Source organism: Agelaius tricolor, unplaced genomic scaffold (genome assembly GCF_023055355.1).
Source record: "Agelaius tricolor isolate 1412-34295 unplaced genomic scaffold, bAgeTri1.0.p SCAF_13, whole genome shotgun sequence".
Taxonomy (NCBI): Eukaryota; Metazoa; Chordata; class Aves; order Passeriformes; family Icteridae; genus Agelaius; species Agelaius tricolor.
Window position 1 is genome coordinate 12,324,943 of NW_027269273.1, and position 60,948 is coordinate 12,385,890.

At 39.9% G+C, this 60,948-nt stretch overlaps 3 protein-coding genes and 1 long non-coding RNA gene across 8 annotated transcripts; 2 read left to right on the top strand and 2 right to left on the bottom strand.

Moving 5' to 3' along the window:
* Positions 1-3,765: 3,765 nt before the first annotated feature.
* Positions 3,766-14,202, bottom strand: PRXL2A (peroxiredoxin like 2A). Of its 5 annotated transcripts, none has more exons than XM_071438754.1 (6): positions 13,986-14,202; positions 7,738-7,917; positions 7,292-7,383; positions 5,302-5,442; positions 4,379-4,543; positions 3,766-4,246 (listed from the first exon to the last, which is right to left on the bottom strand). In XM_071438754.1, exons 2-6 carry the CDS (start codon positions 7,913-7,915, stop codon positions 4,148-4,150), a joined length of 675 nt encoding a protein of 224 aa, XP_071294855.1. In that variant the 5' UTR covers positions 7,916-7,917; positions 13,986-14,202; the 3' UTR covers positions 3,766-4,147. The 5 variants fall into 5 exon arrangements, with proteins under 5 accessions (XP_071294855.1, XP_071294857.1, XP_071294856.1 ...); XM_071438756.1 differs by having other exon boundaries at positions 13,947-14,202; XM_071438755.1 differs by lacking the exon at positions 13,986-14,202 and adding an exon at positions 13,364-13,513.
* A 6,876-nt stretch (positions 14,203-21,078) lies between these two features.
* EXOSC3 (exosome component 3) lies at positions 21,079-24,087 on the bottom strand. The gene is made up of 4 exons (XM_071438753.1): positions 23,758-24,087; positions 23,495-23,644; positions 22,784-22,935; positions 21,079-21,377 (listed from the first exon to the last, which is right to left on the bottom strand). The coding sequence occupies exons 1-4, from the start codon at positions 24,022-24,024 to the stop codon at positions 21,176-21,178; spliced, it is 771 nt and encodes a 256-aa protein (XP_071294854.1). The 5' UTR covers positions 24,025-24,087; the 3' UTR covers positions 21,079-21,175.
* A 37-nt stretch (positions 24,088-24,124) lies between these two features.
* LOC139595506 (uncharacterized) lies at positions 24,125-28,139 on the top strand. The gene is made up of 3 exons (XR_011681049.1): positions 24,125-24,320; positions 26,635-26,742; positions 28,120-28,139. It is a non-coding gene; the product is annotated as an uncharacterized lncRNA (long non-coding RNA).
* A 1,721-nt stretch (positions 28,140-29,860) lies between these two features.
* On the top strand, positions 29,861-60,559 carry MAT1A (methionine adenosyltransferase 1A). Its single transcript, XM_071438751.1, has 10 exons — positions 29,861-31,391; positions 31,422-44,252; positions 50,683-50,760; positions 51,261-51,383; positions 53,011-53,123; positions 54,678-54,821; positions 55,483-55,701; positions 58,679-58,861; positions 59,378-59,511; positions 59,795-60,559. Exons 2-10 carry the CDS (start codon positions 44,159-44,161, stop codon positions 59,895-59,897), a joined length of 1,191 nt encoding a protein of 396 aa, XP_071294852.1. The 5' UTR covers positions 29,861-31,391; positions 31,422-44,158; the 3' UTR covers positions 59,898-60,559.
* Positions 60,560-60,948: the final 389 nt, after the last annotated feature.

Genomic DNA, 60,948 nt, shown 5'->3' on the forward strand with positions numbered 1-60,948 from the left:
TAACTTCTAAGATTCAGTGGGGAAAATGGGAAATTTCAGGGAAATGCAGCAGCTTTAGGATGTGAGGACTGTGGAATTAGGAAGGGCATTTGTCGATAAAATAAGGTTCTCTTGCAATTTACTATTTGTAAGATCGTTAGTGTTAGCAGTTCACAGCATATTTTAATTGACTGTGCTGACTGTTAGCATGGAGCTGGTTCCAACAGCCTCTCTGTGTCCCATTTATTTGCCTTTGACATTATCTCTGCACAGTGCTTCACTGTGTTGCCAGAAAAATTGGAGTAAAAATCTCATCCATCACAGAAACCATTAACTAAGTGCTAGGGCAAATTGGAACACTTTTAAAAGACAGTCACTTCAGCAGTAAGAGGTGTAATAATCCTGCAGGAATGAAAATAGGAAATCTGATTTTTTAAGTGAATATGTGCAGGCCGATGTTCATGTGTGGTTTGTTAATCTTGTTTCCCTCTGACTACTACAAAACGTTTTCTAACATAAATGAAATCTTCATGAGGGGTAGCTGGTGGAAACTGGCCTGATCAGAGCTGTTCACCACTGTGTATGTTCAACATTATCACCAAATAGCATTTTTCAGTGTAAAAACAGTCTATTTATGGAGGGAGGCATCCAGAAATCAGAGTTACAGTTGGAATTGTCATGTGGTTTTGATAATTATGAGCTTAAGAGAGAGGGGTGTGCAAGGAAACAAAGCCCACAGAAGCTACTGAGAGACCTTAAGCAACTTCAAATACAAAGAAATCAGTCGCTGGATCTAAAAGAGAAAGCAGAAACATTGTAGGGAAAGCCTTTGTAACACGTTCGAGATCGATTAGAAGACTAATAAATTAGCATGGAAGTGGCCAGACAGCCAGTGACATTCGAGGGGATCCGGCTGAATCAGTGATTTGAGTTTGTCCTCATTCCCAGAGCGTTTCCCCACTCCCCCTGCTGTTAGCGGCGGCTGCCGCAGCTCTCGGCTCCGGTCCCCCCGAGCGGCCCCGGACAGTCCCTGCGACAAAGGCAGCCACGGCAGGAGCGGAAATTAGTACCCAAAACTGCAATAGGTTTAATGTTGTAAGTATCGTCGTGAGTCTGCTAATAATTTATTCCCTCCACTTAGAAATATCCATATACCATAGGCTCTGCCGTCAATACAGTATATCCTTCCTCCAAGTTTCTTAAAAGGAAAACGTCCACACAAGTGAAAAGATGGCAGGAATAGATGTCTGTTCCCACAGCTTCCTTCCAGCTGAACCCGACCCTACAGCGGTCTGCTCCTGGAACCTGTTCAGCAAATCTTCCACTGCAGAAACCCCTCGGCTTCACCGCTCCCCTGCACTTCGGCTGGGTAGCAGTGACATCCAGCGGTGCGGAGAGAAACAGAAACTTTTTTTTTTTTTTTCCCTACCACAGGAAACGCATCAGAAAATGGCAGGGATCCCTTGGCATTCCCGTCTGGTTGTGGATATTCGCGGATGGCACCAAGGACAGGCAGTTTGACAGCGCGGGAACAGATAACGCGCACGGGGAAACAAAGATGCGGAGCCAAAAGCATCCTCTGGGGCAGACAATCTTTCTAATGGCCCTAAAAGGACACTGCAAATAGGAAATGCAACTGGGGATCCCTAAAGTTCAAATAAAAAGCACTTTCTTATATTACACCTACATAAATTCATAGCATTTTCATTCATGAAATACTTACAGTAAACCCAGCTATCTGCTGAAGAAAAGATAGATGAACTGACAAACAAGGAAAAGTTGATTGAAAAAAAATTCCTACAGCAGAGTTGTGTTTCTCAAGCCCTACCCTTGCACCTTTTGCACTTTCCTACTCACCTGATCCATCTTCAACCTTAAAGATGAAAATAAACAGAATATCATTCTGCATGAGTGCAAAATGCACATCTCAGAATAAGAAACAAACTTTTAATTATTAGTTTCCAGTAACTAGCTGTGTGTTAAAGTATGATGTGATATTTGATGTGCTGAGAAGTGGTTTAGATTTTGGGTACATGCCATGTTAAAAGAAAAGAAATAACAACATTAAATGCATACAAGGAACTGGACCAGCAGAGGTAGCTGTTAGCACAACAAAATTAACAACTGTAATTTATTTTTTTTTCAGTGGACATTCTAAATTCAGTCTGCAGTACTGGAAATTCACTTAGATGTAATTTGTCCCTCCTTTACTATTTTGCTCTAATTTTACTTGATTTTTGAAAGACAGGGTTAGAAAACTTTAAAATGCACATAAGCTTCTATAACTTTCAAATCAAGAAGTGCACCGTTTATGGGAAATAATACTGTTTAGAGCAGGACAATACCTCAGAGTCTGATGTGGTTTCTGTACATAGCCCTCTGGGGAATGTGCCAAAGCAGAGAACTTTCAGTTTCCATGATTACATTAACAAACTTAAAAAGACTTCATGGCTCTTTCTAAAACTGTTTTTACATTATAGGAACACTTCAGCATGTTGTAGCATTAGTGATTTATATGTTTGACAGCCATTATCCTCCAAATTCTGGACAGCATAGCTCCCTGCTTCTGTTGCCACTCCCTTTGGGTAGGTTGGGAGCAGGGCTGCAGCCCCATGGCGTCCTTGTCATCATCTAAGGCTCCCTGCAGGCCCAGCTCTGACAGAGGGGGTGGAATTCAGTTGCCTGTACACAAAATTGTAAGGAGATGCTTTCCAGATTCAGCAGGTTCTACAGGCACTTCACTTTATCTTCAATTTCTAGGAATTTATCTGTCTTCCATCCCATTCTCCAAGGACTGTTTATGCCTTTCACATTTCATGTTTAGGCGAAATGCACAAACAGCCCTTGGGACAAGGCCTGAAATGCAGGTCTAAGATCAGTACCTCCTTTGCTGGTCTTTGTGCAAGACCAATTCTCTGCAAATGGCAAAGCTTTTTATTTCCCATGAGAAAGAAAATGCAGAACTCCAGAGAAGCCACGATCCAGAACACTCCTGCTAAAGGATCTTTGTTATTCATAGCCCCTTGCACACCCATTGCTTTTAGCATCTCTTGTGCTCCCTACCCCTTGCACTCCCAAGTATCCATTTGCTGACTGCAGACAAGTGGACACTTCCACAATGCTTTGAACTTTCCATGGCTTGTGTCAGCACACCATACCAGTACTGCCTTGCAGCAGTAAAACCCAGGAAAAGAATCCCTCAGGCACAATTCTTTATTTCATGGTTCTCTTCACCTGTCCATGGCTCCAAGGAGAGCCTTTGTAGAGGAAGTCCATATCACAGAGTCAATTTGCTGCTGTACTCTTCAAATCCTGTTCCTTCCTTCATCCCCAAGTTTCAGCTGATAGTAGCATACATGAGTCCAATTTCTATTTTGTTTCCAAATGAAATATATGAATCACTCAAAATTCTCACTGCTAGTCCTGTTTTGGGGAACTGTGAAGAACAGACTCTGAAGAGCATATAAATATTTTTTGCTAAAATCAGTTTTACCTGGACAAAAATACTAAGGAAAAAAGTCAGAATTCCATCCATAACTACGCAAATTTTTTTTAAAAGAATCTTAAATACAAAAAGGAACCTGCCTTCAAGCCATTATTATCTTCCTTTCAGGGAATCACATGGACTTAGAAGATCTAGAACCAGTAGTGAACTAACAAGAAATTCACTGTGCAGACATAGTGGCATGTCTTGAATGCAAAATCTCAGAGTTAGACTGACAGGGTGTAGTCTTCTAGAAACACAGATGTATTTACATGTTAATGAAAAAGCAAAAACCAAAGACATTTTATTTATGTAAAGTTTTATTATATTTTCCCCTCAGCTGGTACTCCATTACTACAGCCTTAGAAGAGTTTTGTTTCCCTAGGTAGACAGGTTTTCAACCGACTGTCTCTGACTGGAAACATCTAGGCTAGGTCAGATTTTAGACTCAGCCTTTCATTAATACAGCCAGATACAAAGGACCAGTCAAAATCCTGGCCACCTGGAAGGCTGCAAGGGAACCAAACACAACAAGAGGATTTTCATCATTTTCTATGGTTGAATAGAGAATCTTTCCTGTGCTTTGATCACTAAATAGTTAAGCAATTGCACCCACACATTCAAGACATGGATACATTCTACATTTCAAGCTCTAATCAGAAACATGTGCAACTGTTTTTCCACTTATGAAGCTTGTGGTTTTATCTTCTCAGCAGCTTCAAGGACAGATGGAAGGCTGACTTTGTCTCCAAATTCTTTCTCACGATGCTCCAGTAAAACACCCTAGTCAAAGACACAAGAGAGAAATTCAGACGTGTCTCCCTGCAAAAGATCCACTGCCCAACCAAACAATTCCAAGAAACAAACTTCTGATCTAATATGATAGAAAAAAGCCTCCTAGATGGCCAGCAGTACCTGTCTTCCTGCCCCAATCACATATACACCTCCCAGGGTGAATCCTTCTCCTTCCAGATTTCCACTATATCCACTTCTCCAAGCACGGAAGAAATTTTGCCAAACTCCCAAGCGGAAGAAGCCTGACAACATCATTTTTCGTCGGCGTGGACCATAAAAGCCTTTCTGCAGGGGAACAGAAAACATGTCAGCAAACAAAGGGAAAAGGACTTGTCATTCATGTGGATGTTAAGCTCATCCACAAGTATTTAAGCCAAATGTACACCTACATCCCTACTGCTGACAACAGCACTGCTTTGTGATAAATGTATTTTTTTGGTTGGTTGGTAGTTGGGGTTTTTTAAATTCAGTCTGATTCTTTCACACAGGCAGAGGGGAGAGAGAAAATAAAAGGATCCTCTAGTAGATTTTGAGTATTAATAGTCTTTTTTCTTCAGAACCCAAATGATTTTTAAATATGTCTCCTGATCTAGGGAGAAAGCAGGGCAGTGGCTCTGTAGGACATGAGATTGGCAATCCAGCACGTGCTGGTGTACTGGAACAAGCCATATCACTGCAATCTGGCCTGTATATCATGAATTAATTACATGTGTCACCTTCAAATCTTGATTCACACATCATAAACATCAGCAGGTCACACAGCCAGTGAAAGAAAGGAATAAATATTAACAGGCCATATTGTTTACCTGCTGAAGGGGAGGAATAATCCTGCCACAGCACCTTATCAGTGCATTGGTACACTGCAGTTGGTAAGCTCAGCAGGATATATAAATATAGAAAAACAAAGCCAATTAACTTCTTAAACTGCAGTGCTACAAAATCCTTTTTCAATCGGACTACATTCTACTTATTTATACAAGCTCCTCAAAGAGGGCATTCATAGATTTGTTTTTAAACAAAAGGAAACACCAACTTCACTATACCTTTTCATCCAGAAAGATTTCTCCTTTGAAGTAATGCTGAAAATCCTCCACTTCAGTCCCTATCTTCTCTTTCACAACAGCATAGAGAGGGACACCCAGCTTGGACAGCTGGGGTTTCAGAGAGGAGAGCTCAGAAGCCTCCTAAGCAAAGGAAAAAAACCCAAACATTTCAGTCAATAAATGGAGGCTGGAAAGCTTCACCGTGAATTTCAGTGCCACCAGAAACACACAACTTCTAGCCTGAGGCACAAGCCAGAAACAGACCTGTAACACTTAAACTAGTTGTACTCCTAGGCAGCTCTTCATCAGATTTACTACAATTTTTCTTTGTTAAACATGGAGGAAGCAGATTCTTCTGAGCATTCACTGGATAAAACATATTTTTAATTTAAAGCTGTAGAGATACTTTGCCTATAATAGGGCTCCAATTATCTTCTGAAGAATTTGAGAATGGCAGAAATATAATGCCTGCACATCACTTAACTTTTTCAGAATTTTCAATCCTTTTTCCCAAGTTGACATCCATCATTATCAGTCCTTCTGCAAAGTATTTTGAGGGGTTCTGTGCAGAAGCAGGCTATACAAGTTTACAGTAAGTAATGAAGATACACTCTCCTTCCTAATTCCCCCAGTAAAAAAAAAAAATCAGGCAATTTCTTCATAGACTTTCAGTATCCCAGAAGCAAACCTGCTTTTTCTGGTGTGTAAGAGTGTAAGGTGTCAGCACTCATCTGCTGGGTTTTTTTGTTCTCCTAAAGGAATCCCAGTTCACACAGTTTATATAGAAATCCCTGAGATTTTGAACAGATCAGAGTGTGCACTGAAAATGTTTCCTATCTCTCGTGGACAAAGGTCATTTTTACTGGACAGAATTCCCACATAAAAAAAATCAACTCCACATTTTAGAAACATGGACACAGTTTACATGAACACTCTCAGTCACCTAACTGAAATACCTTAACTGAAAGGCTAATAGGACATCTAGAATTGTACCAAGGAGCAAACGGATAGGGATTAACAGACAGGAAAATTTGAAACTTTCAGTAATACTACTACTGCTGATAATAAACAAGCACTCTGGGATTCCTGACTGAGTGTGTGTGAAAGTTACAGAGTCAGGCACCTGAGTGCATTCTCCTCCTGCCTACGCTACACCCGTTCAGAGAGCAGAGCACTTGAACCTTCCACGAATTCTACACGTATTTGAGCCCTTACTACTGATGGGAGCAGATGCCCTAATGAAGAGGTTGCAATATTAATTACTCCACGTTATAGAACAGTGAGTAACAACATAATAACTATTTTTCCCTATAGCTATGAGAAACATAATGTCCAAAGTGCAATGGCTGTTCCCAGGCACTCGGTACATTCAAACTGTGTTTTAGGTGTCTGCTTCCAAGGAGCTCCACCCAAGGAGCCTAATGTCAACTTAAGGATCAAAATTTGTTTTCCAACCACCTTGTTATGGAACAGAAACTCCTTATCTTCAGAGTCTGTACCTTCCTGCCTCACATTTAGCACCCAGAACCAAGAAGTACTTCCTCTATGCACACCTTTTTTTTTTTTTGCAGATGAGCTTTATCTGATGGCTTTCTGCCAATCCAGTCTTGGGCTGTATTTGACCAGACACTACCTGGCTCACAGAGACTTATTTTGGACTATATATATAAAAATAGCTCATAAGACTCATTACCAACTGAATCTTGTGCAATCTTCCCTTCTAATTACCATGGGCTAGGTCCCTGGCAGATGTGATAACATAACCATCACCTTCAGAAGGAAAAAGCTCAGGACCTGGACCATACAAACCAGCTGAAAAGGAAACTAAGCATGCTGGTAGCTGGTGACCAGTTTTAACCATGAAACAAAACCTTTCAGATACTTTAGATATATTTGATGGCTGTGCTATTCATCCCCTCCCTTTATTTACAGACTATCCATGCAAGCAGACCTCAACTCTTCTTAATTAATCCCCAAGCCCAGCAAGTACCTCTCTGCACAAAAATCATCCGGGTCTTCGTACAGCCATGATCACTGCACCATTCTCCTTCCATAGTTCACCTGCTTTGAATGTCCTTTGTTCTGTTTGTACAGGAGAAACAACACCAACAATAATATCAGTCAGTCTTGTTTATAACAGTTAATACCTTATGGACCAACACAAAGCACTGCAGAGAATTCCACATTCAAATACAGTCCTAACAGAAAAAAAATCCATAAGAGGAGATTATTGATTTTTAGAAGTGTGTCTTGTTTCATCCAGAAATACCAGTTTTGGTTGTTTTTCCTTCACCACAAGTATTGAATATCAAGGACACTCAACCACATGTCACAACTAGGAAAGACTAAAAAAACTGCTTCCAACCCCGGCCTTAGAAAAGTTCTTATAAAAGTCCAATTCTTGAAGAATGTGGTCTGAAATAGCCAGAATCTTACCTGATCCCAGAGTCTTTAGCTCTATCTCCTCTAAAAACTCCAATGTAGCCTTTTCTGGCTTGGACAAAAATAAGTCAGTGTTAGCAAGGACAATCCCTGTCACAGCTGCACCAATGGCTCCCAGGCCAACAGACCACATGCCCATGGTGAAGGCCCCCAAGTCAGGCAGGAAGGACATTTCTGGAAAGAGAAAGAAAGAACAGCTCTGTAACTGAACATCAATGATGCTAGAGGATGAGGAATTGGATTAAAACAACTAAAAGCTCATGCAGGTATATTTGGCTTAATGGAGATGATCTGTATATTTATTAATGTACTGAAAGGGGTTTTAAAAGATAAAGATTACATTCCAGTTCTGTGCCTGACCCACATCAAAACTAGATAATGACAAGATGTTCTTATCCTTCCCTGCCACCAGACAAAATCATCAATAATTAAGTGCTCAGATGCAATGAGGAGAAAGATGATCAAAGTGTATCACATACATGTGTAATAAAGAGCCTCTAACAATATGACCTGTACATTAGTCAGTAAATTATTACAGTAAGACAGCAGTTTCTTTCAAAAAAAGGGAAACCTTTGTAAATTAATTGTTTTAAACACACTAATCTATATTAAACAGTGAACTTTACAAATATACTATAGAAGACTTGGGGAAAAAAAATCTAAACCTGCTCTATCAGGTTCATCATAACTGGTAACCTTTCACATTCATTACAGTTTCCCACTGAGAACCAAAGCAGGCACAAAGCCAAACTCGGAGCTCATGCCTGCAGACAAAAAAATGTCGACTTGCAACCATTTTATTACCCAGTGATACTGCAAACATGCCTGGGAGAGCACCTTCTTCCTCTGTCTAACTCACTGCCACTCCTGCTAAAGCAGAAAGGACAGCAGGAGCAAAGAGCCTGCACTCACACACACCACCTGGAACCCACAGCATTGCAGGGGGAATATTCCAGCGTGAAAGTACAAATCCTGCTTGTGGTGGCTCAACTTGGAGGTAATTTTGTTTAATCACCTTCCACAGGCCCCCACAGCACAATGCTGACCCTTGCAAGTGTTTCACAAGCCTGGAAAGGGCTTCCAGTGAGGCAGGATCAGTTAATGAGGATGCTGGAAATCACAGCAGCCCAGCCTCACGGACAAAGTTCAAGATCCAGCTCCACAGTAACTGGTACAAGAGTCACTGGCGTTTTGGCAGCACAAGAAGTCACTGTACACTTACATCTCAAGGGCTGTAGATTTGCACTCACACAACTGTAGCATTACACATTATGGAGAATCAATTTTTTTTCACAAAACCCCTATGTCCTGATAGAATATTTTGGTAAATACTGCTGTCTGTATATACTTTTGTATGGGTGAGGTTCCCACCTCAATAAATGTAAGAAAATATTACTCTTTTGAACTGTGACTGCTAATAAACCAGACATACACATCAGCTTTATCCCCATAGCATAGTTGCCAGAATTCAGAAACAATTAGGAGTAGCTCCTCAATTTTGTGCCCAGAATTTTCTGTGAGAAAACCCCTTTCTATCCTTAAACCCAGCTATAGAATACTACTGACAAACAAATGCAACATTAGGAAACACAAAATGAAAAAAGAACACATTGTTCTTTTAACAGCATACTTGGTTTCAAGGGAGGCAGTATCATGGTATCTAAAAATGTAAGTAACCCATGATCCTGAGCAAGAAACAAGGCCAGTTTACACAAACATCATGCAGATAAGATCCCACCCTATTTCACCACTTATTCCTAACCAAGGCAAAACTTCCTTGACTGTATCTGCTTTCTTTACATACTTCTTTCAAACATGAAGTCATATTGTAATGACTTTTTTTATATCTGCCTCTGACACCTATCAGAGACCATCCTGACCCCAGCCTTTGGAATGATGCAAATGTAACTCCAAATATATGTCATGGAGCAATATCCTTGTTTTAAGACTTAAAAATCTCTGTAGCATACGCAATTGGATAAAGCCCTGCTCCTTCCCAGAATTTGACTACCCAATTATTTGGATTTCAATCTCATCAGGTCAAGAAGTGTTTGTTTGTTTTTTCCTAATTTATAGTTAGGGAAAAAAAAAAAAAAAAGTGGAGGCGGACCCAACTATTAAACCCCTAGGGCACATCATTTGTGTACAAAAATGTTACAAAATTTGTGTCAAGTGACTAATGAGTAGTTCTCACATAGCTTCTCATTTTTATTAGGATAAAGAGCATCTCTACAAGTCAGCTTCCAATCAGTAGTTATTGATCCTGGAGATCATTAAGTGTAGTTGGACTCCTTGTCACTCTCCACACAGTGACAAAAAACCCCAACCTTATCTATATGGGAAATTTTTGCTATTTATATAAATAGGAAAAAGGAAAATGCAGCTCTACAGGGTGACACCTAAATTTCTCCTCTGCTAAGCAAATTCCATAATGAGCCACTTTGAAAAATATGCATGTGAAGCAGCAGGCAGGATTATTGAACCATTTGCTAACGAGACAGGCTGAGCCCTGACACATCATGTCATTGAACCCCAAGTGCCGAGACTGACTGGAAAACAGCTCAGCACTTGCAACCAGCAGCTCCATTTCTGGTAAGCTGCTGTTTATTAAGGACATCTGAAGTTCAAAAGGACTTAACAACCCTCCCCTCCCACACTAAAATACAAACAGATCAGGATTTTAAACAGCAAGCAGCAATAAGACGACACAAGAAAGCACCCCACAAGCCATAATCCATGAGAGGAGACAGGAGAGCATCCCGCAAGGCTGTGCAGCGGTGCAGCACTCACCAGAACCCATGCAGGCTGCTGAGCGCCCCGAAGGGAGCGGAGCCCCGAGCGGAGCGGAGCCCCGAGCGGAGCCCCGAAGGCAGCGGAGCCCCGAAGGCAGCGGAGCCCCGAAGGCAGCGGAGCCCCGAAGGCAGCGGAGCCGGGCTGCGCTGCGGGCGGCGGGGCAGGGCTGGGCCGGGCTGGGGAGGAGCCCGCAGCCTCCCCGGGACCGGGCCGGTCGCTCCCTGCCCGGTCAGTCCCTGCCCCAGCCACCGCAGTGAGAGCAGCCAGCACGGCCGGCCAATCCAGGGCAAGGCTCAGTTAAAGGTATCCCGATCGTTCAGAATCCTGGTTTGCTTTTTAACTGAACACATGGTCAGCCTTCTTATGGGGCGGGTAGGTACAGGGAACAGGGATTACAGAAAGCCTTTCTGAAGCTGGGAACACAGCACAAAACTTTTAGATCTGCTAAGCCACGCTCTTCTGTAGGACTGGGCATTTTCACAAGTAACAGTCTCCCTGTGTTTCAGCCTATTCTACATCTAACCCTTTCAAAAATGCATGCGGTATGCCAAAACAATACAAACAACCCTGGAAAGAATTGAAAAGTCATCAGAATGCACAATATTAGGAAAAAAATTATCAGTATAGAGGCTGTACCTCTATAGAGAATTAACCCAGTGTTTCTATAGTCAGTTACCTGCTTTAGTGACAACATCCCTTTGCTAAAATACATCATTTTCTCTGAGACTACCGGATCTTCAACTTCTCAACTCTGTTAAAACTTCCAGAAAAAAATGAACACTCCTCTTTAAACAGTACAGGCCAAAGAAAAAAGGAAAAACATCTTTTTGTGTGTATGTTTTTGTGTTGACCACAAGAGATCTACAAAATAACAGTGAGTTATTTTATGGCCTGTCAGTTAACCAGAATTTCAACAAGCTTAACCTTATTAATCCTGTTTTAAGTGCTAGTGGATGGTCTTCACTTTTGTCAAGACCAGTTAAAACGTTGTTTTCTAGATGTCTCATTTCCCTACCACCCACAACCAAAGAAAAAATTGTCATTCAAAGGAAAGCTATCCTTAAACATTTATTTTAAGTGTAAACAGGACCCACTGCAGCTGTGTCCCTCTGTTTTCAAGATGCCAGTAGGACTCAGAGTAGCAAACAGATTTCCTCACATACTTTTCCTAAAAAGAAAACTGTCTTGCAAGTAGGACTGCACTAGCAAATACTCGCTGGCCTAAAGTGGTTTTGACCATTGCATGTTCTTCCTTCCACCCCCACTCCAGCTTCCCAGAGACGTTCCATATCAAGCCCAAAAATGTTTCAAAGCTTTGTCAGAACTTGCGTATCCCAAACAAGTTGAGCTGATTTTTTTATGAGACATTTCCCACCTCCCACCCCCCCCCCAAAATGAGTCATGATTACAAATGCCTTTGTAAGTAGTAAATTTACAATTCTCAATAACCTGGTAACATGCTCATCAAGATTTCACGAGCATTTAAATACCATTAGGGATTGCAAAATACAGCATCCTGACAGCCCTTCAGACTTAGCCCTGCTTGAAGCTGGGATCTGACTGGAGAAACCTAGGAGTACTCTTCCAACTTAAATTGGCTGTAAACACCAAAATCAATGCACAGAGAAGCCTCCTAGCATTTCTTGTGGCATAAATGTAATTTTCACAACACAAGGGATTGTTTTCCTTTCTTTTTAGCATTGTAAAGCCCTAACAAACTGCACATTGTGTCAAGAGTAACAATCATCTTTTTAGGTTTTTCCCAATTTGGGCATGGTTCACTACTGAATTCTGTGGCTGTAGCTGTAGAGAAAGTTGCTGTGTCAAGCAAACGAACCATACTCCTTCCTTTGAAAGGAAGTTAGCTGTTACCCCCGTTCTTAGACTGTTTTAAAGAAACCCAACATCTCAACAAGCCTTTTCTTTAGAGCAAGGGAGAGCAAAGAGCTCTGGCACATGGCTCTGGAAATCTTCCAGCTCTCTTGTATTGAGAGGGAACAGGCAGCTAGGCACTGTATGGAAAAACTCAGATCTCTGAATGGATACCATGGAGATGTGAGATATTTCAGGGAGCACAGAACTGCAAAAAGTACCTGTCTGAAGATAATAGAATGATGATAATGAGCTCACAGCTTGGTCTGCTGGTGATGCAGAGCAGGAAAGCTGCTGTGTCAGTTTGAAAAGGTAGTGAAGGAAAGAAAAAACCAACAGACCCACTAATAATACAAGTCAGCATTTACTGAAAGCACAGCAAGTGATCCCTCCTGTTCCCACACAGCAGATCCAAGAATTCTAAGTCCTACAGATTCAAGCTTAAATAAAGATTTTCCCACCCTTTTGGGTTCTTAGGCCTTGCTTATATTTTCACTTTCTATATTTTAACTTCCACATTTTTCACACTATACAATTCTTAACAGCAAAATTGTCAATAAAAGCAAAGACACAAGAAAACGGACACATGTCAACTCCACCCCATAAGGCAGAGGGGCTCTATGGAGGAAGGAGGCTGTAACACTATACCCACCCAAGGCAGAATAATTTCCACACAACCTTGTTTCCCCTTGTCTGCTATGAACCAGCTCTGATGGGAACAGTGCCCCTATGGTTATAAAAGAAAAGGCTGAGAGCTGGTCAGTCCAAGGTGGATTTCCTGAGCAGAGCGATTGCACGCAGGACCCAACCAGCGCATCACGAATGAAATGAAAAACGAAGCACGGACTCTCTCTGTCCTTCACGGATCCTGCTGTGCCTACTCACACACGGGATAGGACTGCCTAGCAAGCAGGGATCTCTCAAAACGTCAAACCACGAGGGCAGAATTTCAAACCTCGGGATGGCGAGAGCCGCGGGGGTCCCCGGCCGCCCCTCGGCGCTCAGCGCTCGCCGCCGCCTCCCCCGGCCGGCGCGCTGCGGCCGCGACCCGGGGCCAGCGGGGAGGAGAGAGCACCCCCGTGGGGGACAGCCCAGGGGAGGGACAGCCCGGCCCCAACGCGGACCCGAGACCCTCCCACCCGCCGGACGCCCACTCTGCGGCCCCACACTCACAGCGCCGCCGTCCCGCCCATCCCCGGCGCTCCGCACGCACACGCGGCCCCGCACCCGCACTCACACCGGACCGCGGCCCCTCGGCCCCGCACCGCGGCCCCGCACTCACAGCACCCCACACCCGCACTCACACCGCGGCCCCGCACCCGCACTCATCCCGGACCGCGGCTCCGCACTCACACTCACCCCGCACCGCGGCCCCTCGGCCCCGCACTCACAGCACCCCGCACCCGCACTGCGGCCCCGCACCCGCACTCACACCGGTGCCCCGCACCGCGGCCCCGCACTCACACTCACCCCGCACCGCGGCCCCTCGGCCCCGCACTCACACTCACCGCACACCCGCACCGCGGCCCCGCACTCACTCCGCCCCCCGCACCGCGGCCCCTCGGCCCCGCACTCACAGCGCCGCCGCTCCCGGCCCGCTGTGGCCGGCACCGCCCCCGGCGCCCTCCGCGCACGCCCCGCTGCCAGCCGCGCTCGGTGCCCTTCGGCCCGCGGCTCTGCGCCGGTGCGGCCAGCGGGATGAGCCCCGCCGTTAGCGGCTGGAACGGATGAAAGCCTTCCGCTCCCTCTCGGAACCCATCGTCCCCTCTCGTGGGCTACTGCAGCCTCTGGCTAAGCGAAGAAATGAAATACATTATGGGATACCGTGCTTAAATAGGCAGGGCAAAAAAAGCACCCAACCCACAACGACCTGAGTCCAAGAATGTAGTGAGCTTATCATTCAAGTAATCTGATTAATGGGGCACTTAGAATGTTTGCATATATATTGCATTCAAGAATATACTTGCTCAGATAAGCCAGCCAATAACATGTCACAACATCGTTTAACAAACACACTCTTCAGATGCTTATGGTCATTGGGCACCGCTCCAACTACAAACTCAGAGGACTTGTCTTCACTACATTGGGACTATTTCCTGAGATCTCCTGTTAACCCAGCAGCTAAAATCCCAAAAATCAACAACAACAAAAAAAAGGGTAGTAGCAATGACAGAACAGTCTGGTCTGTCTGGTAACACAACAGTAGCTCAGGAGAATGAACATAACCCTTTTGATGGTACTGGCATGTCTACATTCCATCAACCACTGTTTCACTGTTTTTCACCAAGTTCCAAACTTAACTAGACAAAATGGCCCTTCCTTATCACGGTGCTCTTACAGCAGAGCACAGCAGCAGCCGTGTGCTGCCAGTAAGCCACATGGAACAGCACCTTCTGCAAAACAGCCTATTGCACCATGTTGCGTTGCACATGTCAGAATGGCATGGGCTCAGGCAGTTGAAGGAAAAGATTTTGAGTCTTTTTGCCCAAAATTGTGGTAGTTATGCTTTTGTCTACACACATTATTTTAGAAATAAATGGATTGTAAAAAGCACTGAAGTCTTAGCAGCAGTAAAAAAATAACCTAAGCAAACCTCATAGCAGAAACAGCATTACCAGACTGCTTGAAAGAGAGGGGGAATTTGAAAGGATTAAGAATTTGTGGCTGCTTTTTCCTGGGAAGTATATGAAACAATATCTCTGCTTTTTCTCCTTTGGGTTGGTTTTCTGTCAACACCAAACATAATATGCTGACATGACTTTGTCATTTTTAAAAATGCAATCAGCATTGAATCAGAATACATGTATCTGCCATGCTGACACTGCAATCTTTAGAAAAACATTATGAGCAAAAAAAATTATTGGCAAATTTTGTCAGCCATTATTGTATAATTAAAACCCTAATTTCTGCAGGCTGTCAAGATTCCTTTCTTCTGAATTTGACTGTGGTTGTGGACCAAGCTGACAACATTTGCCAATGGTAGAATGCCAGCTCCATTATTTTTGTTTCCATGGTAAGTATACAAAATGAACTTTTTTCTTAATGACACTTCTGCACATTACACCTCTAACAGCCCGGCAGCTGGCCTATCCCAATTCTAAGGTAGCCAATATTGCTGAGGAGGGAAAAAAACCCCACCTATCACAAAATGAAAATATCTATCTATTCTTTGCTCTGGGCAGGAGTCCATGACAAGGCACCAGGTGAGAGTAACAGGCAGTTCATCTCTGAAGTGGCTCTGATTTCATTTGTCCCTATTGTAAAAATCTTGCAAAAAATGCAGCAAAATCTGAGCCCACACATCTGGATTCCATCCAGGAATAGCCCCCTACTTTACAAAGCAGCAAAATCCTTTGAATGCACACACATCTAATAGACACAGAATCCAAAGAAATACAGTGTCATGAAAATCTACTAGAATCTAACCTTCCCTACCCACACCTCCAGAAAAGCTTGCTTTCCTTGAAAAGCTACTGTATTGCATCAAGTGGAGTTGCAGCAAAAATTACTTTGTCTTTATTATGACACCTTTGCCTTCACTGCTTCAGAAAAATTTTGGCAAGAAAATGAGAATTTGACTTCTTTGGTTTTCTGGTTTTTCCTCTTGATCAAATCATACTAAGATTGATCTATTATAGTTACGTTTTTACATGCACCTATTCTCATGTTATTCATATATTTTTACTCTTAAAAAAAGAGACTAATAACTCTAACTCTAACACATACACACACTTCACAAAGCAAGAGACACCAATATTTAATCTTCAAGTTCCCAGGTTTTGAACTGTGTTCTTAAAACATACATTCAGCCTTTCATTTCCTACCTTCATAATTCAGTTTTATAACAGTGAATGAGGAGAAATCAGTCTGTAAACTGCTTGTAAATCAGTTAATTAAATTTCCCTGGCATGCCTCTAAGTCAGAATGCAGTGTATCAGTAGCTGTGCTAAAACATGATCCAGTATTACGAAACTTTCAATTCATGTACAGAATGACAAAGCTGTGCGTTATTTCAGGAGTTTTTTTCTTTTTCTTGTTGGATCATGCTTCTATAGATCAGCCTTAGACCAAGGGCATTGTTAGACAAATGGCTTATATTAAAGAAACTGTCTTTTCTATGAGGAAATGGGGGATCTCTAAAGCAACGAGGAAAGACAGTGGTGGGATCTAGGCCCCAGGTCTGTAAAAGGACTTCCAGACTTTCAATACCAAGCCAGTAAGATTAGCTGTAGATATAAAAAAAAAAAAAATACAGCTTGAACTTTTCACCTATGTGCTATTAAAGGAAAACCACACAGATTCAGACTGATGTAGATCTCCACTAGGCCAGGCAGAAGCTCTCTCTCATTCGAAGGCTGTCCAGTGACATGTACCTGTGTAGGGGTGCTCTCAACCACATCCTGATTGGCAGGAAATAAACACACCAGTCAGCCTAGACACAGAATCTCAGCTTTCTCTTAGCTAAGATCAGGGTGCTGAAGTCAGAAGAAACCAAAGGAAATACAGGTCTTTTGAAATTAGTTCATTCACATAAGCAGTTCACAGTGGGACACCAAGAAGAGATTGGTGCAATACCCTCCATCTGGACAAGAACAGGAAGAAAGAATTAGTGAGTCTTTTCAGTGGGTACACAGACTCTTACAACAAATCTCTTTTGCAATAGCCTAATAAACACTGAATCACAGAAAAGCCTACCATTTACAAGACAAAAGATAACCAAGGCATTTGGAAAGTGCAGATGAGGTCATTAGTCCTCCCACTGTCCTTCAGTCTTTAAATATCCTTGTGTCAGGTAAGTGTAATTACTAAGTATAAGCAAAATAGAATCTGTGGTCTGTAATTTATCTATCTCCTGTTTACTGCAGTGCTACAAATAAAGTTACTCTGATTTTTTAGTATTCTCATAGTAGGTAGGACACTCAAGACCAGTAAAACAAAGTTATATTTAATGACTATTCAAGCCACTAGAATAGTGATCAAGCCTCAGGTTCTACAAGCAAAACCAGGCTCTTGAACATCTCCAATTACCCACAAAGATAGCACTGAAAAGGCAGAAACTGCACTTCTGCAAGATCAGGACATCAGAAGAAAACAAAGTCATTTTGCAGTGATCCTCCTTCATCACCTGCAACTACTGTGTAGCTTCTATTAAAATCCAGGCACTTAGCATGTTTCCAGGCTATTACTCTTACAAGTTATTGTGATAAAACTGGCATGATTAATTTCTTGCTATGGACTTCAAGAGTAGCTAAGCATCTTACAATCTACAGAAGTCATGAGCAAGGCCAAGACTGCTTGTGTTATTAATACAACTGAAGGGCCCTATATTGTCTTTAAGACAACAACTTTCAGTCAAATAATGTGTCTCGCCAAGGTGGTTGTATGTAGCTAGAAAATCTGATTAAATACTTTCCATGTAAGCATTGGAGGTGATCAGTTTTTAAGGTTTAAAACAACCTGTTGATTTAGCTGTTACTCAGAAGTATTTGTCCAAGATCTAAGGCAGAAAACTGGGCTTCCTCTAACAAATTTGACTTTCTCCAGCAGAAGATGAGCTGTTCTTAATATTTAAAATCTGGGAGAAAAATTCCACGATCTCTTTTGCTAAAGAACATCCATGTGATAAAGCCAAAATAACCCTGGTATTAGAAGTGCTGATGCCAATGTGGGTCATTTTGACAGAACTTGGCTAGGAATCAAATACACATTCCAGCAAGCCTCAGTTCCAACTCCTGGTGGCAAGGTTGTAACGAGTAGTTAGGCATAGTAAACTTCTAATCTAGCAGAACTACAGTGACACTCTAGCCACAGCCTTAGAGTTGAGCTCTTAATCATCTTATTACACTCAGCTATTTGTCTGTGTAACTTTCTTCTGTTAGAGCAAAACACAAATGTGCTACTCTCAAACTGAGTTTCAATACTGCATTTCTGCATTTTGTGATAGTATTTTTTCTTTATACATCAACCTAGGAAGGGCCACAAACTATATATTTCATATTTTCAATGCATAGTTTCTGTTTAATTCTTGGTGAACTTTCTTTTTGGGAGGTTATGCTCATCTCTCACGGGCATATGAACAATTTTCATGTAGACATCTACCATTTTTACATAACTTGATCACAACAGCTTGAAAGAAAAGCAATATAAGAAAGTATCCAATGCACAATCATAAGGTATCTGAAATTAACAACTCTAAATAATGACTTAACCTGGTAAGGGTGAACATCATGGAGAAATGCAATAGAAAGATGTTCTACTTACCTAGCAAGGTACATTTCAAGCCCACACCATCCCTTTTGCAAGTCCTATTTCTGAAAACATATGGGTTCATTTGCCTTTAATGGCAATGTGGGAGACTCCCAGCAGAACACAACTAAATCACCATCAGCCTTTCATCCTAGCACCAAATTATACTCCATAACCCTTCCTCGTGACTGGTTTAGTCACCAACACAGAACTAAAAGTTTGCAAAGATATTGTTTAGACTTTGCCTGAATGGCTGCTTTGTTAGATAAAGCCTGTCAAATTGTAATTGGTTTGAGGAATGTTGATAAGGGTTTTTTTGCCCAAGTTAAAAAAAAAACCAAAACATGAATATAGTCTTCTGTTAGTAATGTGTTTAAGTGTACTTTCTTTCAGGCATTTCTCCCCACACCCATTTTGTTCACATCCACTGTAATTTTTTTCCACTGTATAAACTGTTAAACTTAAGTGCAGCACTTAAAATTGTGTAGGGGGTAAAACCCAGGAACTTTTCTGTTAATTTTGCTAAATTAATAGCAAGCATAATTTTAATGCATTTTGTATCCTAGTCCTGATTTAACTAAATTTGTATTTGGGTGCTAAGTGGGTGACAATGGGACAGCATGATGTGTGGTATGAAACAGTGTGTAGATTATGTTGAGAACTTTCAAGGTTGCCATTTGCTGTGCTGCACTACCAAGCCAGTATTTTAACAGGGATTGTTATTTGTATCTTGCAGGTTAAGCTTGGAATAGAGGCTTTTGGAAGGGAAAGGAGTAAAAGGCAGTGGTAAGGCTAATTCCATTTCAAGCCACAGCTACCCAGGAAATGATCCACGTCATTGCCCATTCCTGTGCTTTTACTACTATGATCTAAGAATAATTCACAAAAAAAACGTTAGCACCCTGAGATAATTTGGCAAATGCTTTTCTGCCTATGTCAGCTGTTGTTCCAACAGACAACCTGCAGAGGCTCTGCTTAGCTGAAATGGAAAAAGCTCTAGAGAAGAACAGTTACTGAAAACCTGATTAATTTACAGCTTCTCACCTGTACTAAGAGACCAGCTACAGACCCAAAAGGTTTATGGGATATGAATGAAAGTCACTTCACCTGGGAGATGACAGGTGGAAAATGATGACTAAAGACCTACCAAGCCAGATGAGCAATGCCCTAGATGCTAAATAGGGAGATACTGAAATTCACAAGAATTCTGAACTGTAGCCATTTGACTCACATGGAAACCATTAGAGCTGTGTTCTTGTTGAACCAGGGGAAGCCCTAGGTAAGCACATTACAGATGACTCAGAGGAGTTGGCCCTGGACCGAAGCAATTTCTAAATGACAGATGCCAAAGACAACCCTATCATCAAATGCCATAAGTTGAGCTTTGGATGAAATACAGAATAAATAGGAAAAATTATGTTTCCACTTTAATTAGGATGGTATTCAGGCTCACCCTAATTAGTTAATTTTTAGTAATTTCCTTTAACTATTGCCATTAAACCTTTCAGCTTATTAAGAACCACAGAACATCACAGATCTAAATGACTGCCTAACAGCTGCAAGCAGTTCATTAGGTACCTACAATCAAGCTTTTCTCCCAAAGGAAGAAGGCATCAGTAACTACCCTTCCATTAATCCAGGTTTCTCTTCCTCTCTCAAAACAGTAGCAAATTACTCACATACTAAAATCCACTGAGAGCTTACCCTTCCCAGGACAGCATCTCCTCTATATGCATCAAGGGACTGTTACACAAAGAAGTCAAACATAGCTTTTTTCAGAAATGCTGATTTTGTTAAATATTAGCAAAGCTCTATGGCATCTTTACGCTATTACTAAAGAAAAGAGTGTCTTGAACCAAAAAACACATGGCTATTATTGTGACATCCTAATCACTATGTCCTTAATACTACTAGGCAGATCATCACTTAGGGAAAGTGACAATGTCCCTGTGAACATATTTTTTGCCTTATCTGATCATTTGCCTTAACCACCCTGTGATTGCTTTATGCTACACCCTGCAATTATCTTCTGGTATTCTCTACCTGCATTTCTATTCCCAAATTTTATAATATATTAAATAATTACTTCATGTCACTGTATAAATAGAGCACCCAACCAAAATTAATGACCTATAGAATACTTTTTGCTATCCCAAGTAAACATGGATGGTTTGAAATTTCAATAACTATAAAAACAAATATATGCAGCTCACAAAATGACCAGTTTTTTAAAGAAGACCTAGGTAGTTATGCTTCAAAATTCAGAGCTAATGAAAGCTAATAGAGACCATCTTCCCATTAGTCAGAAAATTCATGAACATAAACAGGGCTTCATAACCACAAAGGTGAGTCAAGCTCCTTAAACAACAGTAAATCAAGATGAGTTGATAAAGAAGGGAAATGAAGAATGACCGAAGTCTAGTATTTCATTTTCAAAAAAGGCTTTTAATATAAATCTGAATACAAAAATAACCAAAACACCCTACAGTCATCACAAACAAATCCTCAAGGTTTTCTCTTATTAGTTCCCTGACAGTTTGGCAAGCGCTTGTTTTCTCTGTTCTGCAGTCATATACTCACAGGCTTCCAAAATATTTACTATAATTAAAGTCTGTTGAACTGTTTTTGCTTTCACCCATATTCTTCCATTCATTCCCAGCACCAGTTCAAATGGGTACAATTGTGACAATTCTTGAATTATTTCACATTTGGGAGCCAAGAGCCTGTAAACAAGAGCAAAAACAAAAAGGTCAGAGGAAGGAGTGATCACACTTACAGACACCACATTACTATTGACCAGAAGCTCCAGCAGTGCTGCTATTATGGGAGCTATTTAAGAAACAGTGAAAGATTATAAAGTTGCATATACATCCAAAACAACAATACAATATCAGATTTTCAAGGCTCCTGTCATATAAAATAGATGCACCTAAAAAGATTGTAAATTTAGTTTTTTTCTCATTAGGTTCAGAAGCAACCCCTGACTAGTTTAACATGAATTGATACTTTTACAACCATTCTATGAGTTAATAAATTCTAAAAGTACACTGGTTTGACCAAATGACATTTTTGAAATGCTACTTATTTGACACCCCAGAGGTGTCTTTCAAAACAGGACTTCCCTTCTACTTCAGGAAACAGTATTAACAGCAATAAACAGACTACTTCATTTTTATTAGATGACCGCATACTAAATACTTTAACATGTCTAGGATTAAATCAAGACTGAACAAGTATTGAAAAAACTAAAATAATACCAGGATTTAGCAGTTTACTTGGAATATGCTGTTATTTTTTTACTTGGATGTAGACAAAATTTGGAAAACAGAATGGCTGCAAAAAGCTTTTTTATCAGTTCACACTGACTTCCGACAGGACCTATAAATCAGACAATGACAGGAATGAAAAAGCTGCTCTGCACTGCCAGATTGCTTATCCAAAGAATGACAAAACAAACAAAAAACTCCACCCAAAAAGCAACAACAAAGTTTGACTATTGCTTATCCATGTAACCTGGTATTCTTTGACAGTCACAAAAAAATCCTGTATTTACGTCAGCAGAAGCAACTCCAAAGTTCACAATACATTTAAAAGCTTATGAAACAGTTCCTGGACTAACGTGTCAGTTTTAAACTAAAATCCTACATTTTTTAAATCTGTATCTTTATTTCAGTTTTTTTTTTGGAAGTCAGAAAATAGCATGTACTGATGTGCAAGGATCCCTTTAATCAGCTGTCAGCCAAACATGCACTTCTACTACCCCATGACACACAAAAAGGACAACAAGCATTGCCAAGTTTTAAACTCCAAGGTAAAATGTACATACCTGAAACACTATCCTGAATGTTTGACTTCCCCAAGTCACTACTTTTATTTTCCATACTGCCTTGGCAACCAAATTGTTTTTTTTTTTTAAACAGGTGATGCAACACCACACAAAAGAGCTTGTAAGTCTCTTAAGAGGAAAAATAAACTTTCCTTCTAGATCAAGCCATACTCTATTCAGTAAATCTGGTTTCAAAGCACTACAAGAATCACACAGGTTGGTTTACCAAATTGCCCACACCACTCAGAAGAAACAGCTGTGTGAATCTTACACGTGAAAGTGACTTACATTTTTAGTACTTACTTTCTTATTAGACCCAAGGAAACTTTAAAGAGGAAGCCATCTTGTCCAATTATTCCCATTCCACTTGACCTTCCACTACTGTCTATACAGACCATCTCTGGTTCCATGTCTTTATTTGCTACAACAAACTGACCATAAATAAGATCTCCCACCTAAACAAAACAGGGTCAAAGAACAAAGGTATAATCTCTTATAATGATTTAGTAGGACAACAACAAGAATATCACACAGGCCTATTTGTTTTTTCTTTGCAGTTCCTTTTACATTCTGGCATTTCATCTGAGTGCAGAAATGGTGGCATGCATGTGCAGCACAACTATTCGTAATAGTGCTGTTAAAAGAAGGCACACAACTGACGTTTTCTACCAGCATCTCATGTTTTAAAACCTTAGCATCAGAGTGGCCTATCAGGTGCACCTTACTCATGAACTGCATCTGCTCCTGGCAGCACTAGGAGCAAACTAAAGCACGTGAGTGAAGTACTCAGCCAGCTGAGAGAGAGCAGAGCACGCTAGTTACAGTGGTGCATCTCCTATGGTGCAAAACCCTCCCGAGGAGGACCAAGGCGAAACCATTACAACCAGACCTGCCCACCTCCTCTAACGTGAGCTTGTGAAAACACTTCCCCCTAAGAAAAGCTACTGAAACGCACCAGAAGCGCCACCAAAGGACGCAGCTAAAGCGCTGCCGCCAGCCAAGCAGGGCACCTACCTGCACGTTCGGCCTGTTCCTCTTCGTGGCGCCTTCGAAGGCCAGGTAGGACAGGGAGGCCGGCTCGCTGCCGCCCACGTCCAGCCTGAACACGTCCCCCGCTTTGGCCGTCACGATCCCTATGACGTGGTCGCCCTTCACCGGCACGTACTGCAGCGGGAGAGGCGGACAGAGGGTCAGGGGAGCGCTGGCGAGACGGAGGCTAACGCACAAACGCACAAACACAAACACACACGGACACCCGGGCCCCGCCGCGCCCCTACCCGCTTCTGCTGCGAGTCCACCCAGTAGGCGCCACCGCCCCCGGGCCGGTGCCGCAGCAGCCCGCACTTGGTCACCAGCAGCCCGGCCCCGCTGCGCCGCAGCCCCGGCCCGCACAGCAGCCGCCCCTGCGGCGCGGTGCCCGCGCTCAGCCGCAGCCGCTCGCCCTCCGCGTCCTCGTCGTAGTGCGCGGGGAGCAGCAGCAGGTCCCCGGGCAGCACCACCTGCCCCACGAGGGCCTCGGCCGCCGTGCCGCCCTCCGCCGCCATGGCCGCGCCGGCGCACGGCCCCTCAGGCCTGGGCGGGCGGCTGCGCCTGCGGCCTGCGCGCGGCGTTCGCGGGGCGGCAGCGACACCCCCCGGCCGGAACGGCCCGGACCGCCACAGCCGCGCCCGCTGTTCCCGGGGCCGTCCGACCCCCGCGCTGCTGCAGCGGCTCCTCACCCCTCACGGCACCTCTGCCAGCTGCCTGTCCGTCAGAGAGGCAGCCCGCCTTCCATTTCTGCCGGGGAGCGGCCAAGATAATGTGAGTGCACTTCGGCGTCGGAATTAACAAACATACGGAGGTAATTCTTCCAGCTGCAGTTGTTTGCAAGGTTTTTTAATACCCGATTAGAATTTGACAGTAGAACATACAGCTGGTCAAATTTGAGGTGAACATCAGCCGATGAGTTTTGCAGGGAGCAGAAAAAAATCACATCAGTTGCGAAGGGAAACTGCTCACAGAGAGATAGCATTGAAACAGTCGGAAAGGATCACAGTGGGTCATCTGGTCCATCCTCGCTGCTTAAGCAGGGTTGTCCTAGAGCACATTGCACAGAACTGCATCCAGACAGCTTTCAATATCTCTAGATAAAGAGATTCCACAATCTCTCTGGGCAATCTGTTCCAGTGTGGGGTCTACTGCACAAAGTAAAGAAGTTCTGCCTCCTGTTTAAATGGAACTTCCTATGCATCAGTTCCTGCCCATTCCGTGGTGTCGTAGTGGTTGGCACCACAGAGCAGAGCTTGGCACCTCCCCTTTAGGTATTTATACATTATATATTAATGAGGCCCTCTTATCAATTATCTCTTCTCAAGGCTGAACAGGCTCAGCTCTCTCAGCCTTTCCTTTTAAGAGAGATGCCCAAGTCCCTTAATCATCTTCATAGCCCTCTGCTGGACCCGCTCCAGGATCTCCGTGTCTCTGTCACACAGGGGGAGCCCAGACCTGGCCACAGCACTCCAGGCAGAGCCTCAGCAGGGCTGAGCAGAAGGGCAGGATCACTTCCGTGGCGCTACTGGCAATGCTTTTCCTAACTCCCCCCGGATACCATCGGCCTTCTCGGCCACAAGCGCACTGCTGCAAGACCTTGTTGTCCATCAGCCCCCCCAGGTCCTTCTCCACAGAGCTGCTCTCCAGCAATCACCCCAGCTTCTCCCGGTGGTGGGGTTATTCCTCCCCAGGTGCAGGACTCTGCATTTGCCATTACTGAATTTCAGGCTCTTCACTGCCCATCCCTCCAGCCTGTCGAGGTCTCTCTCAAGGGCTTCTGAGGTCTCGGCCCCTCCTCCCGGTTTTGTGCCATGGGTGACCTCTCCGAGCAGGCCCCTCCGTCAGCTCCTGCGGCCGGCGCTGTTGCGGAGCAACCCCGCGCGTTCAGGGCCGGGCCGGGCGGCAGGAGCGGGGCGGGCCCGGGGCTCTGGGAGCGGCTGCCGGGAAGGAGCCGGAGCGGGGCTGCTCTCCGAGGGAAGGCGAGCGGCTACAGCGCATCCCGCGGCACCAGAAGCAGGGCAGGGACACCACGGGCTGCCAGGGACTCTCTCGGAGCGTGAGGCGAGACAGCGTAACAAGCCAGGGCCTCCCAAGAATCCCAACACCCGCCACGGGGATGAGGAGTGGATCTGCCCTGCCTGGAGCGCAGGGGAAAGGGAGGGGCCCGGCCGGTGCTTAAATGGAGCCCGGAGCGGAGGGCGCGGGCGGCCTCATCAAGGCCACCTGGAGCCGCTGTGAGCGCTGATCGTGGGACTGGATTGGTTGCTGTGCTAAGTGCCTGGGCTCTCTGCCCTGGCAAGGATTCAGTCCCTTGACAGCAAAGGAAGGCTTGTGTTTACTTAAACTGGGCTGGTAAAGTGGGTGCACAGAGATCTGTGCCTTTCCTAACTGTGGAGTGAGTGCTTCAGCCCCTTGCCTTCCATGCATGTGTTAAAGATAGCTTTGGAAGTTTCAAACTAAAATTACCCCTTAATTGTCCTCAGAGCTACTTGCCTGTTCTTTGAGTACCTCTGTAGAAGTTTTCTACGTCCTGTTGTGGTTTTCAGGGTTTGTTTTTTTTTTCTTTGTTATCATGCAGACCTAGAATAGCAGCATGTTTCTAACCAGTTTATGAATTATACAAGTCCAAACAGTAAGGTGGAGTTTAAGCATCTTTTTCCTGCAGTGATTGTTATAACTGACCTGTCACTGGAGCTTTTAAGAACTAAACCACTGCTAAATAATTTGTATAAATTGCAAGCTTAGTAAAAAGTAATGTCATAGTCAGGGACACTGCCTATGTGTCACTGCACTTTAAGCAAACATTCTTAAAGCCCCTAACTTAATTCTGATCTTGATATCTAATATCTGTCTGTTTATTGTCAGTAGATTTGGATGGAGTCTCAGTATCTGAAACAATGCCTGGGAAGTTGCTTGAAGAAGGGACTGGCAGAGGTTGTAGAACATCGGCCAGCAGATCCAATAGAGTATCTTGCACACTGGATTTACAAATACAGAAGAAACTTAGATGAAGAAAAAAAGGTGGATTCAACTTAGGCAAAAAAAGATTGCTACAATATGGTTGATGCTATTTAATATATCTTTCATTTTAATGTTTAATTGATTCTATGTTACCTCTGAAATAGAGAATACTGGAGAGAGCTGAGCTGGAACAAGAACGGGTGGCAGCCCAAGCAGAACTTGAAAGGTTAAAAATCCAGGAAGAGCAGCAGAAACTTGAAGAGCAACAGCAGGTTATTAATCCTTAATAATAGATCATTCCAAGCAGCATATGGTGCTGTGGCATCTTGGAGCTCTATGTATACTTCTAATAGCTGTATAATGATTTTGATACAGGTGACATAGAGCAGGTATTTTAATCTCACTTTTCTGAGTAACTGAAGTTATTAGCACTAGGGTAGGAAAAGTTACATACTATGCAGTAAAATTTTATTAAAAAGTGGTGGCTTAAGTTAAGTTAAAAGGCAGCCAGTTTAGGAGTTATATGAGAAGTAAATGAAAATATTATTTGGGGTTATAATATAAAAACTAAATACAGTATCTGTGTTTCTAGCCATTCTTTGTAAAGGAGTCATGTGAACCCAGGGTTGCCATGGTGATGTTGATGTAACCTGACTGGATTTTTTTGTATGGATGACTTCCACGATGTTAAAATCAAATGCTTAATTTTAAATTTATGCTGATCACATTAAGCCCAGCTCTAGTGTAAGATGCATTCATTTTAATTCACTTGCAGTTTTAAAATTTGGAGTTTAGTAATTTGCAAACCAAAAGTAATGTGCTAAAGGGTTTCATGAGTGATGTAAAATAGTAAATGAAAATAGAGATTGTGTCTAGAGGTAATTCACTGAGAATTAAATAAATCATTTCACCTAAGCTAGGGGAAAGATGTTGAACACATCTTTCACATCACATTAGATGCATTTTTCTAACCTAACTCAGTTTTGTAGTCAAATACTGAGGTGAGTTTTGCATTTATGTACCAAAAAGGAATAGAAAATTATGACCATATTTGTAACTGCTCACAAAATGCAAGAGCAAACAGTATTCTCTAAGGTTGTTGAATGTAAATACTTAGATTTTGCAGTTTCTGAAGTTTTGATGTAATAGGACTTATGTTCCCAATTAATAACCATTTCCTGTTAGATATTTCCAGTTGTAAATACTGGTTGCTGATGGACATGATTAATTTTAATGACATTGCTTGCCAAATTTTTCTACATATTTGATTCTATATTGATTCCTCAGTGTGTTTAAGGTACTACACAAAGTACCAAAGAACCAAATCCAGAGGATAGGAGATAACTAATGCAAACTGGTAAAGAGCTTGTGTAATGAGACAGTATCTGAAGTGTGTACACTAACTTCAGTTAACTGGTTTTTCTTCCTCTTGGTAGTAAAGCTTCTTTATCAAATATCTTTCTCAAACCTTTGAAAATGATGATGATGATACTGAAAGGACTTCCTTATTAGCATAACATAGCAGTTATGTTTTATGCTTACTTTGTATTTATTATTTCAATATTAAATACATTGTAAACAATGTGGTGGAAAAGATGCGTGTGGGTTTTTTTTTCTTTCTAATTTGTCCTTTTTTAAACTGATTTCAGGCTCAGTTGGAGAAAGAACGTGCAGAGTTGGAAGCACAGAAAAAGGAAGCTGAAATGCAGTTGCAGCAGGTAGATCAGGAGGTTTAAGCCAATGCTTAGTTGGTGGTTTGAAAATACCATTTATCAGCCATTTTTTCCAGATGCAGGCATCAATTACAAAACACAAAGCAGAAGCCCATGGGTGTTGAACTAACACATAATTAAAGAAACAGGAGTGTAGATAGGGGAGAATCTCTAACAGGTGGCTTCTGCAGTCTGGGTTTTATACTGGAATTTTGGTCAGAACAGAGCATAAATTTACTCCAAAAATCCAGCATAACGTCAGCTTACCTGATGCTTCCACATTTCTTGATGATATTTATTAGAAAATTTTATAAAATAAGCATGTCTAATTTAAGTACCAAGACAGTAATATTTTACAGGGGGTTAGCACAAAATCCATTTACTGTACCTGGAAAAAGAGCTGTGGTTTGGAATTGCAGTGCATCTGGATTCTGCTATCTTAGTGGTGCATGGGAATTTATACTAACAGAAGAGTGTGTATACAGATATCTGTGTTTATGGTCTTTTAATGCTGCTTCTGTAAAAACATACATGGATAATTGGTATGCTTATCTCCCTAAAGCTTTTAAAACTCTGTGGAGCACGGAGTATTTTAGAAATACCTAAGTTTTTAGGTATTTCTAAACTCTGCTAAAATACTGACAAAACATAATTTTAAGAAGATGAACATATGAAAGTGACAAAAAATTATATGTAAAAACTTTAAATTGCTGTTAATTAAAAAAATATTTAAAAATAGGGCTAAGCATACCAAGACATATCCCATACTACTAAACTTGTATAGCACTTATCTAAAGTGTTCTCTTTACATTAATACATAATGTGATTTTAACACACCTGAAGTGTGATTTCATGACATTTGAACTGAAAACTGCTTTTCTTTACCACATGAAAATGAACAGACAGTAGCTGAAGTTACAGATGGATCTGAGGAGCCAGATGAGAGTGAACCTGTAAGTGTTTAGAAAGAGATCATAAATGATTGATTCTTAAAAATTTGCTTTTCTGTGCTGACAACAGATTTATGAAAATATAACTTATGACTGTTCTTAGGGTCAGCTTTTCACAGGTGTTTTTTCCACTGAGGTAAATCAGGTGTGTATGCAAGATCCCATATAGCCCCAATTTTTATAATTTTCTGATAATTACATATTTTATAATATTCTTGAGTCTTTGGGCATATTTTATGGGTTCTTTAATAAGAAAATTGTAAAACCAGAAGTGAAAATGAGTCTTAAGTGCCTGCTGCTTCCTATATGTGCCAAGTTTTCATGCCTAAAGGTGTTAGATTACATTGGCTTTTGGGGATGTTATTTCAGGTTTTACAGTGACATGTTTGCTACAAATTGTGAACAGATAGATAAAATAAGACATATAGGCTTGTACTATTGATCCTGCCCTCAAAATCACAATGCATCATCCAAATTTGCTGGATTTTATAATAGAAGTCTGGTGATGGCCTTCATTGTATTGAATGGAAGAATACATGATTAATACCAACTTGTCTGTTATGGGCAGTTTTTATATTTTCATTTTTACAAAGCTCAGTGAATGCTGGTAAGTGGTAGACTATTTTTATTGTTGTTTTCCAGGGTCAAACAGACCTCCCAACCGTAATAGAAGAAGAAGAAGAGGAAGAAGAAGAAGAAGAGGAAGAAGAAGAAGAAGAAAAAGAAAATTAGAACTGACCTGAGAGCAGTAAATATATTTTCTACTCATTACTTGGTATCCTGAAGTGTAGTATTTTGATTTATGTATTTTATAAATATAACTGATTTACATAACTGTTTCTCTGGTGTCTGTTTTCAAGGTGTTTGTGTAAAGTCTGTTATTTTTGATACCTGTTCTTCCTTTTTGTTCTTAAAGCATTGTAGCTAGCATGGCTGACTTGCAGGAAGAAAATTGCAGCTGAAGTGAAAGCAGCAAATATATTTTCTACTTATTGCATATTGAAGTAACATAATAAATAAAAATATAACTAAAGTGTTGATATGATTTGAGAATACATGCTACAATATGATCATTTGAATCAATATTAAAAGAATAAAATATTACTGAAAATTATTATCCAAGAATTTGAATGGTTTCTGACAGAAGAAGGGAATGCTCTGCAGATTAAAAGATGGAGAGAGTATTCTGGACTTCAAACTTGGTGCAAAAATCCAGTCAGATTTCCCAAATGTATTTGAAAGAGGTAAATTTAACTCTGACTCAGTATATACTAGAAGATCTTGTCTCCTAGAAGTCATGAGGTGATCTAGACTTTATTATTGGATAAATATATTTATTATTATATTTATTCTTAGAACCTTTTTTGCGTATTGTGTGGTACTAGGTAAGCTGCAAGTGTCTGCATGTTACTCTTGATTAGTCAAGTTTTTAAGACTTTTCTGCATTTTTCTTGAATTTGTAAGTCAAGAAATTACATATGTTCTCTACTGAATACCATCATTATTTCTAAAACTTCACTTCTAAAAATTTAGAAGAATATTTAGTTTGATCCATGGTTATCTATAAAAATAAGTTTTATAATCTTTAAAGATCATCTGTTTTTACAAGAATAGATCTTTGTAATTACTGGTATCTTGGTATAGGTTGTCAAGAATGTTCTGTGTCTTTTTGTTATAAATGGAAAACACCAAGAAATCCTGCTATTCTTCAATAAAATATGCCTTTGCATCTATGCCTTCTACTACAGGTTAGATGGTCATGGCCAGTATTGTGTAATGAAAATAGCTTTCATTAGAAAATCAGTGCATAGTTAATGCATTCACTGCATTCTTCAGTCTTGGGATGAAAGAGATTTTTTCTGATAATTTCACTTCAATTTTTTAACAGTATCGCTGGGTCTAAGGGGTTTGCTATCCTTGGCAAATTGTAAAAAATATCTATACATTCAAAAATATCTATACTATCAAATTGTAAAAAATATCTATACACCCAACAGACAAGGGTCAATCACATAATAAATGTTTTCCTGCTCCAAATAACTCGTTTTGATCATGTAGATCAGGCTAAGAATAATCTTACAAAATGTTAAAAACATGAGCACTATTGATTTTTCTATATATTAATATATTATTTTTTCCCTTAAAGTATCTCTATTAAAAAAATCCTTTGCCCATCTTATTGCTACACTGCTTTTTGAATGCTGTTAACAACCATGTCTTATATGAGCATCCTTAAAGTCACTTACCAGGTATAAATATGTTTGTGTAGGTAGAAATGTTACTTACCAGGTAGAAATGTTTGTGTAACTTTTGGAGTCATGAAAAGTGGAACTATTTTTTGTGTCTAAGTGGCCAGACTTTGCTATCTACAATAATTCTGACTGGTTTGCAGTTTCTGTGATAGTCAAAACCTTTCCTGTGGCATGAATACACCCTTGTGGTTGATGTTCCAATAAACAGATTTTGACAGAGTTTAAAATTATATGTTAGAAACAGTTATAACAGATTCATTCAAAGACACTTTGATACCACAGTTCTAATCACACCCGTTAACAGTGCATGCACAGCAGCCTCTTGTGCCAGTCTCAAAGGGATGGAGTTTGTCTCTTAAACAATATGTGTAACTGATTCTTAATATTTAGATTAACACTTCCAAAAATTGGTAACTCCTGTTCATTTACACTTCATGTCCAGTCATGTTGACCATGAAAATTTCAACCTTCATACAGCCTTCAAAATGTAAGGCACTATTTTAAAACATGCTAGAAATTAATTCTGATTACATGTTGCTTTCATTTTTTTATCATTTCATACTGTTTGTATCTTTGTTTGATTTTGTTATATGTGTGTCCACTAGAGTGCATCCTAAATAAGCACACTGGAAGCTCTGTCAATTACAGCCCATGAAAACTACAACTTCTGTTTGTCATTCTGTTTCAGCTTATTTTTAACTATGACTTTTTCTTTGTGATGCTGCAGTCCATATTCCTCATTTTATTTCAAGGCAGGAAGTTTTGGATGGAAACTTTTATCAGAAAATTATGAAGCAAGAGTCAAAAAAAAACGGTAGATTCCAATTTACTTGTTTCTTTATTGTTAGGTACAGAAAACTTTTGCTGTTAAAATGTTATTTATAGGAGTTCCCATTTTTTCAGGATCTGATGTGCACAGACCTGGTGCATTACAGCTTTATAGGAATTCTTATCTTGGATATGTGACAAGAGGTAAACAGTTCTTGGCTCCATGTTTTCTTGAGGTGCAAACCTGCCTGTAGGTTACTTGAAAATGTAGTTCACAACAAAGATGACTTCTGCTTGGGTGTCTAAACCTGGAGGGAATTAAGGCAGCTTAAAATAATTTTTGCCTTCTCTTTCTGAACTTTCACCTTCTTTGGAGTTTAGCAAGCTAGAGCCTGGAAGAGGATGGATGGCTGTTTTAGTTACTGCACATGATGTGGTTTCAGAAGTGTTAGCACAATTTAACCTCTGCATAAAATGTAAAATTGTACATTGGAAAGAAAAAAAAGCAATTACATAATGTAGCTTCATCTGCAGCATACACTCCCTTTGAATAAATTTTTATGAAATTTAGGAAAGAAGGATGAAATTCATAGACAGATGATGCAAACTGTCACTGAAAATAAGGTTCTAAATACTGACAGAAAATATATGAAATTGTCATTTTCCCTTTCTTCAGAGTAAGAGCAGTCTTGTTTGGGCTGTGACCAGGCCATGTGCAGATCCTTCAGAGAACATGCTGACAGTAACTTGCCCATTCACAGCTGTTCTCATTCCAGCAATACTGAAGCACAAGGATGAAAACAGATATGAAGCCCAGAATAGGACAAAATGATTCAGATTAACTGTCAGTCTGCTCACAGAGGTGAAAACACTTCTGCAGTGTGAGAACCTTCTCCTGCATGGAGAAATACATGTTGCAGCAAGCACATTTTGAAGTTAGCTTTTAATGGAATAGGTTTTATTCAGTTTGCAGTCTCTTTTATGATGATCGATTTTCCTTCATAGTCTAAAGGAACTAACTTATCTTTTTGTAAGCAGAAGTTTTATTCAGTGATTTGCTAATGGTAATGGGAGCCATATGAATTAGTCTGGATTAAATGTTAAATTGAATTTCTCTGAACTTTGCTAATACAGCTTACTCATATTTGAAGTCAGCTATTAATTGCTTTACTTCTTTGAAGAATTTCCTGTACTTAGGTTAGAAAAAGAGCAGTGTTGTCTATTGACTACAGCTAGAGAGTCTAAGCCTGTTATTTGCTGATAAAGACTGATGTACTTTTTAAAATATCTTACCAGTGTACTTGTTTGTTTTTACAGTTTTGTTTTTGAGTTGTTGCCTTTTTGGAGTTTTTGTTTGGGTTTTCTTGTGGAGGAGTTTGTTTGCTTGGTTTTATTACTTTTGTTTGTTTTGTGGTGCTGCCATTATAGATCTTCATGCAGTAATTGTGTTTTATACTTGTATATTTGTTATAATTCATACAGTAGAAGAAGTTATACTTTTACAAGCATTTGTACAGGTATTGGGCTAATACTAATGGAAGAAAGGCCAGGTAGAAGGTGCCCTTTTTTTGGAGCTGGCATGGTGTAGCAGATTTTTAAAAAGTTAAGCAGAAGACTCATTCTCAGAATTTGAGAGTTCTCAGATGTATATGCAACTTCAATACTGTGGGTCTTCCCTCTTAACTTGTACATCATAGAGTCATTATCATTAACCAAAATTAGTGTTTAATTTAGATCAGAATTTTTGTAATCTACACTGTTTTTTATTTTAAATAAATTAGAAGATACTATATTGTGAAAAATTATGTTCATGACAGCCTGTCTGAAGGTACTAAGTACTCCCATTTTCTTCTTTAGTTGTAGGTCATCCAAAATCAATGCCCAAAATTTCAAACCATGTTAATACATTAATACTGGGCATGTTTGTTTTAGCACCTGAAAGTAAATGCACATTCATACTGTCAAGTAATGGAATGAGCAGAGAAAGTTGCCATTTGGTTCTTGTTGATTAATCTTTCTTGAGTTATCTATTTCAAAGGCTGTATTGACATTTCTGCACTGCCACAGAATTAAATGCTTCACTAAAAATTACAAATTTTCCCCCATTACTTTAATCCATCACAATTTAAAAATTCAGTGTACTTTAAATGATGATGTGAAGCTTGCATTTGACTTAGAAATAAAAATTGGTATTTAGGCATATCGCACCGAAGTTATCTGAATAATCCTAGCTTCTCTAAGGGCCTGTAAAAGGTTTAAGAATTTTTCATGAACTCCCCAAGGGAATTCTGCCATTTTCTCCATGTAGTCACTCATGGTTCTCAATAGAAGTTGCTATAATAGAAGTTTTGGGGTTTTCTTCCAAAAACCTTGGGAAAGTACTTGTGGAAAATGTGACTTTGTTTGATGCAAGAACCAATTGGTGTTTAAGTTCAGCAAATTAGTTTGTTCAGCGGCTCCTCCATAGTTTAGATGTTGTCTAGCAGATGCCAGATAAAGAAATTGGCTTTTCCTGGTGGAGGAGGTGGATGTGTGTTTGAACTTGATCGGTATTTTGGTTAGTCTGTTTTTCTTAATGAACTGAGTCATATTTTCAGCTCCATTATTGAGCTGATTGTTGTTATTTTGTTTCAAAAAAAATTGAGGCAAATACACCCTTTTTTTGGTGTATTGAAGATGCATTCCAAGATCTCGGTCTCTTTGAAGTTGTTGTAAAAGTTGTGGTTGAAATCATAAGATTTCAAGACTGAGCTCTCAACTAACATGGACTTCTACTCCTGAGAAGCCATCTCCTAGTTATTAAATTTTTAATGTACTTAATATTAAAACAGGAGAGAAGTGATTGCCTCAAAGAGTATCTGCAGGGCAGATAGCACAGAAAGAAAAAGAGCTTAATTGTGGGGCAGGTTGGAAAGAGGAAACATTCAGATAATAAATCATTTCCATTTCAGCAGAGGGGCACTGCAGCTCTCTTTTGCTCTGTTTCAAGTCACATTCCTGGGAGTGTGTTAGGCTTCTCCAATCATTCTGCCTAATTTCTGCTCCACCTCTTGGATGTACTTTCTTGCAGAAATGACTGGCTGCACACAGACACACCTGTATTTGGTTCATTATCGTAAGCAATTGCGGTTTTGCCACTGATGTATTTAGTAGATAAGTTTAAAAAATTCTGTTTATTTAGCTGATAATTGTAACCTGGGAAACAGGATCTGTTTGTTTGATTGTAAGCCAGGCTGCACTGAAAAGTTACCCTTAGGCCCTGACAGCTGAAGATTTCTAGGGCTGGGACTGTGGTGCAGTTCTGAGGCAGCTGTTCTTCAACATTTTTTCTGTGGGCATATGTATCTAAGTGAAGCCTATAGCAAAAATGCACCAGTATTTTATTTCTCACTTGAACTTGGGTTAAGTGTTATTGTATTTGCTTGTATTTTAAAACTATAGAGTCAGATTTATTGGTAAGAAATATGAACCCTATAAAAACTACCACCGATGATATACTGAAACACTGACTATTCTCTTATCTCAAAAGTTTGTGTTTATAGGCACCTGCCTCTTAGTATCTTTAGGATAAATGGTTTTGCCACTGCTCACATGTAGGTTGCTGTTAACTGTATCATGTTTTCCCCTTACCCTCCTTATGTGACTTTTCTAGGTTGTGTTTTTTTAGCTATCACTTAAAAACTCAGCATAGTTACAGTGTGTGAATCTGTCTCTGAATTTGCCCAAGCTTTGCATGGCACAAAAAATCAGGAAATACAGCCAGACCTATGTATTTCTATTTCTATACATTTGGCTTGTCTCTTGACATAGTAAAGGCAGGCTCCTTTATTTTGGTGCAGTTTCTTCAAAAGTCTCTCCAGCAGTTACAACTCTTTCATTATTCTGTGACTTACAAGAAAGTCACCACTTTTGTGTGTGGTGAGCTCATGCACCTAGCATCCATATACCAATATTCTTTTCCATACTTATTTAAATCAAAGGACCATCTAAGCTTTAGAGAAAGGTCCACTGAATTCTCTCAAATTTTCTTTGTTTGGTAGGATAAGTAAACTCCTAATTTAAGTTTAAAAAAATTGCTTACAGTATTTCATTGTTATAAACACCATAAAAATGCAACCTACAACTTTGAATAGGTTCACATATTTATGAACTCAAAAATCTGTAAATTAATTTCATATTTTAGTTTCTGAGGAGATCAGGTCTGTGCTTACTGAATTTGCTGGCAGGAATCCAACTTGAGTCCTACTAAAACACTCATGCCAACTGCGTGGGAATATCTGTATGTGTCTTAAAAATAATTACACATTGAAATAACCTGGCTGACCTTGCCTCTAAAGACTTAGAGAATCCCAGTGACATGTTTTATGGTACTGCAGAGGGGGAGAGGGAACAAACTAGAGCTGATTGCCCACAACCTCTGACTGTTGCTCTTGGGATTCTAAGCCATTGGTAGCAATTGGGAAGAATTTAACAATTAAGCTGCAGTATAAACTTGCCATTAGTTTTCTAATTAGCCAAGATTTCTGAAAACACAGTAAAGAGGATACATGGAGGAGTTGGCTTGTGCTAGGTGCTGATTTCGATACCAATTTTCAAAAGCAGAAAAGGAGATGCTTCACTTCACTGGCTAAACCTTCTAATATATGTGAGTCAAATGTTGTTTCTTCTCAGAGTCAATAGGAATAGTTGATAGGTTTTGATTGTGGCAGGTCTGCCCTGATCTCTGTTTTCTGGCTGACTTACCAAACTGTTGAGAGGCCAAAGGCAGTGCTGGTGTTTAATTACAAGCAACACAGGTTGTGGACATAAAAAAGAAGCAGCAGCAGGAAACCTATAAGCTGTCAACCTCCTGTGAGGAAACAGGAAACAATCCTCTGCATAGAAATCAAGTAATTGATATGAAAATTGAGTAATTGATATGAATGTATGAAATTTAGGTGCTCCTTAAATTGATTAATAGGAAAACCTGGAAGAGGGAAAAAAGAAGAATTAAGGGGTGAGAAAATATTGGAGGAGAAAAAAGATAGAGACATACCCTAAGACCAGCTCTTCCACATGTTTAGCTATGAGCTGTTACCTGTGGGGAGTCTATACACCTATGTAGGGTAGGGTTTAAGATGGTCAAGAGAATGGGTTTGTCCTTCTCTTTCCCTGCCTAGTAGAGCTGCAGGCTTCAGTTTCCACTTAAAGGACTAAAACTGCCTTCTTCCTTGAGAGGATCTAGTGTGGCTGGTTTATTTTCTGGAATACTGAGATTTGTGCATAACTTGAATACTCTCCATTGCAAAAATGAAAAAGTTGTTGATCTTAAACCTTAAAATTTTGAAGTTTATAGTCTTAATTCACATTGCAAGCACTGATCATATCCAGGAGGTTTTTTGGGGTCTTTTTTTGTTCATTTGAATAATTTTTCATGTTTTAGTACAACAGGTAAGACATAACATTCCAGATACTGATACTTCTCATTGCTACAAGTGTTCTCGTTGCTAAGGGTCAAAGCAAGATTGTAACTCATTATAATTCTTGAGCCTTTTAGTTTGTTTCAGGGTAAAGGACTTGAAAGAAAAAAAAAAAGTGTCATTATAAAACTCCGAGAAGGCAACTATGTCTATAAGCCTAAAGATCTTTTCATGAGATCCGTTTCCCATTCCATATTCTATTAACTGGAATCTAGAAATATTGATGTGTTGTGATTGCTGTGTGAATTTTTGTATAGTACTGTTTATATACTTGTGTTAGGTGATCCTACATACCCTTCTTCCATTACTTAATGGATGTTTAGACATCAAACTTAGAGATATCAAAGAGTAGTTTTGGCTTTGTTTTAGTTCAGACCTGCTTATCTGAAACTGCTGAATGACTAACTGCAGTGAAATCTGTCAGACATAGATAAAAGATAATAATCTTGCTGGTTGCTAATATATTTGCCCAGGTGAAGTATGTGAAATTGCTACTTAGGTGGCAACCTTCCCAGTCTGGATCAGCTGTAGTAGCAAGGTCAGGTTGGAGGATTTCTGAAAGATGTCACCCGTCAGTTGATTTAGTTAAGAGTTTTCTGCAGACTTTACAGCACCAGTAGAGCATTTGAGCTCTGTAGCAGTGACAGTGAGAGAACTTCTGAAAAGGCTGTGAATAACCACGGATAGGAATCATGGCTAAAATGGATGTTGGATGGTGTGCAGTATCTTTTTCTCCTGATAGCCATACAAGCCTAATTCTTGAACTCACAGCATTGTGTAGTTATTTTCAATAATGCAAAATGCATGTAAAATTGTGCTATGCATTATTTACTAGATTAGTATTGAGTGTTTGAATAGATGTTTGCCTGGATCAAGCAGTTCAAGTACATAAATATTTTCATTGCAAGCATAGAAGAGTAGGAAAACATAGACCAGTAGTGTAGGAAACATACACTACTTCCCTATGTGTAGTGTATGTGAAACAGAGGACTTGTAAAGGGTTTTGGTCCAGAGAAGTAACTACAGTTTTATACCAGATGAAGAAGTATGTGCCAGCATTGTTTCTTGAAAAAGTCAAATGTGCCTGAATTTAACCTAATGTTCCTTGTCAGAAAGCCAGAATTAACCGATTCCACAACTGTTCTTGCAGATAGGTTTCTGAAACCTAACTTCATGTACTAAAGTCAATATTTGTTTCAAAGTCCAAAGACCACCTGTACTGTAAACACCTCTGAAACACTGCAGCAAAAACTGTTGGGCAATAGCTGTTTAAATGCATCAGTCTCTTTCCTAAGGTACTGAGGAAATCCTAATGGTTTACACTGATAATGTCACAAGACACAGGAAAGCAGAAGAAAGCAGAAGATCATCCAACACCCAAGCTGCTGGAAGCCAGCTGAGTTCCCTTGGCAAGCTGAGATAAAGATCCATGGCTGTAATGGGGTTTAGTCTGGGCAGGTGATCAGACCTGTCATTCACAGCTAAGAGCCCTAACTACTCCCACAGAAAGAAACTGTGGCTGCTGTGGATCTCATGAGTGATCGCACCCGTGCAATTGAAATTAAGGCTTGTGCTTTGTTACATGTCAGATGACAGTCTTTCCCTAGCCAAACAACTGACCATAGCAGCTGGAAAAAACATCCAGTAAAATACATAGATGGCTTTTTGTAAGGTTTAAGGGAGATAATTTCTAATTGAAGACTTCTCCAAACCTTCTAAGGCATCCTTTTAACAATGAATGGGTGAATTTACTACATTTACTATGGTGGCTTATGAGTAAAATGCTAAATATGTATTTTGTACACTGCTACATTTGCAAACTGAAACTTTTAATTGTGTGAGGTGAGTATGGAACACGGCTCTATTTTTTCCTTTCTACCCTCTCATCATTTGTGATGATGAACTTGTGATTCTGTTGTAATAGGCCTTCACATAAGCATATACCACAAACAAAAGCTTGTGCATTGCTCTACAGAGCTTATAACTTAAATAGGAAAACTGCTAAAGAATAAAGGCAGAACTGCTTATATACCTGTTTAATGCTGTTTAAATGAAGCAATAGAAACCAATCAGCAAATGGATAACTAATCTAGTTATCTTTACACCATTTTTGGTACAACAAGGGTTATTTATGAAAAATCATTAGAAAAAAGACTTTAATTTATCGTTATCTTGGGATTAAGACATGAACTGCTAGGACCTTTATTAGGCGAATAAATAAAAAAATAATTTGTATTCATTTCTGCTAATTTTAAAGAAATAATGCTCCCAGTGAAATTAACACCAAGATATATTTTAACAAAAGCCCAGTTTAACCAGTGTAGATTTAATTATTTCCTAAGAAACTTAAAGTTGCCACTACATGTATAAAGGCCTGGCACATATTACTTTATGACATGGCCATGAACTACCTGTTCAAGTTGGTCCTGCTTTGAGCAGAAGGTTGGAGTAGAGACTGTCCAGCTTTAAACATTGTGATTCAGTGAGGCATTGGAATAGAGAGTTTGAGGTCAAACAGATGCAAAAAGGACACGCACAGGGGAGAGAAACAAAATTAATTATTTTCTCTGGTATCGGTAATAGAAGAACCTGGAGGCACTTAGGAAATGGTGGGGATGGCAGTTGGGAGATGCAACAGAGGACCTCCCTGAAGCTGAAGTTACGGTGGAGTGAGTTACATAGAATGCACACCAAGAAATTGCTCTGACTGTAATGGGTATTTACTCAAAAAGTCACAAAAGCCCTCCAGAATGAAAGGGGTGAATTGCTCATGGTCATGTGCAGGAGGTCCCATAGTCCAGTCTGGAGAAGGTGAAAGGTGAGATGAAAGAATAAATGCTGAGTGATAAACACCCACCTCAGGGCACACTACCTTCTTTCCTGCTACAATCACAACATTTTTTTTTTCTGCTCTGCAGTATTTATTTTACCCTGAATGTTTATGGGCCAGTGAAATCTACACCTGCATGTTTGGGAGGCCTTGAGCCACTCTCATTTTCAGATAATACTAGATAGAGGCAAGAGTTTTGAAGCAGGTGGGAAGCAAGTTTTGAATTCCCCATGTTCAAACTCTGTTGGTTTGATCAGGTTTGTCATTCTTCATGCAAAGGAAATAAACACATCTTAACAAATCTTCCTTATGTTAACTCTAAAAATAAACCAAAACAGCTACCTTCCCCTAACCAAAATGGGTAAGTCAAGGCTTTCCACCAACCAGCCAAAAAGCCCTAGAGGGTATTCCCATGAGGCTTACAAAATTTATTGCTCATTTCCAATTGGAAAAAAAAGATGGACTGCAGTAATTCCTTGAGTACACATTATTTGTATAATACAAACTACTAATAGTAAACAGCAAAAAATAAACTAGTATTAGTTTTTGTAAACACCTGAAAAATTGTATCCACAGGCATTAATTAGGAGTAAATTCTTTGCAAAAAGTGAGAATAAAAAAACCAAGTAAGAAATTTAAACTATTAGCCTGTTAAACAGTTAACTTGATAAAAATAATATCTGAAGATAAGGGTGAGAGAACAAAACAGAAGTATTTAGGAAAACATTTTCCTACATGTTATTTGTATCCATGAGGTATTCCTGTATATTGCTACACTTAAACATGTTTTGGTTTTTTAATGTAGTGGAATTGTAATTTTAAGTTACTGTAGTAAAAGTGTGTGATCATATCGAGTCATTATCCTTAACATTTGAAAGCTGTGATAAGAGAGGGAAATTTCACAGCTTAAGAAATGGTTTCCCCATAACTGATACTAGTAATACAATGATGGGCAATACATGAATTATAAAGAGATTTCCAGGCAAACTTTATTACGGCTCAGTCCAGATGAGTATGGCAATAAAGTGAATGGAAAATTTGGAATCCTGTTACATTGAGTGCTGAGTCATTATCAATAAAAAGGAATATGGAAAAATGCTGATGTCAATCATTCTCTTAGTGTCATCCTTTTTTTTTTTTTATTTTCATAGACAGGAGTGCTATGCCAGAAAGCCATGATGGTAAAGCACTATCTTACCTTTTTTCAAATATTTAAAAAGTCAAATTGTCTGGGAAGAGAAGCCAAATTACACATTACATAATCCTACAATGCATTAGCATTGGTCATGGATGTCCTAGAAGAGAACATGCTGAGGTGCTTCATGACCATGAAGCAAATGTACGGCTCTTGATAGTAAAAGTACAACTGGAAGAAACTCACATTGGAGGTTTTACAGAAGTTAATGTGAAATGCAGCTGGGCACCATTTCTGGAGTACTAGTGCCAGAGAGGCTTTTTAATGAAGGGTGACCCTCCAAAGGTCAGAAGGACCAATGCATTTAACTACACAGAAGCAAAAGAACTGTGAAAGCAAAATATACAATGGTCCTGCAAACTCATTCCTCACGTCTGTCAATACTTGTGGTCTTCAGCATTTTTAGAGCTTGTGGGTTTTTTATTTTTGCATGTGATAAGAGAATTGTGTGAGTCCTGCATTCTCCAGAAGTGTTGCCTTAAAACCATGAATGCTGATTCCCAAACTACACTTTCTCTCCTTAAGTGGCATTGAAGACCAAGGAAAAGCAAAACCAGAAGCAAGAGAGAGTGGAACTCACAGGCTAATAATAATCAGTCTTGTCTGCTTTTGTTGGATGATTGTAGAATCAGAAAGAAAAGTCTTTAATACACACAAAATCATTTTTTGTTTCATCCATTCCCATTGTGTCTTTTGGTGCCTCCATAAGGAAGAAGAAAATATTTGCATTTAAGAATGATTGCTTATCATTGATGCTATTTTACTTTAAAAGTTAATATCATTTTTGAATGTTACAGATTAACTAGGTTTAATACAGTTAGTTACCCTTTGGTCTTATTTGTTGTTTTTGGGGTTTTTTTACAAATTCTATTTTTCTGCGTGGTGTTAATGTGTACTTTATTCAGGCTGGGATAGTATCTTCATGTCAGTGGGGTGACCACAGTTTACTCCAGAGAAACCTGTGCCTCATAATGTGTATCTGATGTGTGAATTTGTGGAATTTAAGTGCAACCCATTCTCATCATTCCATGCGATGAATTCTGGAATAGAAAACCAGGGAAGAGTATTTGAAATGAACAATTCCATGTCGATGATTATTGGAGAGGGGCCAATGCTGCAGCAGATTACTGGTGAACATTCACAGGCATTGGTTATTGTTTTCAGGAATGTAGGCAGAAAGTGAAAATTCTAATGAGTTCTTACATTAATATGTAGCAGTGAGAAATTTGAATCCCAGGAACCATCTTGGGGATTTTTAAATAATTATATTAATTATAATAATAATAATGGCTAAGGGTTTGAAGTAAACTAAGTTATTAAACTGAAGAGTGGTAAGGAATTAATTTTTTTTCATAGACCAGTGCTTTGGTGAGAGATTAAGACTATACTGGTTTCTGTAAAGGAAATAAGGAAAATTACACCTACTTATACTGGTGCAGTAGTGGTGGGCATTTTGTGGATCTGTCCCATGGGTATGTTTACTTGTTTTTTATATACTCACTTAAAGACACAAATACCCACAAAATGCCTTCTGCCTTCATACCTGACATACCGCCAGCATATTCCAGATATGAGCCATTTGACTAGAAGAAATTCTCTGCAGCAGAACTGATCACTGAGCTCTGAGATGTGGCAGTTATTGTATTTATAAGGGTTATGGACTGTAGTATGGGAATATGATACAAAAATATAATTAAAATGGACCTGTATTAATAGGAGAAAGGACAGGGGAAAAGAAAAGCAAAGGCTGAAGGGTAAGCTCTGTGTAGCAGACTGTGAAGCAGCGTGGTGCTAGATCTTATCAGATGTTTTGTCTCTCAAATGTGCACGAAAAATGAATGAAGATTAAAAAAAAAAAACCAATTCATGAGAGAATTCTAGTTTTCTAGAGATGAAAAAGTAAAAGGAAAGTATGGTTATAAGATGCAGAGCAACCTTCTTCTAGTCCTTCGTTAGGAAAGCTGTGAGTTTACACGTTTTGTATATATCCCTGCAAAACCACAACGCAGAGTTGGAAGTACACCATAGATCCCAGAATCAGGGGAGGGCCAAAGAGAAAAGCAGCTGGCCTGAACTGTCACTAGCACTCCTGCGTTACTTCATGCTCAGTGGAGCTGCTAAGATAACCAATCTTGCACAGGTTGAATCCAGAGTGTTTCCAAGAACTGAGTTAATTAGTGAAGTATCCTAAAGTTAACTAACTCCCCTGCCAAGAAATGGGCTCTTCCATTTTCCTCACATGATTATCTGGGCACTTTCACTTTTCCATATATAGGAGCAGCTCAGGGACTGACAGATCAGGCTAGGTAGGGATACAGACTTCAGGCACATGCATACTCCTTGCATGCAGGCACGGATGCAAGCACATGCTGCTTTCACACACTGAAATTCAAGTTAGCCCAAGAGGTAATAAGTGAAGGCAGCAATAGTCCTGCTGTTAGAGCCTTCTTAAACAGAAGGCACTGAAGGTAGAGCTCCTCAAGCCTCGTTTGTAATAGCCCACCAGGAGCAGCATCAGAGCCATGAATGGGCCGGTGGATGGTTTATGTGATTACACGCTTGATGATGAGGGGGCTTTCATGTTCACATCGGAGTCCGTGGGAGAAGGACATCCAGGTAAGAAGCCAGCTCTGGTAAAAGTCTAAAAAGTGTAGTATTTTCATTTGAGGTGTTTTAAAAGCCTAAAGAAGAATTCACCTGGTGTTAATCTTACTAGAGAAGTTATTTGTAACAGGGTGCTTTTTCTACTTTATTTCTACCGGATTTTGTCCATACAGACTGTAGAACTGCTATAACTAGAGTGCTTCCAACAGCAGTTTATGTGCTTTTGCAGGGTGTGTGTTCAGCTGAGGAAGGCAGTGAGGTTTATGGGTGCTGCTCCTTCCTTTTCACCTAAATTTCTTTCAGTATTCCTGTGGGGACACTACTGTATCTCTGACAGGCTCAAGTTTCATATATGGGTAAGAATGCATAGCTTGCTTCTCGTGTTCCATATCTTTATGGGACCTGTGAAACTGTCCTGCACATATGGAGTGGTCTAAGACTATCACCCATGACAGGAATATCCCTAAGTAGCCTATCTTGGAGCCTTTTTTTAGTGGTCCCAGCAGCTGTACATGGCAGAGCCACCAGTTTGCCACCCGCCTCCCACCCCTTTCCATCATCTGATGCAATATATGGAATTGCTTAAGCAAATAGTGGACAGTTATTTGCTAAACTTTATGTATGGTCAGCAGAGATTAGTTCAATTTTATTGAAAACAAATATTCATCCACCATAAACATACACCTTATGTCAACAGCAACTGTTCCCTCAAGTGAGGCCAGGGGACAATGGGCTATTTGAGGTCCTGAAAAGTGTATTTGTTTTAGAAGCTGATTTGGTGGCCTGTGCTTTTTGCTGTAATAAGGCTTTTCAGGTCTGTATTCATGTTATGTGAGTGAATCATAAATGGCTAGGATGATTTTATAGCACAGGATAAAAAGGTCAGCAATGAGAACTTGATGTCTATAGTTTGATACTCTTCTAGATTAACTTATTACTGCAGATCAAATCCATGGCTGATGCAATTGAGTACCTCTCCATCAATATGAAGGCAACTACATCAGGTTAAACCAGTTGGGGTTCTTTCTGATGTAACACAGACAGAAAATGACAGCCACGTTTTGTCCTTGGAACCTATGTCCCATGTCAAATTTATATACATTTACATCCAGTGACTGTAGTGCTATGGAGTTTCATGGGAAAAATCACATAATACAGTGTGGTAATTTTACATGGATGATGTTATTTCCAAAGACAAATGGTCAAAATTTATGCTACTCTAATCATTATTTTTTAATCATCTTGGGGCAAAAATAGGCATGTCTCAGAGCAGAGAGAGTTCAACAGAGTCCTCAGATTTAGCTTTGTCCCTCGGTTTGTTTTCTTACTACTCCTCTATTTATACTGTTTCTTGTTTTAGAATTTGGCCAATTTTTTAGTTCTTATTCACATTCCCTCCTTTATTTCCAAACCCTCTGTTGGGTTTAAGCCCCATGAATATTATTTTTCACCTGTGCTGAAGTACAAGGCAAGCCCTTGAGAAACACAGTTACCACTTGGGTACCCCTGCAGCTTCTCTGGCCTGCAGAGCTTGCTGGGTCTCTGGGTACTATGAGATACAAAGTACCATCCTGGGATGTTTTTTTAAAGTGAGTGGAAACTGAAATTTACCGGGCTGTTTTCAAGGCTGTGATGCTTTCTTAAACAGCCTACTTCTTCACTCAGGGTACTGAAACCCCCAGTGCCTATGGCAAAGGGAAAAACAGAGATTTTCCAGATCAAAGGAGGACAGGCTGGCAGTAACTCTGGGTTGTCCTGCAAATTCTTTTTCCTGAGCATCAGCATTGGATCTTAATCATCTCAGTGACAGCTCTGGCTCCTGAGAGCAAATTGATCACTCCTACATCCTGGCCAAGCCCCCCTTTTCCCTCTGTGGTTTTGCACAAGAGGTGTAGACATGCCATTAGGATTTTATCACCCAGGAAAATCTTGGTTATTTCTTAAAAAGAGGCCCAGTGCCTGAGGCTGCAGTTGGGCTTCTGATGTTATCTGTAGCAATAGAATTTTATTGTGAGTTTTGATTTCCTCTGTTTATACAAAATGGATAATTTGCGTGTTCTTGACTATTTCTCTTCCGTATGTGATAGTATAATTTTGCTAGAGGGCATTATGTGCAGTAAAGATCCTGAACCAGATCTTTGTCTGGTGGAAATTTGAATTGTTCTGATTGTATTAACTGAGTATTGAATGCTTTAATGGAAACCTTCTTAATGCACAAAGCAGGAGAAATGACATGGTTATTTATTTGAGTGTACAGAGAGCTGCCTTGTATCTGTGCCATGCCTAGAGCTGGGTGTCACTGGGAAGTCCAGATTCCATAGAAGCAAGTGCTAGCTGTCAATAATTAACCTACAGGTATCACCTGTGCTCCCCAAAGACATCACAGAAGACTGTTTATGCCATCTTCTCACTCCAGATTCTTCCAAACCCCCTGGGCATAACGTTTGGGAATTCCTTTCAGATCTTTAATCATTTAGTGGTGTAAATTCCAAACTCTCTGGACACTTACACACGACTTCTTCCTTTCAATATAATAATAAAAGTGCAGAGACAGAAGCATGAAAAAGATAACTCTTTCTTTTGGTCTCTATTTTGTCACTGCTCCATTAGTCCTGTAGTGTCTGTCATGCTGCACAGGTTTCATGGTACTTTGAAAAGTATTGTGTATTTCTCTGCCCCACAATGTCTTACAGATGTCAAACCACCAAGCAGTAATTCCCTCCCCTAGCTGGTGGCTTCGGGTGGAACTGGCTGCAAACTGGCTGCAATTAAGTTTTCCACAAAGTACTAAGGAATCTCTTTAAAAATATAAGACCAAACTTCTAAAAGCAACCTCAGGTTTTCAACCATATTAAAAGCATGTGTTTATCTTGCAGATATTCACAGGGAAAAAAAAAATCATGAAGGAAAAAACCCCCAGAAAATGCAGATCTGTCCAGCATGTCTTATATCTAAGATTATATATACTTAATGATATGTATGATACTTCAGTAAGCTGCACTGCACAAGGAGAACAGCTGTACATGATATTTGGACACTGCTAATAGTGCAGTACCACTGCACTTATCAACCAGCACTCCTCAAGGGTTCTTTTAAATAGGAAAAATGTACAGCACAATGCAGGTATTTGAAGTCTTTCTAGTGAAAGTCTTTTGTAGGAAAGCTGATTTTTTGATGAAATGCTTATGATAAATATCTGCATTTCTTCCCTGTTTAATTTTTTTTTAGCAGAAAACTGAGAATTGCTCTGTTGGCCATATTTTGAATATAAAAATTCACATTCTAGTTTAATTTTTTCTCTTGATAAAAATAACATATCACTAAAAATAATGAATTTAATGTTTATGGTTACAGGTTTTGAAGAAAACCAACCTTGCCATTTAAAATGTTCAATGTTTATTATATTTACTACACCATCAAAGGCAGAAGTTTGGCTGTACCACTTTGTTGTACTTTGTGGAGTTTTGTTGAATAAAATTTTCAGTTTTTACTGCTGTTCAGAATTTTGTTTTTCCTCTGTGTGGTGTCTATGAAACTGAATTCCTATGAAGGTTCTGAGAACTTTTATTGGGATCTTACATACTCTAGATTAATGTAACAAACATATGTCAAACTATCTGGATAACTGTGATGTTTCTTCTGATTATCAGAGATCATTGTTGTCGAACACCTCCTCTACTTCCTAGTATTACAACTGGGATTTTGAGTAAGGTTTATCATCAGCCTCCCCAGACTCATATTATGGTTAGCAAGAGCTGTTTCATGGCTTGTTGGCATCTCTGCCATAAGGCTGGGCCTGTGGGATGACTGGATTTCATGAAAAGAGTCATGGCTGTCTCATACTTTCCTGCTCAGTCATTTTAGATACCCCTTTTGCAATATTCATTCTACTGGATGGTAATTCATGACATGAAGGTAAGCATGGACTGAATTCTGACCTATTAAATGGGGTTATTTTAAAATTATAGTGTCTCACCAGAGGTGTTCCATTCTGCTTTCCCTGTTTCTAAAAAAGAAGGGAAAATAAAAAAGGAAAAAAAGAACAGACAAACTTAACCTCTCACACTTAGCAGATAATAAGAGAAATGGGCCAGCTGAGATAAGAAATTTAAGTAACATAATGGAGGGTGCACAAAGCCTGCAAAGCATTGCTAAAAATAGAATGCCTGGTTTTATTTTACACCAGAGACCTTTACTAATAGACATGCCTTTGCTTTAATGCATTAATCAGCCAATCATCCAGCTGGATCCCTCTTTCCTGTCTTGACAGACATATCTGTGTCTGGATTTGGATCTAGTTGCACTAGAACTGCTGGTTGTTGCACCAACAGTCAGATATGACATGTATTATCAAACTGATTTGCCTCAGAATATTTTAATGTAAAGGTATGCTCCAAATTATTCTAATCTGTTATTTTAATTTATTAGTGTCTCACATAGATGTCAACGATCAGAAGGGATCTCTAAAATATATTTTGACCTGACCTTCATACACAGATAATAATATTTCATGCAAGAGCTCTTCAAACAAGCTAGTAAATGGTAGTTGAATTTCATTCATACCTTTCAAAAAGATAATTCTATATTTTCATGTAGAGATTTGAAGGATAAGGAATCCTACATGCCTCTAGATGGTTTCAATGGCTCTGACTCTTTTCAGATTCTCTCCTTTTTGAATCTTTATCTGTCTCTTGATTGATTTCATCCTGTTAGACAGACTTTTCTGATTTAGGGCATTCTTCTTGTTCTGTCCTAAACCTTCCCACAGCTTCTTAAGACCCTTTTCAATGTTTTGGCAAGAATGCATATAACATCCCAATGAGTGCCATGCAGGGAACTTAGGCATCTAATGCAGGTGAGACATGCTTCATGTGGAGCCAGGACAGCAGTAAAGGCTGTTCACTGAAACTCTGGGAGGTGAAAAAATGACTACAAAGCAGTCCCAGCCACTACAGTTTGCTGCTGGGTATTGGACCTGCACTAAGAAAGCCATCCTAACCCCAGTTGCTCTGTTGTCTCACCCGGGTAATAAATTGCATATTGTTGTCAATATTTCTTCCTTTTTAGCTTGAAAATGTGGATATATTTCCTTATAAAATGAAAACTTTGAAGAGAGCAAGCAAAGATACATTTTAATCACTCCTGCCACCTTTGTACCCAGGTTTGCTAAACAAGGTTCAGTTGGACATCTAATTAAATTGCAAGTCTGATTCCTGTTTGGTAATGATTGTCCCAAATTTAGTAATCCATGCACAGTTCTTGCAAGGCTGAAAGTTCCAACACAGCCTACATTTGCTAATTGTCTTTTGTGTTCATTCTTTTTGTGTTGAAGTGGTGAGATGGGAGTGAATATGGGAAGTAAGAGTGTCAGAATCACATTAGTTCTCCAGTCCTTGATTTGTCCCTCTTAGCTAAATGTGCACCTTCTTCATGAAAATAAGTGAGAATTTATTTTGACTTGAGCTTAAGTGTATTAAAAGCCTCTAATGACAGACTCTTACAAAACATTGCTTTCCAACAGATTGTGTTGCACACAGCAAGGCAGGAGATTAATTTATTTTTCCACACAGCTTGTTATGTGAAAATCTAAAAGCAATACTAGACCTTTTTTTAAAGAACAATAAAATTAAATTATATAAGAATATTTACCATTTTCACGTGGAAAACCTTGCTATGGGTGCTGCCCTTTTGTGTCCATTAGATTAGCTAGATTATTTGATTAAGATTCAATATTTGTTTTAAAGATTAGAAAAGAAACAAAGAAAAAGATAAAATATTATTATGAAAAACTTCAGCTGAAACCTCTGTATTTGGCATGTGACTAAAAGTTTACCTCAGGCAAACTTCAGCTGGTAACCCCTTCTTTGCTGCTGTGTGTGTATTTCCTGTGCTGCCTTAGGTGGGTTGCAGGGATCATTAGCAGGTGACATTGCCAGATGGTAGGGAGCAGTGACAAAAAGCAACCCAAAACCCAGCCCTCCACTGAGCTGTGCATTATCTCTATTACTATAAACACTTTCTCAGGCTTTACCACCAGGGTAGGTCAGGTACATTGCAACTTTCTGTTGGGGTGATGGTGGAACATCCCCATTCCATTACGGCACCACTGCTTTGCAGAGCTGGTGGTGCTGGAGAAGGAGAAAGCTGCAAGTAAAACCTCTTAAGCTCTCAGGTTATTCAGTGCATTAAACACTTGTTTCACATGTAAGTGCAGAAAACTACAGATGAAGTTGCAGTTAGTTTACACCAGCAGGTAAATTCCCCACTGTGTCTACTGAGTTTGCTGGAAGGATGTTCAATGTGTCTTTCTATTTAGCTACCTTAATGCCAGTAATAAGCAATAAAAGAATTCCTTTCTGAAATACCTACTGGAAGTGATGCAAACAGTCCATGTTCTGCATTGAGTGCTGTGGTTTTGAATCACAGCTTTGATGTCTTGCAGATAAAATCTGTGATCAGATCAGCGATGCTGTACTAGACGCCCACCTCAAACAGGACCCGAATGCCAAGGTTGCTTGTGGTGAGTCGTTTGCTGCTTTGCTTTAAGTCATCACACAGTCACATTTTTTTTTTAGGATATTTGCAAAGATCTAGCTCATTTCACTCTCAAAAAAAATGACATAAGAATTACAGTTTTCAAAAGGAGAGATGAGAAGAAACAGTAAAAGTTTTTGTAAAGACTGAAAAACAAGCAGGCTGTAGAAGAGTAGAGCCATTGATTTTGTGTGTGGACTGAATTGTCCTGGAAGGAACAGGTTTGCATATCACTGAATCGTGCTCAGTGTTATGATTTTCCCATTTGTAAATTGGACATATTAGTTTTTTCCTTGCTTTCAGACAGATGGTGAATATGAAAAGAATTTTCTATAGATCAAGTAACATTGCTAAAAATATAGATAGAAATTTACACTGTATACATCCAATAGGTCTCTCAAAATCAGCATCATCACAAACACAGTTCTTTGTCTTAGTGGCTGGCTTATTCTGCTATTGTACTCCTGTTCTCATCCCTCTTTTCAGAGACAGTATGCAAGACAGGAATGGTGCTGCTCTGTGGGGAGATCACTTCTCGTGCTATTGTGGATTACCAGCGAGTTGTCCGAGATGCAATTAGACATATTGGCTATGATGATTCAGCTAAAGGTTGGTGGAAAAACCCATGAAATTGTGGAAGAGCAAGCAATAGGCAACTGCAAAACAGGTCTGTCACCACTTCCATACAGGGGCTTTAACAAGCCTGATACAAAATGAATGTGCTGTGGGAAAGCTGCTTACATGGTGCTACATGATACATTTTCTGGCTTTACCTCAATAAGTAAAAACCTTTTATTAGTTAAAACTGAATTTGGAGTAGGCAGACTATACTTTGAACTGTGGTATTTGGCCACAATAGTTAACTGCAACTTGAACCATAGAACCTACCACTCCTCCAAACTTGCAAGAACTTGACTCTTGGTTTTCATTTGGCAAGCTGGTTGTTGCACCTTGGTGCAAGAGAGAGAGAAGAAACCTAGTTCATTTAATTGTACCTTTGTATTTCTGTACTGCAGTAGCATTTAGAATTCCCAGGTGTAAAGGTGGTTGTCACTGCAGGGTTCTTTGTCAGCTCTGAATATCTCCTTTTACACTGAGCAGTGTGTGGTCCAGACCTAGATTGTGAGATATGTAAATGATAAAAAAGACAAAATATTCTGTGCACCAGACATATTTCACTTTCTGATTTGCATGGATCTGTTTATACAGTAGAAATATTCCAAGTATTCTGTTACAGTGAAGTGTGTCTTTTAAGAGCTTTTGGTTTACAAGTTGTTTACTGCAGTCCTTTGATTGCAATCAAATTTGCAGGAGGTTGTGATGGGAGAATATTAGAGCAGCCTCAGCTGCAGGTTGCCTGCACTGTCACACAACAGCAGTGCTTCCAGAACACAGAGGCAAATCTAAGAGATCATAAATCTCCTTTTATCCAAACTGCCAACAATGATGAGGGGAGATTTGGTGACCCAGTAAAAAACAATTTCTAGAAGTAAAAAAGAACCCTAAACCAAACAATTATGTACAGAAATATAATTTTCTTCTCTGCATAGCCTACTGAAAAGAGGGTGAGGAGCATTCAAGTGGATCATATGCATATGTATATATGTTTTACTGGCTGAACATGAGTTTGGTCAGCAGCTGTCAGGAGCTACAGTTCTAGGATAGGCTGGATTTGGAGAGAAGCAAGTTACTATTAAAATACCTAGGAACAGGGGAAATTTTGTCACAATCTTCTGTAAGTCTTTCGATTTCTTTTTAAAAACTTACTTTTGGTCTTGGAAAGCCATATAAGACCTGAATCTGGTGTTTTTCTGTTTGTGGTTCATGCTAAGTCCCATGAGAGATTTAAGTACGGACACTGTTTTGTATGTGTTACAAATAATGTGGAGAGAGCAGAGTCTTCAGTTGCTGAAAAACTCACTTCTGGGAATTCATGTAGAGGACTTCATTAGTATTCATTTGGGAGAGGCTCATAATCTGAATTGGCTTGGCACAGGGAGTCAGTACAAGAAAAAATAACCAGTAACAAGCAAGAAAGGCAGCCCTGTATGATTGACCCCATCCAAAAAAGGTTTCAAGTGTGGTATTGACAAAAATTTTACTAAAGAATAATAGCTTGGTTTTGAGTTATGAATGTGGTATCCTTCAAAATAAAAAATTTTTCCTCTGGCTCCAGGTTACTTTCCTTACTTGTGACAGAAAAAGTTAATTCAGTGCTATTATTTTTTCCTAATAGGCTTTGACTACAAGACTTGTAATGTTTTAGTGGCACTGGAACAGCAGTCACCTGATATTGCCCAAGGTGTTCATCTACACAGGAATGAAGAGGATGTTGGTGCTGGAGATCAGGTAGACATAGCATCACATCTAAAACACAAAACTGTTTTAATGGAAAAGGTTTACTCCATCTTAATGCCCTATTTTTTATGTCAAAACCCATGTCAAAGTATTTCCACACTTTCCTTTACCCCAGAATAAACCCCATAATTTTACTAAAACAGTTGGAGGTTCCTTGAAGGCAGACTTTAGTCTGGTGTTGTTTTAGCACTCCAGGCAAATCAGGAGAGCCCTGGCAGTTTGTAGTAGCTGAGGAGGTTCTCTTTAGAACTCAGCAAAGGTTTTATGCTTATGTATTTCGTGTTTGTATTGTATAGTTTTAGGCTCATCAGACCATTCATCTTGCAGCCAGACTTGCCATATAATATGGAATAAGCAAAGAATCTTTTCACATTCCAGGAGCTGTTGAGATTTTGTGCTGCAAAATATTAGGTGATGTTTCACCTGCCCTTGACATTAGTACAATAAAAACCAGAGTATATTTAATTCTCACTTATTCCCAGAGGCAGCTCTTGTAATAGGTGCTCCATGTAATTAAGGCTGTCCAAAGTGAGTTTCTCTGAGCTAAAGAACACATGTAGGCATTTATGGTGTGTTCTCAAGAGAGAGATACTAGCATAAAAACTGCATAATGTGACTGATGCCATATGAGTTAATTCAACATTTACTAGTTATCATTAGAAGTAATATCTAGTTTATATGAGTGCTGTTGAGAACTATAAGTGCAAGTATCAGAGTTCAGGAGCCAAGCTAATATTGTTAAAAAATCCCTTGAGAACTAAAATGATTTTCTGCTGTCATGGGGACATAATACTACATAAGATGAAAAGAGATTTGACTTTCTTTGATGGCCTCACTTTCCATTTGATCCAAGTACCTTCCTGTCTTTTTTTCCCTTTTCTTCCCCCCCAGAACATACACTGGATGAGGAGAAAGAAAATGCTGCTAATTCTATTTAGCAAATGATAATCTGATGCAGGGAACATGACAGAATAATAAAAGTAATATATAACTGTGTGAATATAACATAAACAGTAGAAGCTGTGACTCTAAGCATGTGACATTGAAAAATCTGAGGCAGGTGCCTTAAACTGTTTGAAGGGTATGTCCTTCATGGAGTGCTCACACCCCATTCCACTGAAATTTCAGATGTGAGCTGCAGTAAGTGTGTCTGTATTCATACATAAAAGCCTCTGGAACATTTCCAGGCTACTGAAAACATCTTCCCCATGACAGAATAGTCCTGAAATATTTTCTCCAGCAGATTTCTTTTTTTCTGTGAAAGAACCTATTGGTTTTTTTGCAGATATGTCTTCATTTTTGTTGAGGTTTCTAGCTCAACATGTAAGCCTTCAGGCTAGTGAAAAAATTCTAGGAACATGGGAGCTTCTCATTACACTGTAACATGTTGGAGCCTGATCTGAGTTTTGGCTTCTTGCACTGTGGTGTAAAACAGTAGAAAGTAAACCTGGAGGATACTGGTGACTCTTTGCTTCAGATGAAATCTCATTGCCTTTGATTGTGGTGCCTTTAACAGTGATTGAAGTATGTTCTCTCCTCCTGCAGGGTTTGATGTTTGGCTATGCAACAGATGAGACAGAAGAATGCATGCCCCTGACAATTATTCTGGCTCACAAACTGAACGCCAGGTTAGCAGAGCTGAGGCGCAGTGGAGAACTCCCTTGGCTGAGGCCTGACTCCAAGACACAGGTAAATACTGCAGGGCATTGTCCACAACACTGGAAACCAGCACCCTGGCTTTCCAGAAATACTGAGGGCTTTTTGAAAACAGCACTTGATGTGTTTCAGCTTATCAGGGTTACCTACAAAGAGGAGATAAAGCTTTTCCACTGCTTGTGACATTGACTCTTGGCTGTTGGAAAATGGTTAACTTGTCTCAGAGCACTCCACCACCTGCCCCTGACGGGACATTTAACACTTCAGAACTAAAGTGGTTTGTGCTTGCTGGAAAAGTGATATCCAAAGGATTTATTTGTATTTAGGGGTTCAGGTTGACATTTTCAAGATGCACTAAGAACATAAATTTCTGAGGCTTGAGAGTTTTGAATGAAACCACACCTGAAAGACATATTTTGGATGATTTCATAGAGAATCAATAGGTTCTTATTGAGTTGGGGTTTTTCTATTTTTTTCCTTTATTTTTTTTCTTTAGCATAGCAAAAATTCAGTGAGGAAGCAGGAAATAGGCTTCATTTATTATACCTTGGCATCACTGTGAGCAGTGATCGCTCTAACACCAGTACTGACATTTTGCCACAGTTCTGCTTTCAGAACAGCCTGGGTGACGTTTGATGGGTGCCACTAACACATTTACAGCAGCTCTGTTGTTTGTTGCCCCTGTGTCCCGCAGGTGACAGTGCAGTACACCCAGAAGAACGGGGCAGTGGTCCCTGTGCGCGTTCACACCATCGTGATCTCGGTGCAGCACGATGAGGGCATTTCCCTGGAGAGCATGCGCAGGACCCTGAAGGAACGCGTCATCCAGGTCGTCGTCCCTGCCAAATACTTGGATGACAAAACTGTTTATCACCTTCAGCCCAGCGGACGTTTTGTTATTGGAGGGCCTCAGGTTTGTGTTGTTGTATTATTTTTGGTGGTCTTATGAGGTTGCCTTTCACTGTATGTGTGTCTTCAATGCTCAGGTTTTGGCATCTCTGTCCCAGGGTAAGGAGCAAGCTGCCCAGTGGGAGAATTTTCCTGCAGCTGGATGTGGGAGAAGGGCTCAGGGTTTCACATGTCCTATGCCAAAGTAACCTTTGAGGGCCTGGTGATACTGTACATGTGTTGTGACCAGGCAGGCAAGTCTGCATCCAATCTTCCATTGCATGTAGAGTGTAGGGCCCAGTTCTGAATTTTCTCAAACCCTCTGGGAACCAGCACTGAATGAGACCTGCAGTCCTTCCTCATGGGAAGTACTTCTGACAGAGAGATGGACAAGAGAAGCTTTACTTCTCTTACAGTGAACCTGCTTTTCAGGTCTGCATAGCTCTCACTGTTCTGTCTGGCACCAGTAAGAGCTGAAGGTGTTCATCTGTTCTTAAAATCAGCCCCAATAAGGCTTCTTCTGGTGAGAAAATAAATATTCCATTTACTTTTAGGCAGAGCAGGAGATGGGATTTATAATTTGATCCTGTTCTCACCAAAGTCAGGAAGAACTTCCACTCTCCGTAGATCAGCAGTTCTGAGATTTAGTTTTTGAAAATAAATTTACCATTATGAATGTTTTAATCTTCAGATGCCTTCAGAAATATCACAACAAAACTTCAAAGCTCCTTCCTGAAATTAGGTTCAATTTTAAAACAAATCAAAGTAGACTGTGTTTTCCCTTTGTTTTACAAATTCATTCACTTACCAGAATTTTCTAGAATTATTTCTAAGGCACTCTTTTTTATATTAGTGCCATGCAACAGGTAGGAAGATGTTGAGACTTATAATTATTGATTCTACAAAAAAAAGTGTATTTTTATGCAGTTCAATGGGTTGTATCACTGTAATTTTGTGTATCATTGATATCCTAGACTATGCACAAAAGGAAAGTCAAACTTGAGCTGTAACTTAGAGTGAATGAACCAAGGCAGCAATCATAGCTACATAGAAAAAGAAGGCTACACACAGGAAAATTTTTGTGTGTGCAGTGAAGTGCACCCATTAAAAATGTAAATCTTTCAGATGTGTACTGGACTGCATCCATTTTAAAATGTACTATAGTTACAAGTGAAAAGCCAGCCAGGTATCCCTTGCTACTCTTGTGCTGGAGCTGTGTTGCATATGTTTGCACATACAAACTGAGAAAAGTCACAGTGTCCATTTGCAGCTGTTTAAACTTGGGCTAAGTTTACTCAGTATGGGTCAATCTGCCTATGTGTCCATGACCTTCCAACTGCTATCATCACTTGTGCAATTTACAATGGCATTGCAGCATAGAAATAACCATTTCTCCTCTTGACTTTACCAGCTTTAGTTTTCTGCTTATTTCTCAGAAGAGCTTTACTCGGTTTTATTTTTAACAAAGCTAGCTACAGGAGGCTGTCTTACCTCCACCTCAATTCATCTAAGGAAGATACAGATATTTCACTTGGGATTTTCATCTTGTGTTTTTGAGTGTGGTGGGACCTTGAATTCTGGGTATGGCAAGATGAGTAGGTTTGCTGCTGTCATCATTTTCCTAACAGCAGTACCTGCTGGTGTGATGAGCACAGCCTTACAGCTCATCACAGTGGTGACTTCCCCACACTTTACAAGTGCATTTGTACTTGTTCAGCTCCTTTGAAACAAGGGGTAGCTTTTTTTGCCTTTCACATGTCCATTTATTCTTCCTCTCACTCAGTTCTACAGCCAAGTCATGGTGGCATGCAAGGTGTTGTCATTGCAACTGTCTGCACCATCTAAAAATTGAGGTTTGAGGCAAGCAGAAAAAGCCAAGGACAGGATCCTTTAATACATGCTCAGCTGTCTAAAATCCAGATTTATGTCTCAGTGCTTTCTTAGCAGACTGGAACAAACAGTGCCAAAGGTTTACTTCTGTGTATATGCACAGTCTTTCTAAGAAAAACCTTGACTCCCCACTTGTATTTGCTGTGCAAACATTCCAGCAGTTGAATTTCAGTGACATGGTGATCTGAGGCAAAGAATTTAAAATCTGCCTGCACAGGTGGCAGTGGAATTTAAAATTTGAACATATTTTCTTTCACACCAGAAAGCTAAAAGATTTAGTAAATTGCAGGGGTCAGACAATTAGTCCAGTGCTGATCAGCTAACCCAGATCAAATGAAAATATGAAGCACTTGTGAGGAGCAGTCAGGATAGCTGTAGGCAACTTGAATATTATCTGTGCTTCCTTATTTAATATTTTTGAATATTCATCTGTTCTTAGAAATAAGTAATCCTTTCTCAATTACCTATGACTGTCTAGTACTCCATACCCATTGTGTACAGTTCAAATTAGACTATAAATATTTTGGGGTAGGAAATGCAGTTTTTAGTCCATATATGACAGTCTCTGATACTGCAATGGAAGTGCTGGGTGCCACTGTCTATGTGACCATCTAAGGTACCATTGACATACATTTGACTGTAAATAAAAAAAGAATCTACTATCTAATATTCACACAATTTGTGATTTTGACTAAAAGATATGAAAGCCTAGATTTATTTTTTTTTCATATTTTAATGAGTGTGAAATCTCTCAATAGTTCCTTTATAGCACATAGCATTTTGGCAATATTCTGTAATAGGTTGGGATACTTAGTAGGTAATTTCTAAACTAAAGCTTCCATATTTACAATTAAAACAGGCAGTGCATGCTCTAGTTATCTGGGTGTTGGCTTGATTAACCAAACAAATTTGTGAATGGCTTATCTTGAGAACCTGGCCTTAAAGAACAACTACAGCCACTGCTGTACCTTGGTGAGACAAGCTCATTCCTTCAGCTACCCCCAGCCATGCCCGTGTGGGGCACTACACATTGCTGCAGTGCTCGGAGGGCATGCATAGCCCTGTTTGAGGCTGAGTGGATGTGACATGGAGCACCTCTGTCCCTGGCGCAGGGTGATGCCGGCGTCACGGGGAGGAAGATCATCGTGGACACGTACGGCGGCTGGGGCGCGCACGGCGGCGGGGCCTTCTCCGGCAAGGACTACACCAAGGTGGACAGGTCGGCCGCCTACGCCGCCCGCTGGGTGGCCAAGTCCCTGGTGAAAGCTGGGCTCTGCCGCCGTGTTCTGGTCCAGGTATGCTTTGCTGAGGGTGTTGCTGCTCTCAAACCATTTTCCCTCTCTAGGTTCTCTTTGAATGCCCATGGCATGCGCCACCGTAGTAGAAGCTGTCTTGGTGATGGTGTTCTGGAGAAAGGAAGACTTGGTTCAAGCCCACTGTAATGTCACTAATAACATTTGGCTTCTTGAAATTGGAACTTTGCAGTTAGCTTTTTGGCTATTTTATTGGCCATTTTTGGCTATTTTATTGGCTATTTTTCTAGGTATTTGTTGGACCCTCAACCCTCTGACACTCCCTGTCATTGAAATGAGCATGGGGTGACTGGATAATGAGGGAGAAAGTAATCCAGAGGCCTCAGCATTTTCCAACTTTTCTTTTATCTACAAGTACAGATTGTGCAAATATGAGAAGTGAAGGAGAGGCCTTCATTTTCATAAGATGATTCATAAATTAATGCTGTCTTCTGCTGCCCACTGTTGCCCCAAGGTGCTGTGTTTATTGGCTGACTAAGGCACCTTTTTTCCCCACAGGTTTCTTATGCCATTGGAGTTGCTCATCCACTGTCTATTTCACTGTTCACTTATGGAACTTCCCAAAAAACAGAGAAAGAGCTGCTGGACATTGTGCACAAAAACTTTGATCTTCGGCCTGGAGTCATTGTCAGGTAAAGAAACACACAGAAAGGAAAATGTCCCAGTAGTTGCATCCAAGAAATGATTTATTGCAAAATCTTCAGCTGTTACTGAAGGTTTGGCCTTGTGTAGTATATGGAAGTCAAATAAAACAACTTTTGCATTCCAAGAACTTTAAGTTACTTTGCTCTGATAAAAAGGTATCTTTTCATTTATCAAAGGAATTTAAGATTATTTCATCTTTTCCATTTAATAGTAGTTATCCTGAAGTATCTTAATATGAAAAATTTTTCCTTCTTTTTATTATACATACAGGGATCTGGATTTAAAAAAGCCCATTTACCAGAAGACTGCATGTTATGGCCACTTTGGAAGACAGGAATTCTCATGGGAAGTGCCTAAAAAACTTGTGTTTTGACAGTAGTGACATGTCACCTTTTAATACCAGAAAAGAAGACCACTAATGATGAGGATGCTTCTGAAAATCAAATTTGACAGCTTTATATTCAACACAAGGAATTTTAGATTTTAAAAGGAAAGAAAGGTTATTTTCTTGGAAATTGATTTTTTTTAACCCTCAGTGTCTTTCATTACGTAAGATATAATGGACAGAGTCTGTTTTTTTAATCAGCATAAGACAGCAAAATACAGTTTACTTTTAACTGCTGCTCTGTTGGTTCTTTGGATAAAGACAAAGTGTGACTCAGGTACTCAAACCAAAAGCTGAACCTCAAACCTTTGATGGGCAAAGGTGAAGATGACTTTCCCAACTCTGACTAAGGATCAGCAGATCTGTTGCTTCTGATTAGACAATGGGAAATTCCAGGGTCCAATTTCCTTACTGGAGTTAGCAATGCATACAGCTGGGGGCTGCTTTGATGGGAGAAGGCTGCATAGCACCTAACAGTATCTTGCCTCTTTTATAAAAGATGTTAACATATGTGTAATATTTAAATCACCTTCAGTGCATATGTGCTGTTACTGTCGCGTTTCAATTACCTGTGTTTTTGAAACATAAGTGCTCTCCTATGACACTATGACACAACAATCATAGAATAAAAAGCTTTTTCCTACCATGTATGTAAAGGTGTATCTTTTTCTATGTTTTTTTTTTTTTAATGCTGCTGTAAAATGGTCCATCTCAAGTCAGCTGCTTCTATTCTTGTAGGAATTTAGTTTACCAACATAACTGAATTTGATTTGATTTTGAAATTGTTATATGCATTTCCCTGTTAATACATGCATGATCACTCTTTAGTCCTTGTGATTAACGGAAATTCAGTGAAAAAGTATTAGATTTTTATTTGTAACTCTTAGGTTGTGAGACCATGTTTGTCTTCTATGGTAGTTTTGTTTGTCAGTAGGCAACAACTTAATCCTCCAAAGCAAGGGTTGCCTGTGTATGGCCCCCAAGAGGGACTTAATGCTTTCAGGCAGCATTCTGAGAAATCTGCGCTGGAGAAGTGCTG

Bases quoted from the DNA above. Each gene is read 5' to 3' on its own strand.
- EXOSC3 (XM_071438753.1), bottom strand. From the start codon at position 24,024: ATGGCGGCGGAGGGCGGCACGGCGGCCGAGGCCCTCGTGGGGCAGGTG. The intron at 22,936-23,494 runs GTAGGTGCCCTG...TGTTTTGTTTAG, and splicing joins GGAACAGGCCGAACGTGCAG to GTGGGAGATCTTATTTATGG. The intron at 21,378-22,783 runs GTAAGTACTAAA...TCTTGTTTACAG, and splicing joins TCCTTGGGTCTAATAAGAAA to GCTCTTGGCTCCCAAATGTG.
- MAT1A (XM_071438751.1), top strand. From the start codon at position 44,159: ATGAATGGGCCGGTGGATGGTTTATGTGATTACACGCTTGATGATGAG. The intron at 44,253-50,682 runs GTAAGAAGCCAG...GATGTCTTGCAG, and splicing joins CGTGGGAGAAGGACATCCAG to ATAAAATCTGTGATCAGATC. The intron at 50,761-51,260 runs GTGAGTCGTTTG...CCCTCTTTTCAG, and splicing joins GAATGCCAAGGTTGCTTGTG to AGACAGTATGCAAGACAGGA.